The 71,567-nt window shown below is 43.8% G+C and overlaps 2 protein-coding genes across 6 annotated transcripts; both read right to left on the bottom strand.

Moving 5' to 3' along the window:
* Positions 1 to 3,851: 3,851 nt before the first annotated feature.
* IBA57 (iron-sulfur cluster assembly factor IBA57) lies at positions 3,852 to 8,610 on the bottom strand. Its single transcript, XM_026682949.2, has 3 exons — positions 8,252 to 8,610; positions 6,947 to 7,278; positions 3,852 to 5,619 (listed from the first exon to the last, which is right to left on the bottom strand). The coding sequence occupies exons 1-3, from the start codon at positions 8,521 to 8,523 to the stop codon at positions 5,225 to 5,227; spliced, it is 999 nt and encodes a 332-aa protein (XP_026538734.1). The 5' UTR covers positions 8,524 to 8,610; the 3' UTR covers positions 3,852 to 5,224.
* A 2,516-nt stretch (positions 8,611 to 11,126) lies between these two features.
* Positions 11,127 to 56,525, bottom strand: GJC2 (gap junction protein gamma 2). Of its 5 annotated transcripts, none has more exons than XR_015745548.1 (3): positions 56,184 to 56,525; positions 15,386 to 17,040; positions 11,127 to 13,474 (listed from the first exon to the last, which is right to left on the bottom strand). XR_015745548.1 is itself a non-coding variant. In XM_087944876.1 (2 exons), the coding sequence occupies exon 2, from the start codon at positions 17,018 to 17,020 to the stop codon at positions 15,761 to 15,763; it is 1,260 nt and encodes a 419-aa protein (XP_087801002.1). In that variant the 5' UTR covers positions 17,021 to 17,040; positions 22,301 to 23,202; the 3' UTR covers positions 15,143 to 15,760. The 5 variants fall into 5 exon arrangements, 1 of the variants encoding a protein (XP_087801002.1); XR_015745547.1 differs by lacking the exon at positions 56,184 to 56,525 and adding an exon at positions 38,413 to 38,539; XR_015745550.1 differs by lacking the exon at positions 56,184 to 56,525 and adding an exon at positions 22,301 to 23,204.
* Positions 56,526 to 71,567: the final 15,042 nt, after the last annotated feature.

The raw sequence follows: 71,567 nt of genomic DNA, 5'->3' as shown, positions 1-71,567 counted from the left end.
CCTTCTCTTCTTTCCATTTTTGAGATTCCTTGTTTAGCCTGAAGACTTCTGATGAACTCAACAAGTTTTCTTGCTCAAAATGATTCTTAAATAACGCTACAGTAAGGTGTTTTTTTTTAAAAAAAATTGCACTGGTATCAAATGACAAACTCTCACACTAGCACAGGTAACGCTGCTGCTACCGCACCTACTGCTAAATTATACTTCGCCACCACATGGTACTGCTAAACCTTAAATTAGCTGATTGGTTTAACTATATTTTGTAGAAAGTAGGAACAAAAATTTAAAAGTACAGGTAATCCTTGACTTACAACCATAAATGAGCTGAAAATTCCCATTGCTGAGTGAGATAGTGAGTTTTACAACCTCACTTGCCAGTTGAAGAGAAACATTGCAGTTGTTCAGTTTAGTTGTGGTTGTTAAATGAATCTGGATTCCCCATTGACTTTCTTTGTCAGAAGGTTGCAAAAGGGGATCGTGTGACCCTGGGACACTGCAACCATCGTAAGTATGAGTCAGTTGCCAAGTGTCCTAATTTTTGCCAAGTGTCCTAATCACATGACCGTGGGGAATGCTGCAACAGTCGTTAAGTGTGAAAAATAGTTACAAGTCACTTTTTTCAGTACTGTTGTAAATTTAGTCACAAAATGAATGTAACAAGAAAGTTCAGGATGCCTGCAGACAAAAGACTCCACCTGGGTCTTATTTTAATATATAAAATTGCACCAGAATTTTCATCAAGAAATGCAAAATGAATACTTCCTCTAGAAACACCCAAAACTGAACAGGGAAATCTACTGAGCATCAGCCAGTCTAAAACAGAGGTTTGCAGGTTTTGGTTCTGCTGTGTATATGGAATGTAAATATTTGCTTTATTTTATTAATAATTAAATGTCATCCATATTATTTCCAGATGCATAAATCAAGTTTGTTGCATGTTAGTAAGTGGTAATAACTGGCCAAGCTTGTTTGGCTTTAGAAGTAGTCTGGATGGGAGACCACCATGAAATCCCAGGTGTATTTGTGGATTTTTAAAAAAAGGAAATTGCTATAGGTCGTTCTTGACTTACAATCATTCATTTAGTGACCGTCCAGTTACAAAGGCACTAAAAAAAGTGACATGACCGTATTTGATATGACCACTGCAGCATCCCCATGATGATCACATGAACAAAATTCAGACGCTTGGCAACTGACTCGACGACGGTTGCTGTGTCCTGGAGGTCATGTGATCGCTTTTTGCAATCTTCTGACAAGCAGATTCACTTAGCAACCATGATGTACCTAACTTAACAACTGCAGTGATTTCCTTAACAACGTAACAGTTTTGGAGGTCTCATATGAGCCTGAGCATTACGTGAGCACCTCCCAGCTCCAAATGGCTGCTTTGTAGGTGCGTCATACAGGATTCCAGGTGTGGGAGTTGTAGTCTGATGACCAGCCGGGCTCATGGAAGGTGATGGGAGGCATAGTTTGAATTCTTGGATAACAGCAGGGGATAATGGGACCTGCAATCCAACAGAGGAATGAGAAAGATTTGGATTAGCACCATCAGGAGAACACTGCTGTGCTGGGGAGGATGGGACCTGTATTCCAGCAGAAAAAAAAATGAGGTGGGGGCAGCGACAGAGGCCCCACCAGCAGATGGAAGGCCAGGAACCCAGGGTGCAGCAGTGCTTGCTGGCTGTGGATAATGGGACTTGCAGTCCAACAGAACCATGGGATATGTTAACACATCTTGGGAGCAATGCTGTGCTGGGGATAATGGGGCATGTAGTCCAGCAAATAAAATTGGGGTGGGGGCTGCGCCGACAGCTGAGGAAGTGCGGTGTCTGGGGATAATGGGATTTGGAGCCCGAAAGGTTGGAAGGCGGAAAGGGAAAAAAGTTGCAGCCTGTCCCCACTGCGAGGGGTGCCCGCAGGATGATGGGAGGGGCATTTCTTAGGCTCTCAGACGCTGCAACTCGAGCCTCACCTCCAGCCGCGGAATGCGAGAACAATCCGCGACCAAGGAGGCGGGGTTGGACTAGATGACCTATAAGGTCCCTTCCAACTCTGTTAAAAAAGATCTGTTCAGACCATCGCCGCCGGACCTCTTTTGATTGATAGGGCCACCTGGCGCCTCCCATTGGCTGCAACTGCCACCTTATTCCCGCCCTCTGAGCACGCGTTGAGGGGGGGGGAAAGGGGCGAAAACCGCGCAAGCGCCGCCGTCCTTGAGCGCGCGCCCCTAACGGATCTGGAGGCGGAACTCGGGCACTGAGGAAGCTGGGAGCTGTAGTCTGAAGAATGGGCAGGCGATAGAAGCGGGCGGAGGCGTCTCATACCCTCTTTATTATTATTATAACAATTAATTGTCCTCATTGTCAGAAATTTTCTCCTTCATTCCAAATTGCTTCTCTCCTTGACGAGTTTCCACACGTTGCTTCTTGTCCTGCCCTCCAGGTGCTTTGGAGAATAGCTTGACTCCCTCTTCTTTGGGGAAGCCCCTGAGATATTGGAAGACAGCTATCATGTCACCCCCGGTCCTTCTTTTCATTGACTAGACATACCCAGTTCCTGCAACCGTTCTTCATATGTTTTAGTCTCCGACCTTCTAATCATCTTTGTTGCTCTTCTCTGCAGGGGTCCCCAAACTTCAACTCCCAGAATTCTCCTATGCTTATGCTGGCTGGAGAATTCTGGGAGTTGAAGTCCGCAAGTCTTAAAGTTGCCAAGTTTGGAGGCCTCTATTCTAGAGTCTCAACATCTGTTTTTTTATATTGTGGCGACCAAAACTGGATGCGATATTTCAAGGGTGGCCTTACCAAGACATTACAAAATGCTATTAACATTTCATGTGATCTTGATTCTATCTCTCTGTTAATGTAGCCTAGGACTGCATTTGCTTTTTTGGCAGCTGCTGTACACTGCTGGCTCATTTTAGTGATTGTCCACTAGAACCCCCAAGATCCTGTGTGTGTGTGTGTGTGTGTGTGTGTGTATCAGATGAGAAAAAGGGATATATATATATATATAGCTCAGACTGCCCTAGGAGCTGCTGATACTGTTCTACAAAGGAATTATTAGTCAACTGCACCTCTATTATATCTGGTTTGACACAGCAATCAAGGAAAACACAGATTTCAAAGGATAGTACTGCAGAAAAGAAAAAAAACAACTGCAACCAGACTGCCTTCTTCCATTGAGGACCTGCATACTGCATGGGTTAAGAAAGGGGGCTGAGAAAATATTTATAGAACCCTCACACATCCTGGACGTAAACTGTTTCAACCTCAAGACAACACTATAGGGCATTGCATGCCAAAATAACCAGACACAAAGGCAGTTTCCCACAACATGTGTTAATTCCCACCACAACCAATTCCCACAACACTGTCTTATGCCCTGGGATGTCAGACCATGTAGTAGGGTTGCATTATTATCCTTCTCATCTTTCCTATCCCTTTTGCAACTGATCACTTTGCAGTTTGTATCTTATGATTTATTTCATATCTGATAACTATCACTGAATGTTGTATTTTATGATTTTTGATGATTGTATTTTAATGATTGTGATTTATCACGTGTTGCTTGTATGTACACTGAGAGCTTCTGCACCGAAGACAAATTCCTTGTGTATGTCCAATCACACCTGGTCAATAAAGAATTATGTTCTGTTACTAATTTACAAATAAATTAATATTTTGACATTTTAATATTCTGATTTGGGTCAGCAACTTACAGGTTTAGAAGAGGAGTCTTAATTCCCCCCACCCCGTCCGATGAGAACAACAAGTTAGAAAGTACTACAAGGTAAAAAAGGTTGAAAAACACTGGGTTAATTCAAAAATCACAAAGCGGAAACAGTGTTTATTGATAGAGAAAACATTTAATGATTCTTAGTTTTGGCTTTTTTCACACACCCCAAAGCCAATGCTAGTTTTTCACACATACAGATACTATAGGTTTACAACCATTTGTTTAGCGGCCATTCAAAGTTAAAGCAGTACTGGAAAAATTGACTTCAGGTAGTCATCAATCTATAACCACAACTGAGTCCAAAATTTGAATTGCTAAGTAATATAGCTAAGTGAGTTTTGGCCCACTTTATAATGTTTCTTGCCACAGTTGTTAAGTGAATCACTGCAATTGTTAAGATAGTCACATGGTTGTTGAGTGAATCTGGCTTCCCTATTGACTTTTCTTGTCAGAAGGTTGTTAAGGACTCTGCAACTGTCATAAATACGAACCAGTTGCCAAGCCTCTGAATTTCGATCACGTGACCATAGGAATGCTGCAACAGTCATAAATGTGAAAAATGGTCATGTTCCCTTTTTCAGTGCAGCTGTAACTTTGAATGGTCACTAGAAGAATTGTTATAAGTCAAGGACTACCTGTACTGATTTGACTGGCAAGAGGGAAGGCCGGATAGTGGGAAAAATAATTATTAAGTTACAAATATTATTAATCTGAATTCAAAAGAAGATTGCCTATATAGTAGTCTGTATAGGTTTAAAATTTCTGCGAGGTTTAACATTCTTCGACTACTATTTTTGCAATTTGCAAATGGTGATCATGTGACCCCAGGATGTGACCATGGGAATATTGTAATGGTTGTAAGTATGAGGACCAGTTATAAGTCACTTTTTTCAATGCTCTTGTAACTTTGAACAGTTGCTAAACAAATGGATGTAGGTTGAGGATTACCTGTGATATTTTCCCGATCAAATAAAGCGATGGAAATGAAGAATCCAAGTCAGTTATTTCTTCATCTTGGCAACTTCAATTCTCAGAGTTCCCCGTGGTTGCTGGGGAATTCTGGGAGTTGAAGACCATACCACTTAAAGTTGTGGAGAAACGTTTATCTAAAGGGGAAAGGAATCTCAGGGGAAGAAGCAGGTTGATAGTTATAACTGGAAACCAGTATCAACAAATAGACAAGATAATAAATCTAGAGTCAGCCAACTTGGGCAAAACTTGCAGGAGTTCAAATCTTTGCTTGATTATTAGGTTTTGTTTCTCTGGAGGTAAAAAAAAAAAGGGAGGATGAGAGGAAGAATCGGACAAAGCTACAATAATATGACTGTCAAGGAATAAATAACAACCTAAAATTTCAAAGTTTTCCATTGGTGCCAATTTGGCACCAGCATAAAGGATTCTTCCTTTCAAAGCCACTAATTTTCAGAATTGTGAAAAGAAGACAATAAACTTTGAGGCAAGTCATATTCAGCAGAAGATCAGGCTATTTATTGGCAGTTTGGGGCCACCATGGAGGAACGGATGCTGTGACCATCACTTGCGAATTGTCAGAAACTTTGAGCCGCAGAGGCTCCTTCGTGGTCGCCAAACGCAACAAGGCAATTCCGAACTCGTTCTCACCTGCACGGAATTTTCCAGCCGACTTCCCTGATTCGGTCAAAATTTCGGTACCTTCAGCAAGGCTTTCTAAAGGCATCAATGGCGAGAGCTGAATGGGCAGGAGCCTTTTCCGGATGACGCCCATGTGGTGAGTCCTAGCCGTCAACTCCTGACCGATATAACAGCCTTTCGTGAAACTTACGCCGTTCAGATAAACCAGGTTGGACTCCAAAGGCAAAGCGGTTCCATACGGGAGATCTTTCACGCCTTCAGGGATACCTGGAAGAAAACGAATCGATATGATTGAATTGTAGGACTGTTCTGGTTCAGCATGACAGCCAATTCTGTAGAAAGGGTTTCATTGGAAGTGAGCACTATGCTAGCAAGACTCTGCATTGTTATAACAGCACAGGCATTCCTTGACTTACAACGGTTTGTTTACTGACAGTTCAAAGTTGCAACGGCACTGAAAAAAGTGATATTACCATTTTTTACACAAACGTTGCAGCGTCCCCATGGTCATCTGGATCCAAATTCAGACGCTTGGCAACTGACTCATATTTACGGCGGTCGGAGCATCCCGGGGGGTCATGCGATCCCCTTTTGTGACTTTCTCACAAGCAAAACCATTGGAGAAGCCAGGTTCCACTTAACAACCTTGTGACTAACTTAACAACTGTAGTCATTCATTTAACAACTGCGGTTAGAAAGATCGCAAAATGGAGAAAAAAATCACTTAACCACGGTCTAGTTTAGCAACAGAAATTTTGGACTCAGTTGTGGTCGTAAGTCAAGGACTATCTGTATGTGTGGGGCTAAGGAGGAATAGCACAAGTGAGACAGTGGCTGGATAAAAGTCTGCTGAGCCCACAGAAGGAAAGGGGACATAGAAAACATTTCTGAAAGGGCCTTCCCTAGTTTCTTGGAGTGTTAGGAGGGGGAAATGTAATTTGAGACTTACATGTTTTGGTTAATGGAACCTTAGAATAATGTCAGAGCTAGAAATTCTTGTTGGGACTGCTTGCTTTTTCTCTTGACCAAGATATTGGGTTTAATGGATCCATTCAGCATATTACTACAGAGAAAATGTTAGGGCATCTAGGAGCCACCTAGTAGGAAATGGGATAGTTTTAGTCCTGCCTTAGGCATAAAAGCCAGCTGGGTGACTTTGGCCTACCCAGCCCACCTCACAGGGTTGTTCTGAGGCAAGGAGGAGGAATGGCTGAGTCTAAGGTTTCTCAATACTAATATTGGGTTTGGGATTCTGGCAATCGAGCAAAAGGAGAAGTTAATGCACGGTGTTGTTGTTTTAAAGAAAAAAAGGCAACATTTCTCAATCTCATCAGCTTTAATATGTGCGGACTTCAACTCTCCCAGGATTTCCCCACCTCTGATCTATATTTTCAGATAGAGAAATACAAAAACTTTAAAATCCTAAAACAGACACACCACAATAACACAACGGCAGGGCCTTCAGGGTCCCTTCCAACCCTATCATTCTACGCCCCATGTTCCACTTCCCCCCCTTCCACTCCTGAACCCATCACCGACCACTTTCTACACAGTGCCGTTTCCCCTTCCTAGGGTGACTGGCAGGGCATTTTACCTTGTTGGTACCGGTGCCGGTGGTAATCCTTCAGCTCTCCAAGCCGGCATCCAGAGACGATCTCCAGAGGGTTTACCTCTTTGCGGGTGATCAGCCTCCAACCCATAATCTTCACTCTGGGGTCTGTAGTTAGAACTACAGCTTGGCCAGCGTGTTGCAAACCCTCTGATGGTTCCTTTGGAACAACGGCCCACACCAAGAGGTCAAGACAGGGCGAGATGTTTAATTTCCTGCGGATCTTATAGAGCTTCAGATGTTTCCGGAAGGAGTCCAGCAGGCCTGCATCACATTCCAACAAGACATGCTGTTCTTCTTGCTTGTTTTCATGGAGCCTGAAAACCGATCCAAAAACAAGGAAAGAATTTGGCAATCTCCACGGGGAAATCTATTTACTCCCTCTCCAAACTTGGCGGCTTTAAAGCAGGTGGACTTCAATTCCCAGAATTCCTCAGTTAGCTGGAGGATACTGGGAGCTGAAGGCCATCATCAAGTTGCCAAATTTAACTTGCTCTAAGCGTTAAGCTCCTCTCCTGGCACAGATAACATGCTAACATCTTAGGCTGTTTCCTGTAGCGGGATAGGCCAAATTGTGTTATGAAAAGCTACTGTGTTTGGGGGCTGCTTTCGTGTTCTCTGCCCCTGGTGCTTTCCTTGCAGACATTTCATGACCCAGCTAGGGAACATCGCTAGGAGTGGGGGTTGGTGGGTAAGAGGAGGAGCAGGAAGAGGAGGATGTGGGGGTTCTTGGTGCTCTCTGAGCTTGGTGGGGTTGTTTTTCATACCTTTCATGACCCAACTATGTAACATCATCAGTGCTAGAGGGGAATGGGCTTCCAGCTAGGTCAACTCTGGAGGGTTTGCACAAAATAAAAAAGATAAAAAGATGGTACAAAACTACTAAAAAGCAAGAAAGAGGAAGTGGATTCACAAATGTCATCTTTTTCTTTTCTTTGGCACGGAGGGTCATGTAGAATGGATTTTGTCATACTTGCAAAATGGGTTTCCGTACTACTGTTGCACTGGCTAATTCAAATTGGTTTCCTTGTATTTTAATTTGCCTTAAGAAATAAGACAAATTAGGATACAAGAAAAACCCACTTTAGTCATTGCAACAGTACTACAAAATTTTGCAAGTAAATTATAAAGCCCATTCTACGTGGCCCTCAGCATCCGTCTTTCCCAGAGCTCGGAAATGCCCGCGGAAAAGGGACACTACAACTCCCATAGTTCCCTGCCGCCAATGGCGGCGGATGACGAGCGTCGCATTCCTACCACGGCTCGCCCGGCTGAGAGCACCGTACGCACCTGTACGCAATGACGTCATAGAGGCACCTCCCCTGGACGTTGAGGGCGTGTGCGTAAAGCGCGCGAGGTGCGGCTCCGCCCACCTCTGCGAAAGGGGTTACGTCATTGGTGAGGAGTCCTTGGAGAAAAGAGAGTGTCTCGGGGCCTTGCAAGCGGAGGAGCGCTCGATGGCTCAACGGGAAGCAAACGGCGGTCGTTCTTATATCGCCGCCGCCGAGGTGTAAATTTCGCGGGAGGCCCCGCCGCAGCGCCTTGCTCGCCCTCACCAGCATGGCGGCCTGGCGGAGAGCGACCAAGGACCTGGAAAAGACCTCGGCGCCGCCATCTTATGTATGGTCGAGGGTGGAGCGAAAGGGCGTGAGGCGGATTTACTCAAGTACGCAAGCGCAGAGGCTTCTTCAGCTCCTTTCTTGGGCAAGTGGCGTAAAGGGGCGGGGCCAAGATCCGCAGGTGGCTCATCATTGGCCGAGTGGTTCTTCCGGCCTCTGCGATCCATGTGCTGAATGCGGAAGCGATTTGGGGCCTTTATTACAAAGACTTATTTTAGCATGGCCTAACAATATATATATTAACATTTCACCAAAATTAGTAAAACATACTAAACTCTAAATTTGAGAAATATTATATTCATACCAATGTCTAGGCCATTTAACTATTGAAAGCACAGCATCCATTTATGTTTTTAAAAAATCAGATACTGGACCTTTTTGAATATGTGGCAACGAAAACGAAATGTCTATGGAGGTTCTCAGTGATCCAAGTTATGTTCCCCAAAGGTGGTTTTTCAAAAAGCAACTGAGCTTTTGTTTTTCCTTGAAGACCTCATCCAAGAAATTTCTTCAGTTCTCTCTCTCTCTCTCTCTCTCTCTCTCTCTCTCTGTGTGTGTGTGTGTGTGTGTGTGTGTGTGTAAGGGTTAGTTCTGACAGCTTGCTTCCCCTCCATCATCCAGTCAGAACTGATGAAGCTTCTTGGATGGGAAGTGAAATGTCTTCAAGAAACAAAAACAAAGCACCTTTGGGACAACCATGCCCTGGATGATTGAGAATCTACAGCGAGTCCTCAACTTACAACAGTTCATTTAATGACCATTTGAAGTTCCAACAGCACAGAAGAAAGTGACTTATGACCATTTTTCACACTGACGACCATTGCAGCATCCCCATGGCCATGGGTTCCAAATTTAGATGCTTGGCAACTGATTCACATTTATGACGGTTGCTCTGTCGCAAGGTCGCGCGATCCCAATTTTGTGACCTAACAAAGTCAATGGGGAAGCTGGATCAATTTAACAACCGTGTTACTAACTTAACAACTGCAGTGATTCACTTAGGAACGGGTGGGGGAGGTTCAGAAAATGAAGCAAAACTTATAACAAATGTCTCACTTGGAAGCATAAATTTTGGGCTCAGTTGTGGTCGTAGGGACTATCTGTACACAGACAATTTGCCTTTCCTTATAGTGCTTTAGGCAGAATGCAAGCAAGGGTGTGTTTTTTTCCCCAGTTCCTTTTTTCAAGAGACAACTGGGCTTTCTGGCTTTTCTTTGAAGACATTTTGCTTCTCATCCAAGAAGCTTCATCAGTTCTGACTGGACAGTGGTGGGGAATAGAAGGAAGCTGTCAGAATTAATCCTATGCATTTTTTCTTTCTACAGCAGGGGTGGCCAACCTTGGCAACTTTTAAGAGTTGTGGCAGCTCAAATACCCAGTATTTCTCAGACAAGTTGTCAAGGTTTGACTTCCCTGATCTATACTGAATCTCCATTATCAGGGAAACTCAAACCCAGCAAACTTTTTTTTTTTTTTTGCACCAGAGGATATTTTAAAAGGTTGGAATGTCTTTATCTTCACAAAGCTTGCTTTTTGGCAGTTGCTGTGATAAAATGAACAAGTCACAGCCACACTCAAAACCATTTATGACCAACCCTAGGAATGTATAATGACCTTTGCACCATCCCCACGGTCATGTGATCAAAATTTAGGCACTTGGCAACCAGCATTATTTACGATGGTTGCAGTGTCCCATGATCATAGGATTTCCATTTGCAACTTTCCCAGCTGGCTTCCGAAGAGCAAAGTTAATGGAGGAACCCAGATTTGCTTAAAGACCACATGAGTTGCTTAATAACTATGGTGATTAGCTTAACGGTTGCAAAATGGGTATGACTCACTTAACCACTGCCTTCCTTGGCAAATTCTGATCCCAACTATGATCATAAGTCAAAGACTACCTGTAAAGTGAATGGAGTGTCCACTCTGCTTCTAGAGTTGCATACTGCCCAAGAGGTGCATGAATGAATGAATCTATCTTCCTATCATCTGTGTGTTTGTGTGTATGTAATCCATCTATTTTGTGTGTGTGTGTGCGCGCACGTATAATATATATCGGTCTGTCTGTCTGTCTATCTCAGTAGCACTTATATATATATTGCTTCATAGTGCTTTACTATGCACCATGAAGTAGTATATAGCATATTGTGCCTAACAATCTGGGTCTTCATTTTACCAACCTTGGAAGGATAGAAGTCAGCATCAACCTTGAGCTGGTCAGGATCAAGCTGCTGGCAGTCACCAGTTAGCCTGCAATGCTGCATTCTAACCACTGTACCACCATGGCCCATCCATCTATCCATCATCTTTGTACTACCTACCTACCTCTCTCTGTCATCCTCTACCCACCCACCCAATCCACTATTTAACTAACTCTTTTATGTGTCTGTAGCTAGTTATTTCTTTGGGCCTAGGGGCAGCATGAAAAAAAGTACTGAGAACTCAAGATGCAGTAAATTGACAAAAGTTTTGGAAACCTGATTCTATGGGACACTTAGAAAACCCTTTTCCCTAAATAAATGCACCACCACATCCGGAATATGATGAAACAATAGGAACATTCTGTTCCGTTTTATTAGTACTGAACACTGAACATCCAAAATTGTTTACTGTTTGTAAGTAATTATTCCACGTACAATTTGTAAATAGCATTTACAATGAAACATATTAAGGATCAACGACATACTTTCTGGCTGTGTTCACACAAAAGATTCAATATAACGAATTCATCCCTTTTCTCAGCTCAGATAATAATTCTCAGAATTTTTAATCACACCCAGTAAATTTGTACACTTCAAAATAAGCAGGTGTCAACACAGCCACTTTCTATAACTGGGTTGTTTAAACGTGTCATATGAACGCAGCCAAAATGGGTTTCTTACACAACTGGCAAAGGAGGAAAATCAAGAAAAAAGACAAAAAAAAAAAAAAAAAAAAGAGGTCAAAACTCTGTTAACAGCATAGATTTGTTATGGCTATTTGGTTAATTTCAAGTATTTCCCAGCGGAATGGAACGCGAACGGCAGTGTGTATGTGTAGGCTTTGGTTGTGCGGTTGTCGAAAGAGAACAGTGGAGCTGTCTCCTCTGCTCAAAGGAGGAAGAAAGATGCTGGTATCTCAAAACCACCATATCCATACTAAAATCCTTAAAGTTTTGTGGGCACAACTGCTGACGGAAACAATTACTGTTAAAAAAGCTTTTTTTTTTTTTTTTTGGCAATATAGATTAATCTTTTGGTAATTCGCTTTTTTTTAATACTGCAAGTATATAAAGAATCTTAAAAACTGTACAACGTTGGTTCTACCTTCTGATGTAGGATGTCTTCCCACGTATTGAGCTAAAGATTCAGGATAACAGAATGGAGGAATTGAATTATTTGGTGCATGTTATCATTATAATCAAATTTATTTGCTGCCCATCTCGAGGTTCAAGGCAACTCTGGATATATTGATCTAGATACCCCCAAAAATTACAGATTTTTTTTAACCCTGCCATCCCAATCTAAACAAACACAATGCTGATTTGTACACACTTTCTTAACAAAAGGATCTATTTCTTTTTTTTTTTGAACTAATTATTCACTTAATTCCATAACGGCCTTTTCTTCAAGACTTTTTCTGAAGGACATCATCTGATAATCGAAGATGAAAAAAAAGAAAATTGACCGGGTCAAGACAGCAATGCTTTCACTATAAGTTGTGTAATTTTTTAAAATACTGTCACTATGTTGATCTCCAAGTGGTCTCTTTTCAGTCCTACAATCCTGATCAGCCCGGCAAACTAAGTTGCAGAATTGGGGGTTCGGCCCCTCACAAAACAGACCCGTGAATCACCTATTTTGAGCATTTCTGTTTTCTTGTCCATAAAGGCAGGGTTGTTTTTAATTATGATTTTCATCCAGGACCAATCTTAAGCGAAGCTGAATTATTTTTTTGAAAACAAGACACCCCCCCCCCAGCAGATTCTTGTTTCTCAAACCTGACATCAAAAATAAGAGTTTCCAGAATAATTTTTAGGATAATCCTCCACTGCTGAATCTTCATTTCGGGATAAATAGGGGTGAAAGAGACCTGTTTCTGCCCACTGCAGAGTTGTAAACATAGATTTTTCTTCGTTCCGTTGGAAGAAAGTATTTTTCCTTCAAAAATTAATTCTTATTTGTCTGAATCTTCTTATTCTCCCTTGGGGTGAGCTCTAAGAGAGATTTGTAGTAACAGAGTGGATTTGTCTTCTTGAGGCCACTTCGCTTCTTATCGTACCCGAGGTGTTCAACGTATCTCATGATGCAACTTGATGGTCTACAAGTTAATGGAATGATCTCCTGAAAATTACCAAATGGGACTCGGGACTGGTACTTCACGTTACGTACATGAAACACATGAAACTGTGGACTCCATAGAGACATCTTGAAGTCTTCCCTGTGCGACTGATCGATGCTTGCAACCATTTTCCATTCCTGAGGCCTTCACATCCCGGTGAACGTCAGTGACACCAACCCGGAGGGCTAACTGTGCAATATACAAATTCATGGCGTGAAAATGGAGACCTGTGTTTTGGCAGTGGATAAAATAACGTTAAGGCTATTTCCCCCCAACATGGAGTAATAGGGTTGGAAGGGACTGTTGAGGTCTTCTAATTCAACCTCCTGCCTAAGCCTCCAGGTCCTTTAATTCCCAGTTGACATAAACGCTTCTGGAGAACTTCAACGTAGAAGGGCTTGGTCTTAGAGATATTAGGAGCAGGTAGATTTTTATAGAAGTTAAATAAACAGTATTAAGTCTCTCTTGGCTGATCTCAAGACCTAGGCAGGATCGGACTTTGTTATGGAGGACTTAAAATGGGAGATGCAAAACCCCTCAGAGATGTAGGCTAGACAAGGAGACACAAAATGTTCTGGAAGAAAACAACAGCAAACAGTGTCTGAATTATATTCAAGAAATCTATTTCCAGATCAGTAGGTTTCTCAAAACCTTGACAGCTTGAAGAGATGTGGACTTCAACTCCCAGAATTCCCCAGCCAGCGTGAAGAATTCTGGGAGATGAAGTCCATAAGTCTTCACATGGTTAAGGTTCAGAAATACCGGCCTAACTTGAACACCCTTTGTACAGAAAGTGTAAGAACTCTCCCCTTATACACATTTGAATTAAGGAGGTCTCTGAATTGCTTGCACATGTCTTATTGCACCCTGTTCATGTCATCTTCCTTATTCTTCCCGCCATTTTTGAAGCTCAGCAACTTTTAACACAAGTTGACTTCAAGTTCTAGAATTCTCCAGCCACCATGAGTGGACTTCAACGCCCAGAATTCTCCAGCTGTGGAAATCCTGGGTGCTGAAGTCCACACCTATCCAAACTGCCAAGGTACATGAAGTCATCAAGGGGAAATCTTGATTTCATTTAGGTTTCTCAGTTACTACATCAACCATAGAGAAGAAGAACCTACATTTTACTTCATCCCGAGGAACAGCCCAGGATATCTGACTAGAAGGCTAGACTAAGGGAATATTGGTTTGAAGGATCATGGTTCTTCTTGGGCTATTTGTAAATCCATATGGAAAAATGAAATAGCAGGGATTTAGAAAAGCACCATACAATATCTCCAAACCTTTGAACGGAAGATGTAATGTTTCACCACCAGCAACATCTTGGAGACTGTTTTTCCCCTCGGCATAATGCAAGGACATCGGATTCACTGTCTCACCCAAATGAAGCCCTGGCCATCTTGTTTTAACACTAATCTCTGCCCACAAAGATTCAGAGAAGACGTTTTCCATTATTCTCTTGCTGGCTGGGGAATTCTGGGAGTTGAAGTCCACCATCTTCAAGCAGCCAAGGTTGAGAACAACCGCTTTACAGTGATTAAATTCACTTTCCTCACTCTGCAACTTTTGACAGGGCACAATCCTTCATATCTCCCGGAACTCATTTCTCAGGGTAGTTGCAGAGCAGGAAAAAAAATAAAAGAAAAACCATCCCTAAATGCACAATGCAGCTGAAGCCCACCCCAGAAACTGACTTTAGAAATACCTCCTCTCGTACAGCTCCATTTTCTTGGAGGCTCCAAGAAAGACTCCGCTTTCTTGGAGAAGACCAAATTTGCGAACCACATTGCCAAAATCACAGGTTAGTGTATCTTTAGTCACACTTACATAGGTTTTCAGTTTCTAAAATCTATCCATCAATGGATACGTCCCACGATTTAGAACTACAACATTTTGGGAACATCTCCAGATTGCCATACCTCTAAGGACCTGGAAATTAATTCAGTTTGGGATTATTTTAGCCCTCAAAAGAAATCCACCAAGGAAGAGACAACATGGTTCGGCCCCACAATTGCTTAGCACAGGAGGAAAACCCCCAACAGAGAGGTCTACGGCAGCCCACCATCCACAGATGATGGGGTTTTTTTTTTCGTAAACAATGGACGTCATTTATTTAAACCATGTTCCCATCCTACCACAATCACAGGGCAGGAGAAACAGAAAAGTGGTAAAAAATTTAAAAACCCTTCCAACACACCCTTTTCTCCAGCCCCAAGTCTGTCCTAACTTAAAAAAAAAAAAAAAAGACTCATAATCTAAATTATTTTGCAGGCACCAAGCTGGGAGAAGCAATCCTGTCTCGATAGGAAGCAAATGTCAAACTAACAAAGAGGAAGGAATTGGTTTGTTGATTTAAAAAAAAAAAAAAGGCAGCTTGTCAGAAGGAAGAAGTGGAAAACTCGGACAAGCGAGGAGGACAAGAAAAGACGAAGAAGGATAATGCGGTAAATGCCACACCTGTTTCAAAAGGGAGATTATATACCTGAGATTCCCCAACCACCAAGGCAGGTTGAGAAATTGGGCTTTTGGCCAAGGTTTTATCGACAGGAATTTATTTCTGTTTCTTCTGGTCTCTGGAGACTTGAGTCAAAGGACCCATCTTTCCATCCGCGCCTGGTTTGAATCTTCCCTGGAAGAACAACGCTAAACCTCAAGGATGGATCGGTCTCGCGCAGACTTCTAGCGCAAAGATTCTGCTTTACCCAGAAAATGAGAGATGGGATCAACCAAGCAAGGGATTGAGAAAAGGCCTCTGGTGGACTACCGGTTGGTGTCTCACTTTAGCCTTGTTCTCGTAAGCAAAGAAGAGACCCCACCACCCCCTGATGCATAGGACCCTTTGACCTGTTCCTCCTTCCTAAATCCATACGGAGTTTTTCCCATCTTTGCCATTGACGCTACCCTTCTCTGAACTGGTTTTTGGCTTGGCCCCGTGTTTCTCCTGTGCAATGTTGGCCCTGTTTTGCTCTGCCATGGATCCACTGGAGCCCGGGCTGCTGGTTCTGGAGGGTTGGTTTTGCCCCTGGGTGCTGTTGTAGCTCTGGAACGCGATGTCCAGCTGCTCCTGAGCCACCCGTAAGTGTTTATGGAGGGTCGACAAATCAGGGGGGATGTTATCGTCGGGGCTGGTGCACTGCTGCTCCTGGACTACGTTGGCCAAGTTCTGCTCGTGAGCCATCAGGCTGTTGGGAATCTTGGCTGGTTTGTCGGATTTGACCACCAAGTTGTACTCGGGTGGGCAGGAGATGTTCTTGGGGTAAGCGGCGTAATTGTACGGCGGCTGTCGGAAGCTGTGGATTTTCCGTTCTCGAATGGCGTCCCGGATGGTACCGATGCCCAGATGGCACATCTCCGCCAGGTTGAGCAACAGACAAAGGCAGCTGACCACGTACATCACCAGGAGGAAGATGGTCTTCTCCGTGGGCCTGGACACAAAGCAGTCGACGTTATGTGGACAAGGATCACGGGTGCAAAGATAGTAGGGCCTCACCTCGAAACCGTAGAGCATGTATTGACCTATCAGGAAGCAGACTTCGAAGGAGGCCCTGGTGAGAAGCTGGAAGACATAGATTTTCATCAGCCCTTCTTCTTGGATGTGTCTCCGGCCATCGTGTTTCTCCCCCTTCTTCTTCTCCTCTTCCTTGGTCTTCTCCTTCTCTTCGTTCTCCACCATCTCCTCGGAGATCATAGGTTCTTCTTCGGCGCCCAAGGAGTCCTCCAGATGGTGGGACGCCTGCCAGTTGAGGACGAACTGCTTCTTCTTCTTTTTGAAGCTCCGAAACCTCTTCTTCTCCTCCTCCGAGGACCTGGCGATCCGGTGGATGGCGTAGCCCAAGTAGATGACAGACGGGGTGGAGATCATGATGATCTGAAAGACCCAGAAGCGGACATGTGAAAGTGGGGCGAAGGCATCGTAGCAGACGTTATCGCAGCCCGGCTGTTTGGTGTTACAGGTGAACTTGCTCTGCTCGTCCGAGTAGATGGACTCGCCGCCCACGGCCGTCAGGACTATGCGGAAGACTATGAGAACCGTCAACCAGATCTTCCCCACAAAAGTGGAGTGGTTGTGGATTTCTTCCAGCAGGCGGGTGAGAAAACTCCAGCTCATGTTGGTCATAGGGGCTGATCATTTACGGCCTGCAAGATAAAAACAGGAAGATGGGAATATATAAATTCGTTCCTTTCTTCCTTCATTCAATCATTCACTCACTGAATCATTCATTCATTCATTCTGTGCTGTCCTTGGTGGTCTCTGAGTTGGTTGTTTTGCTGAAGACGTTTCATGACCCAACTAAGTAACATCATCATCATTAAAAGGGAGAGGGGTTTGCAGGGAAGAGGAGGAGGAATGTGGGGTCCTTGGTGGTCCCTGAGCTTGGTGGTGTTCTTGCAAATGTTTTATGACCCTATTAGGTAATGTCATCAGTGCTAGAAAGGATCAAGATTTTTTTCTATTCATATACAATGTAAACTTCTCCTCCCCCTCCCTTTTCCCTCTCTTTCCCTTCTTATTTCTTCTTTTCCCTCTCCCCTTCCTCGCTCCCTCTATTCCTCCTTCCCTCTCCCTTCTCTCTTTCCCCCACTTCCCCTATGTGCAAGACCCTTCAGTCCCATACAGTATGCCCCAAACCTGTTACCTGGGAGGACTGCCTAAATCACAGCTTGGTGCCAGGTTAAAATTAATTACAACTCAATACTTTGCTGTGATCAATGCCTTTTTTTTTTTTGCAGGATCTAATTTGGGTCGTTCACCGGGACCAAAGGTTTTGTCTTCCATGCTAGAGCCCATCATGAGGGAACGTCTCTCACCTTTGGGTTATTCTACGCATAATATTTACGTGGTGCCTGGTTGTATGTGGCTTTTCAGTTACTGATTGGGGTGTTGATGGCCAGCGATTAAGTCATTGGCTGTTATTTCTTTGGGCTGCCAAGTCCTCCGCTGCTCAGAACAAAGGCATACATTTATTTTCACAGCTATTAAGATTGTTAGCAGAGCAGGTACAAAAACAGCCAGGGAAATGACTGATGCCTGGAAAACGGGCCCTTTGTCAGTCAACAGGAGTGCTGGTTTACCACCAGCTTATCAAGCACTTAGGAGTCTAAGGACTGGCAGCAAAAGGAAACAACAGCCAGCGACTTAATTGCCAGCCATCAACAGTCCAATCAACAACTAAAAAGCCACACACAACCAGACACCACATAAAAGCACACACTCTGCTAGAGAGAGGTTTCCTCCAGCAGAGTCCGAAAGCTCGGAAAACTAATCCTCTGGTTCCGACGACCGACCCAGATTGGATCCTGCAACGTTATCATGGGACACATATATTCACCTTCAACACATTTTTTGTTTTTAGCGCATCCTAATTATGCTGATAGGTGGCAGCATTTCATCAGCTGTGACCTTGGAAAGCTAAGCAGAGTGGGGCCTGGCTGGAGTTTGGATGGGAGAACAGCTGGTTAATAAACAGTGAAGGGAAAAGTTGAGAAAAACATCCCGGAAAAGGCAAGGCTCTTGTGTACCTCCACGGAGTAAGTGGAGGACCTGAGAGGTGCCGGATAGTTCACCACCGGAGTAACTTAGGTACTCAATACAAGTGGCCCTCAACTTACAATCATTCATTTAGTGATCGTTCAAAGTTATAACAGCACCAAAAAGGGGAGCTTCAACCGGTCCTCACACTTATGTCGGTCAGACAGCACCCCCAAAGTCACATGATCAAAATTCGGCCACTTGGCAACCGGCATGTATTTATGACTATTGTGGTGATCACCCTTTGCAAATTTCTCAACAGGTTTCTGGCAAGCAAAGTCAGTGGTGGCATCCGGATTTGCTTAATGACCACGGGAATCAATAATTGTGGCACAAAAGGTGTGAAACCGGGCACGATGCACTTAACGACTAACTACCTTTCTTAACAACCAAAATTCTGCTCCCTATTGTGGTAATAAGCTGTAGTAGTTATGCCTCCTGTAATACTAAAGGAGTAACATGAGGTACACGGTGGCTCAGTGGCTAAGTCGCTGTGCTTGTCGATCAGAAAGGTTGGCAGTTCGGCGGTTCGAATCCCTAGTGCCCATGTAACGGAGGGAGCTCCCGTTACTTGTCCCAGCTTCTGCCAACCTAGCAGTTCAAAAGCATGTAAAAAAATGCAAGTAGAAAAATAGGGACCCCTTTGGTGGGAAGGGAACAGCGTTCCATGCACATTCGGCGTTTAGTCATGCCAGCCACATGACCACGGAGACATCTTCAGACAACGCTGGCTGTTCGGCTTTGGAACGGAGTTGAGCACTGCCCCCTAGAGCTGGAAATGACTATCACGGATGCGCGAGGGGAACCTTTACCTTAACATTAAATGATACAATAACACTCATCATTCATTTACACGTTGCTTCCCATAACAAAAAGAAAAAAGAAAACAGTTTACAACAACAAAGCAAACAGCGTGTCAAAAAGACGCACGCTTCCAACACAATGCCCACTAAAATAAGCAGGCGAATGGATAGAGAGTCCAAACAGCAGGCATCACCACCAGATGGATTCGTAACTGGCTCACCAAGTCCTGAATGAAACTGCGTCTACGTGGAGGGAAGTAAGGCAGTGAGGAACACCAAGGCTCTGTTTTAGGCCCAGGACTCTTCAACATCTTCATCAATGACTCGGACAAGGGGATAGATAGGGAACTCATCAAATTAGCAGGTGACACCAAGCTAGTAGGAATAGTCAACACGCCAGAAGGATCTCGAACCAAATTGAACACTGGACCTTACCTAACAAAATGAAGTTTAATGGTGAGAAAAGTAAGATTCTAACTTTAGGCAAGAAAAACCAAATGCACAGGTATAGCGCAGGTGGTATCTGGCTCAAAAGCATAACTGCAAAAGAGATCTTGAAGTCTTATTGGACAATTGCTTAAAAGATGAGCCAGCGGTGTGCTGCTGCAGCCAAAAAATCCAGCACAATCCTAGGCTGCATTAAGGTGAAGGTTCCGCTTGCACATACATGATACTCGTTTTCAGCTCTAGGGGGCAGTGCTCATCTCCATTACAAAGCCGAAGAAGAGCCAGCGCTGTGCGAAGACGTCTCCGTGGTCATGTGCCCGGTATGACTAAATGCTGAAGGCGCATGGAACGCTGTTCCCTTCCCACCAAAGGGGTCCCTCTTTTTCTACTTGCATTTTTTTTTTTACATGCTTTCGAACCGCTAGGTTGGTAGGAGCTGGGACAAGTGACGGGAGCTCACTCCGTGACGCGGCGCTAGGGATTCGAACCGTCGAACTGCCGACCTTTCTCTATTGACGAGCTCAGCGTCTTAACCCCTGAGGGAAAGGCTCAAGATCACAAGAAGCATTAATACTGCTTTATAATGCCTCGGTAAGGCCACGCTTGGAATACTGCATCCAGTTTTGGTTGCCATGATATAAAAAAGATGTTGAGATTCTAGAAAGAGTGCAGGGAAGAGCCAGAAGCTGCAAAGAAGAGCTCCCTCCCTCCCTCCTGTCTTCCTCCTTCCTTATTTATACGATCGTGGGGCTGGAAGGGATCTTGGAGGTCATCCAGTCCAACCCCCTACTCAAGCAGGAGTCCTCAAACAAACAAGTGTCCAGTATCTTCTTGAAAACCTCCAGTAATGGAGCACCCACAATTCCAGAAGGAAGGCCGTTCCATTGGTGACTTGATCTCCCTAACTTCTTTTCCCAAAGTCCAAAATCTGCTTTTCTCTTTGGTTGTCTCTCACGTGCGTGCACATAGTGTATAGGCAATCCTCGACTTACAGTGGTTCGTTTACTGAGCGTTCGAAGTTACAACGGCACTGAAAAAAGTGATGTGACCAGTTTTCACCCTTACGAATCGTTGCAGCATCTCCAAGATCACGTGATCAAAACTCTGACACTTGGCAACTGGCTCATATTTATGACGGATGCAGCGTCCTGCGGGGGCGGGGGGTGGGTGGGAGAAAGTCCCAGGAGCCCCCTTTTGCGACCTTCTGACAAGCGAAGTCAGTGGGGGAGGCAGATTCACTTAACAACCGTGTTTCGAACTTAACGATTGTGGTGATTCACTTAACAATCGTGGTAAAAAAAAAAAGGCTCTAAAATGGGGCAAAATGCACTTAACAACTGTCTTGCTTAGCAAGAGAAATTTTATTGTGGTCCTAAGAGGAGGACTATCTGTAGCTGAGATGGAACTGTTAGGAAACATCTTTTAGTAACCTCTTTCAAGTCAACTACATGTAGGAGAAACCTCTGTTGATCCAAAATGGATTAATTATGGCTTGAAAATCTTTTTTAAAGTTTTAATTGATTGCTCCAGAATGATATGCAAATGGAGTACTTTTTAAAAAATTAACTTTGTTTGCTCTGGAATGCTTTTTGAACAGGTAGCATCTTAAAAAATTAGATTGATCCAGAATGATTCTTAATTGATGAAAATCTTTTTTTTTATTTCATTGATTTCCCCCAGAATTATTTTTAATTTGATAAATGAGGTCTTCTTTTGTTGATTACCTCATAATGATTCTTAATTGATAGATGGAACCTTTTTTTTTACTTAATTGATTCCTCCAGAACTGTTCTTAATTGATAAATTAGGTCTGTTTTTAATTTAAAAAAATGCTTGCTCCAGAACTATTTTTAACTGATAACAGAATTCTTTTAACATTTTAATTCATTGCTCCAGAATCACTTTAAATTGATAGATTCCTTTTTTTTAAAAAAAGAAGTTTTAATTCATTGTTCTGGAATTTTTTGATTGATGATGGGAGTCTTCCACTTGGAAATATCCAGAAACTGAACCAACCAAATATATATCGAATGATAGAAAGAAAAGGAAGCAAGAATCGTGCTAGAAAATAAGATATTTCCAGAGCATGCATTTTTCTCAATCTATATTTGTTCAAGCAGCTTCATCCTGGATCCACCACAAGAATAGAAACTCAGAAGTGTCTTTTAAGAGAGCAAGAAGACTTTCACATTAGTAAAAAGAAAAATATTGCAAATATACTCAAAGCAATGCCTGCTTACTGTTTTTGACATTCTCAATGCAATGTAATTCACCAACCTTTTATACCGTTGTCAATATGGCAGTTTTTTCATCCACAAGACTTTGCTTTTGTGGGTTGAGGAGAAGCAATTTTGAACCCTTTTTAAAACAAACCACAATTTTTTTTTCTTTTGGGGGAAGAAAACATTTTTGGAGAAAAAGTTATTTAGAACCCACCAATTCCATTACACCCTGTGCTCTGTGAAAGGCGAGCTTTAAGAGTTTCTAAAGCAATTATAAGAATTGCAGAACTGGTGTTTTTTTTTTTTTAAAAAAAATACAGTTTGTTCTTAATTCCTCCTAAAATGATTACTGGGAGACAGAAGGGAGGATGAAATTAATATGAACCGGTACTCACAGAGAAATGATGCTTCAGCAGATGTTTCTTCAAGGAGAGAAACGTGCATGGAAAATGAGTCTCCCCATCAAAAAATTAAAAATACACACTGCTTTGCAAAAAAAAAATGAATCCTCCACCAGTTTGGAAGGCAAACTTTCAGGCAAACTTTTAAACGCATCCTGTTCAACTCCGCCTTTCTGACAGCAAGGCAGCCCTTCTCCCCCCCCACACCTTCCCCCAAACTGCCAAAGGCATCAATCCAGAACAGCCTCCAAATCACAGAATTTCCAAGAGGGATTTGCTCAGTGTGTCAATCAAAAGAGAAGGGAGAGGGAGGGAGGGAGGGAGAGGGAGAAAGGAAGGTGGCTGGCTGGCTTTAAGGCTTAATTCACGAATTGGTTTTGCTGAAAAAATGGAAAGAGGGGAGAAGGGAAGGGGAAAGGAACGGAGAAAGGGAAGGAAGTGAAAGGAAAGGAAAAGAAAGGAGAGAGGGAAGAAAAGAGGGAGGAAAGTAAAGGAAGAGAAAGAGGAAAAAGAAAAAGAAGAAAAAGAAGGAAGGAAAAGAAAAAGAAAGAGGAAAAAGACTGATGGAAGAAAGGAAGGAAAGAGAGAAAGGAAGAAAAAGAAGAAGATGAAAGATGAACAAGACAGGGAAGAAAGGAAGGAAGGGGGGGAGGGAAGAATGAATGAATCCAAACCTGCTTTCTTAAGCCCTCTTTAAAATGGTTAACTTTCTGCTTTTTCGCTTCCCTTCCACTAAGCTCAGAAAGTTAAGCCTGCCAGTCCGGGCCCTGGTAACGGATTCGAAGGAGGGAAGGCATGACTAATGAGAACCATATGGGGAGCACGTGTCCAGGCAAAGCCCTGAGTGGAAACCTTTGGGAGAAAAAGGAAACACCAAAAACCCAGACAGAGGTTTGAACAAAGCCAAAACTTTGGTCCAGAGGAAACCCCACCGTGCATCTGGTGATGGATGTAGCCGGTGTTTAGCAGATGAAGAAAGAAAGAAAGAAAGACTTGAAACTGACCGGAGCAGGATGTCTGCATGGTAACAAAGGCGCGGACACACACACACACACACACAAATCTATCTGTCCTTTTGCAAACAAAAGACAAAGGGTTTCCTTCACATTTCTTTGGAATGAATTTAGAAGTTGCATTTTTTGGGGCGGTTGAACTGCCGAGGGGGGAGAGACTCCTTTGAGAACAGGGGAGGCCTGCCAAGTGATAAGGGGAGATTGGGACCCCTTACATCATCTGAAAAAAAAAATAATTGGAAAAAAAAAAGGATTTTGGAAGCCATGCCAGCGAGCGGCTGTGCTGGAATTAAGGAATTACGGGGTTATAAAAAAGGAGAAGGCTCATTAAAAGCAGCTTCCTCTTTTTTCCTGGCATCCAGTCCTGACAGTTAGAACAATTAAAGGATTTTCCTCCAGAAGTTGTGGTGGCTCCATCACTGGAGGTTTTCAAGAAGAGACTGGACAGCCGTTTGTCTGGAATGTTATAGGGTTTCCTGCTTAAGCAGGGGGTTGGACTAGATGACCTCCAAGGTCCCTTCCAGCGACTCTATGATTCACTTGGCTTGCTTTCCTCTCTCCGTAGCTGGTACCAGGGGGTTATCTACACATTCTATAACGACTTTGTTGTGTGCCCCTGGATGACTTTGGACTGGGAAGTCCTAGCTAAGGCACAAAACGCAACTGGATGACTTTGGGACAGACCCTCCCTCTCAATCCTGCAGGGTTGTTGCTATGTGTGAAACAGCCAGGAAAAAGGAGCACAGGTAGTCCTCAACCTATGTCCACCATTGAGACCAAAGTTTATGTTTACTGAGTGAGCCTGGCCCCATTTTACGATTTTTCTCGCCGCGTTGGTTAAGTGAATCCCTGCAGTTGCTAAATGAGTCACACGGTTTGTTAAGTGAATCTGGTTTCCCCACTGACTCTGCTTGTCAGAAGGGGATCACGTGACCCTGGGAGACACTGCGACCGTCATAAATACGAGTTCAGTTGCCAAGCATCTGAATTTTGATTATGTGACCAAGGGGAGATGCTGCCATGGTCATAAGTGTGAAAAATGGTCATGTTACTTTTTTCAGTGCCATTGTAACTTAGAACGGTCACTAAGTGAACTGCTGTAAGCCGAGGACTACCTGTGATAGGTACGCTGGCCACCTTGAGTTACTTATAAAAAAGTAATAAAGGGACAAAGAATAAATCAGAGAACCTATACGAGTTACCAGGCAAGATGCCAACATGCCAGGCACCAAAACAGGCCAACTTGCAATGAAGACTAATTTGTGGTTACAAATACTCCTCCACTTACGACCATTTGTATAGTAACTTTTTTCAGCATTGAAAAAAGTGACTTATGACCATTTTTCACACTTATGACGGTTGCGGTATCCCCCCTTGGTCATGTAGTCAAAATTCAGGCCCTTGGCAACTGACTCGTATTTATGACGGTCGCAGTGTTCCGGGACCACACAATCCCCTTTTGTGACCTTCTCACAAGCAGTCAATGGGGAAACCAGATTCACTTAATGACTGTGTTACTAACTTAACTACTGTGATTCACTTAACCATAGTGGCAAGAAAGGTCGTAAAATGGAGCAAAACTCACTTAACAACCATCTCGCTTATCAGTGGAAATTTAGGACACAATTGTCATAATTCGAGGACTACGTCTAATTCAAGATGGAGGATGTCGGGTTCACTCAATGACCACATGTTCCACTTAACAACTGCAGTAAAATCTGGCGTGAAACACTTAACAACCGTCTTGCTTTGAAACATAAATTCTGGCCCCAATTCTGCACATGTGGGGACTAACTGTAGGTTTCTAAAAATAATAATTTAACAACTATTTTGAAAAACGCATCCTTCGGAATCGAAACGTAAAATCATTTTTAGAGTTTGTTTTGGATTCCACGGGACTTTAAAGGCCTAAATAAAACGTTTAGTCTTAAAGGTGACTGGCTGGATTTCAGGTTGAAAAATTAAGAGCCATTACAATTAGTCCTCAACTTACGAGCACAACTGAGCTCAAAATTTCCGTTGCTAAGTGAGACATTTGTTACGTGAGCTTTGCCCCACTTTAAGGCCTTCCTTGCTACAGTTGTTAAGTGAATCACTGCAGCTGTTAAATGAGTAACATGGGTTGTTAAGTAGAATGTGTCTTCTTCCATAACTTTGCTTGTGAGAAGGTCGCAAAAGGGGACCATGTTACCCTCCCAGGTCATAAATATGAGACAGTTGCTAAGCAGCTAAATTTTTATCACATGACTGTGGGGATGCAGCAATGTCTGTAAGCATGAAAAATGGTCACAAGTCCCTTTTTTCAGTGCCGTTGTAATGCTGTCTAACGATCACTAAACCAATTGTTGTAAGTCGAGGACTAGCTGTGAGGTCCGATGTGGGAAGCAGCATCAGCTCCGCGTTTGGACAGGCCAAGCCAGAAGAGATAAATAGACCGAAGAGAGGAAATGGGGAACGAGGAAGGGAACTATATAAAAGCAGAATAAACAAAGGAAGGACGGAGATAAGAGCAGGAAAAAGACGCTGCAGGAGGCTGGCTAGACAATCTGCCAAAGAATTAACTGCAAAGTTATTATCATTTCTTTTTCATTTTCAGCAGTTGCAACCGTGAGGAGGAGATAAGCCCCAGACTTTCCAGCAAGCAGTGCTGATAACCCTGTTACACTCCGTGTAATCCTCGTTTTACAACTGTTCATTTGGTGGCCGTTCGAAGTTGCAAGGGCTCCCAAAACAGTGGAGTTTCTACTGCCGTAGGTCCAGGTGGAGGGCTCCAGCGGTACGAAGGAAAGAAGGCAAGGAAAAAGGGATGGATGGAAAAGTGGAAGGGAGAGAGAGAGAGAAGAAAAGAAGGAATGAGAGGGGAAGGGAGGAAAAGGGCTGGAGTGAAGGGGGGAAGGAAAGGGGGAAGAGGAAATGGAAGGTTGGATCACTGAAACTGGGCTAAATTTTAAGGAAGAGGAAAGGAAGGAAAAAGAGGGAGAGGGAGACAGAGAAGAAAGAAAGAGAGAGAGGGAGAGAGAAAGAGAAAAAGGAAGGAAGGAAGATCAGTGGAAGGAAAGGGAAAGAGAGAAGAAAACACAAGAAAGAAAAAGAGGAAGGAAGGAAGAAAAAAGAAAGGGATGGAGGAAGGAGAGAAAGGTAAGAAGGAAGGAATAAAGATCGGAGGAAGGGAAAGAGAAGAAAACATAAGAAAGAGAGGAAGGAAGAAAAAGAAAGAAAAGAAAGGGAGGAAGGAGAGAGGAAGGTAAGAAGGAAGGAATAAAGGAAGGAAGTTCAAAGGAAGGAAAGCAAAAGAGAAGAAAACACAAGAAAGAGAGGAAGGAAGGAAGAAAAAGAAAGAAAAGGGAAGGAGGAAGGAGAAAGGAGAAAGGAAGGGTAAGAGAGAAAGAAAGAAAAAGAAAGATCAAAGGAATGAAAGGGAAAGTGACAAAGAGAAGAAAGGAGAGGAAGGAAGAAGAAAGAGAGAGAGAGAGAGAGAAGAGAAAGAAAAGAGAAAGATGGGAGGAGGGAAGGAAATTTTATTTCTCCTGGACAAACTGGTTTTAAATGATCGACCTACCCAGTATGTAACTCGCTGGACTGGGAGGTCTGACTCAGTTTCCCTCTGGTGATTCTCAATCCTTCCTCTGCAAGCCGGAAAGACTGGATCAGATCCGTTTTATGTCCTGGCAGGAGTCCAAGGGATTGGTCTGGAGTATCAAAAGACCGATGGTTCTTCGTGACAGATAGTCCTCGACTTACAACCATCCGTTTAGCAACTCTTCCAAGTTATGACGGCATTGAAAAAAGTGACTTAAGGCCAGCCATCTCACTTACGACTGTTGCACATCCTCATGGTCACAGGATTGCAACTCGGGCACTTGGCAACTATCACGTACTTATGACGGTCGTAGCATCCTGTCACATGATCAGCATCTGCAACATTCCTGGCCAGCTCCCGACAAGCACAATGGAGGAAGCCGTATTCATTTAACGACCGTGTGGTTCTCTTCAGAACTGCCATGATTCACTTAACAACAGTGGCAAAACAGCTTGTACAATCAGGTGCATCTCACTTAACAACTGCTTTGCTATGCAACAGAAGGGCTTCAGCCGTGGTCGTAAGTCAAGGACTCCCTGTATTTCTCAACGACAGGCATTTTCAGAGCTAGTGCCTCTGAATTTGGAAGTTCCTCTAATCGCCATTCCTTCTTTTAGGCGCCCAAGTGATACAGGTGGTCCTCAACTTACAACCGTTCATTTAGTGACCGTCCAAATCTTACAGCGCCACTTAGGAAAGCGACTTACGGCTGTTTTCCACACTTACGACCGTTGCAGCGTCCCCCACGGTCACGTGATCGATGCTTGGCAAGGCAACTGGCTCATATTTATGACGGCTGAAGGGTGGGGTGATGTGGTCCCTTTTTGCAAAGCAAAGTCAATGGGGAAGGCCAGATCCATTTAACAACCTGCCTCGCTTAATAACCCTGGCAAGAGAAATCGTAAAACAAAATTCACTTAAACCACTTTCTTGTTTAACAACAGAAAGGCTGGACTAAGGGCGGTCGTTAAGTCGAGGACGACTCTACGGCAGGCCTTCAGCACCAAAAATAACACAACCCGCCCAGAGCAAAGAATATATTTAAATATATATATATATGCATATATATATATATACGTACCGATCGACCTGTTTGCTTTCGGGTGAGGCAGCCGCGTGCAAACGGCCTAAAAACAAACCCGGCGTTTGATGCTGTCAGAATGAACAGGGCGCCTGTCCAATGGTTCGTTATCTTTAGCTGTAATTGTCACTAATTAATTACGATCACCGGCACCGCTCGTTAGCCCTGGTGTTTCGAGTAGGAGGCCAAAGGGCGGAAATAGAAACGGGACAGACTATCTCAGCGTTAATGAAGACCAGCAACCTCAACGGAATCGATCCAGACTGACTGGCCGATGTGGGGCAGATTTCCCCGAGGGCAGCGATCCGAAAGTGACTCCGTTGGGTCATTGATCATCCGCAGCCCGCCTGCGCCGGTCAGCGGAGCATTAAATCCACCGAAGGGACCCTTGAGGGAGGGAGGAAGCATGGGAGGCAATTCCGAGCCCACCAGACAGCGTGGAAAAATTGTATGTTTGCTCTTTGGGGGAATACAGTTAATCCTCGACTTATAACAGCTCACTTAGTGACCGTTCGAGCATTGAAAATAGTGACTTAGGACCATTTTTCACACTTACGACCATGGAAGCATCCTCATAATCATGTGATTTACATTCAGTTTCTTGAGAACTGACTCACATTTATGACGGTCGCATGTCCCGGGGTCATTTGATCTTCATTTGCGACCTTCGATGGGGAAGCCAGATTCATTTAACAACCATACTAGTAACTGGACAACTACAGGGATTCACTTAACAACGGAGGCGAGAAAGGTGGTAAAATGGGGCAAAACTCAATGTCTTGCTTAGCAACAGAAATCTTGGGCTCCATTGTGGTTGTAGGTGGAGGACTATCTGTGTAAACATGTGGTGGGCAAAATTATGGGTAATCCTCAGCTTACGGCTACAATGGAGCCCCAAATTTCTGTTGCTACGTGAGACGCTTCTGGAGTGAATTTTTGCCTCATTTTACAACCTCAGTTCTCATCATTAAGTGAACCACTGCAATTGTTAAGTGAGTAACACCGTTGTTAAGTGAATCTGGCTTCCCCATTGACTTTGCTTCTCAGAAGGTCGCAAAAGGGGATTGCCTGACCCCAGGGACATGGCAACCGTCATAAATACCAGTCAGTGGCCAGGTATCTGAACTTTTTGATCACGTGACCACAGGGATGCTGCAACGGTTGTTAAGTGTGAAAAAGGATCACAAGTCCGTTTTTTTCAGTGCCGTTGTAACTTTGAACGGTCACTAAACGAATAATTGGAATTCAAATATTATCTGTATTGTTTTTGTAAGACAGGTCTCCCTTGAGTTACAAGTTCAGCCACATTCAAAGTTTCTGTCTGAAAAAAACTTCTCCTTTGAGGCGCAGAGTTTGTTTCCTGCCCTTACAAACATCCAACGAAGATTTATTTATTTACGTCCACATTTAGATGTCACCACAACTACAGGCTGACTCCTGGCATTGTTTATTCATTTCAAAAGCCTCCCTATTATGCAAGAAATGGGCCAAAGTAACTGTAAGATAGTCCTCGAATTACAGCCACAATTGAGCCCAAAATTTCAGTTGCTTAAGCGAGACAGTTCTTCATTGAGGTTTGCCCCATTTTACAACATTTCCGGCCACAGTTGTTAAGTGAATCATTGAGTTGTTAAGTGAATTACATGGTTGTTAAATGAGTCTGGCTTTCCCCATTGATTTGGCTTGTCAGGTCGCAAATGTTGGTCATAGAACCTGGGAAACTGCAACCATCATAAATATGAATCAATTGTGAAATGTTTGCATTTTGATCACCTAACCACGGAGGTACTGCAACGGTTGTAAGTGTGAAAACAGTCATAAGTCCCATTTTTACCAGCGCTTTTGTAACTTTGAATGATCACTAAATGAACGGTTGGAAGTCAAGGACTGCCTGTATTAAACTACCTGTATTTGATGCCTGGTTCTCAATGACTATGGCCATATGATGTTAACTGGCAATTACAGTTGTAAGTCAGGATGGTCGTAAAATGAGTCATCACCTAACTGGTTGGGTTTTATGAACCTTTTTCTGCCGCAGTCTTTAACCGAACACTGCGGTCATTAAGCGAACCGCTAGGAACCCTTTTTTTTTTTGCTGGAAGCCAGAAATAAAACTGGAAGTAAAAGTGTTCTAAGTTACAACAGCACGGAAACAAGTGACTTATAACCGGTCCTCACACTTATGACCGTTGCAGCACCCCCATCGTTACGCGTTTGGTAACCAGCTTGTATTTACGACGGTTGTGTTGTCCTGGGGTCCTTTGAGACCACCCCGACCGGATTCTGATAAACAATGGAGGAAACCAAACTCGCTTAATGACTGCACAATTCACTTAACAACCGTAGTGATAAGTATAACAGCTGTGGCCAAAAAAAAAAAAAAAAAGGAATCATGCAGGAATGACATAACAATTGCCTTGCTTAGCAACAGAAATGTTGGGCTCAATTGTGATCGTAAGTCGAGGACTGTCTATAAACCCCTTTGAGAACAGAAAATGTCCACAGATTTTGCAACCTTCAAAGCTATTGCAAGCTTCTGCTGGGTAGCCTTGAGAAATCGTTCCCCCCGCCTCCCTCCCCCCCACACAAAAAAGTGAGATAATTTTGGGGATCTTTGCCAAGCTGCACACCCAGAAAAAACGGCAGCAGACCGCAAAATGACAATGTTTTGGGTCGGTTAGACAGAGCGATGCAAAACACCAGGGAAGCAAATGTCAAAATATTTGGTCTGGAAAGCAGCTAACTGCATATTTCAGAGCAAAATTTAGATTTTTCAGCAGACAAACTATCATTAGACAGAAAATGCAAAAACTTTTCTGGGCCGAAGAAAGATAGATTTGTACCCTTGGAAGAAAGAATGTCTCCAAAAATGGGATCTTGCCGAGTTAATATAAAATAATAGTTAACGTTTGCAAATAGCCTTCAACTTAGGGCCACAATATGAGCCCAACTTTTTTCTGTTGCTAAGTGAAAAAGTTGTTAGGTGAATCCTGCCTCCTCCTATAGCCTTTCTTGCCACAGAGGTTAAGCAGATCCCTGCAGTTGCTAAGTGAATCAAGTGGCCATTAAGCGAATCTGGATTCCCTCCCTGACTTTGCTTGCTGGAAAGCGGAAAAAGAGGATCGCGTGACCTTGGGAGACCATAATTGTCATAAAAACGAACCAGTTGCCAAGCCCCCAAATTTGGATCACATGACCATGGAGAAGCTGCAACGGTCCTAAGTGCGAGGACCAGTCGTAAGCCACCTTTTACAGCGAAAACAGTCACTAAACAAATGGTTGTTAGTCGAAGACTGCCTACAGTTAATATGCATTATTTTATTACATTTATATGGCTTTTCAGTTCGCTGAGCAGCCCTGCACAGCTAATACACTCAAAACATCCACAGAATCATAAGATTCTATTCCAGGGATGCTGGAGGTCATCTAGCCCAACCCCCCTGGCTGGGGATTTCTGGGAGTTTCAGTCCACCCATTTCAAAGGGGCCCAGTTTGCAAAAACACTGCTTTAGAAAGATGTGTTAAAACAGATTCTACCTTCAAGCAAGATACAGGTAAGTCCTCAACTTACAGCCATTCATCTAGTGACCGTTCAAAGTTACAACGGTACTGAAAATAGTGACATGACAATGCTCATGATCAAAATCTCAGTGACATGACAATTTTCATGATCACATGAGCAAAATTCAGAAGCTCGGCAACTGACTCATACTTATGACGGTTGTGGTGTTCCTAGGATCTTGCGATCCCCTCTTTGCAACCTTCTGACAAGCAAAGTAGATGGGGAAGACGGGTTCACTTAACAACCACAGTGATTCACTTAACAACAGTGGCAAGAAAGGCTGTAACATGGGGCAGAACTCACTTAAAACTGTCTTGCTTAGCCCCAGAAATTTGGGGCTCAATTGGTGGTTGTAAGTCGAGGACGACTGTTGTGAGTAACATGCTGTTTGCCCACCTCCCAAATTTTGATCAAGTGACCGTGGTGGTGGTCGTAAGCGAGAGGACCGGTTGTAAGTCACTATTTCCAGTGCCGTCGTAACTTCAAACAGTCACTAAACGAAAGATCGTAAGCCGAGGACTACTTCTAGGGTGTGAAATCCACCAATAACCAAGACAGATGCTGTCTCCTTGACCCTGGTGGCACTCCTGCCTACCACGGTCCCCCCCCCAAAAAGACATTAAAGGGATTACCCCCACCCCTGTCCAAGGGGGGAATATCCTTGCCAACAAAAACACCCCCTTGGGATGGGCGGGTGAGAATAAAAACCAGGAAAAATGGCTTTGCGATTGTTTCTTTTTTCCTCTGTTCTCGGTCCAGAAACACCACTAAAAACGAACTGCGCACAAAAGGAAGAGAAAGAGAGAGAGAGAGAAAAAAAAAAGAGGGGTTTCCTCCCCCAGCTCAGAAAAAAAGAAGAAGAAGAAGAAAAAAAATCATTTTTATTTTTTATTTTTTGGGGGGCAAAGCCGTTTTCTCGTTTTCCTGCAACGGCGCTGGGAAAACAGAAGGTCTGGGTCGCATTAAACGCCTCGGAGGAAACTTGTTGAGCCCTTCGTGTCACTCCCGAAAGTTAAATAACAGGAAATAATTTCTCCTATCTGGCCATTTCGCTGAGTTCCCACCCCGATTTTTAATTACACGGGGCTCTTCCTGAGGATTCCTTTCGGACGAATTATTAAAGAAATGGAAGGAAATGGAGGGGCGTTTAATAAGAGAGCTGAGGTCATCGCCCCCCCTCCTCTTCCAGGCATAGAACTGGGGTGGGATCCCAGACACACAACTGGTTTTTGCAAGCTGATCCTCGACTTACGACCGTGAGGGAATCCCAAATTTTTGTGGCTAAGCAAAATAATTGTCATGAATGAATCAACCGATCGAAGTTAAAAAAAAACAAAAAACAATCGAAAAGGATGATTCTCTTTCTACTCCAGGACCATAAATGGGGCTCTGGGGGGGTGATATTGCTTGCAGATGGCCTGTTCCCAGGGGTGGGATTCTACCAGTTTGCACCTATTGGCTAGAACTGGTTGTTAACATTCTAAGCAGTTCGGAGAACCGGTTGTTAGAAGAAATTACTAGGCTAGTCCTGTAAGGAAGGCAGGAAGGAAACATTCTGGTGTTGCTTACAGAAACTGCCTCTCCATTAACCCTTATTACATTCTTGGCAGGACTAGACTTCCTGTCTCTGAAACTTCTCTGGAGTTTTTTTCCCCTCCTTTGCTGGTACTTTGCTTGTGTGGAGGGACCATTCAAAGTTACAGTGGCACTGAAAAAAGTGACTTATGACCATTTGTCACACTTGCGACTGTTGCAGCATCCACACAGTCACGAGAGGCCAGGCAAGGAGATGTTTGTCTCGATGTAAGTGATGTTGAGTTGGCCACGCCCAGCCAGTCACATGACCACCAAGCCATGTCCATCCAGTCACATGACCACCAAGCCATGCCCACCACCTAAGCCACACCCACAGAACTGGTTGTTAAAAAATTTGAATCCCACCCCTGCCTGTTCCCCACTTTTGAAAGAGAGAGAGAGAGAAAGAGAGAGAGACTAGGACCGGATTTCAGATGGTCCTTGACTTACAACCATAACTGAGCCCAACGTTTCCGTTGCCCAGCGAGATGTTTATTAAAAAGTGAATTTCACAACATTTCACGACCTTCCTCGCCAAAGTTGTTAAGTGAATCACTGCCTGTTGTTAAGTGAGTCACATGGTTGTTAAGCGAATCTGGCTTGCCCCCCCCATCGACTTTGCTCGTGAGAAGGTCGCCAAACGGATCATGTGACCCTGGGACACTGCAACTGTCATAAATACAAATCAGTTGTCAAGCATCCGAATTTTGACCTCTGGGGAATGCCGTGACAGACATCAAGTGTAAAAAAACAGCCCTTTTTTCCAGTGTGGTTCCAATTTCGAACAGTCGCTAAGCAAATGGTTGTAAGTTGAGGACTACCTGTAATGGGGAGAGAGGAAAAGGTAGACAGGAGAGGCGTTTAAAGTGAGGGAAGGAGCAAACTGGCAATGCTCGAACCCAGACCCTGGGGGAGAAGGGTTCTCCGGCATCTGCCGAAGAGGGTTGGTGGGACTATAGTTTTGCAACGGAGGCTTGGGCAGCTGATCAGCAACCCTTTAAACACGGCCAATGGTCCTCAACTTACGACCTAGCAACCGTTCGGAGTAACAATGGCCATGAAAAAAAGGACTTGCAACCAGTCCTCGCTCTTATGACCATCGCAGCATCCCCAGTGTCCCATGATAAAATCTGGATGCTTAGAAAGTGGCAAGTCCTCGATTTACGACAGTTCACTTAGTGACCCTTTAGAACGCTCTAAAAAGTGACTTACGACCGTTTTCTCATACTTACGACCGTTGTAGCATTTCCCCACAGTCACGTGATCCAAATTCAGACGCTTGGCCCCCTGGCGTGTATTTATGACGGTTGCAGCGTCTCCCGGGGATCATGTGATCCCTTTTTGCAGACCTTCTGAAGGCGAAGTCAATGGGGAAAGCCGGACTCACTTAACAACTGCTGTGATTCACTTAACAACGGTGGCGAGAAAGGTGGTAAAATAGGGGGGGAAACTCACTTGTGAAAACTGTCTCGCTTAGCAACGCAAATTTTGGGTTCAGTTGTGGTGTGACGCCTATGTCGTTCCGGACAAAATGGCTTGTGGTCATAACTCAAGGACTACTAGAACTACTAATCCGTGGAACGACTTTGCCTCCAGAAGTTTGTGAATGCTTTAACACTGGAAGTTTTTAAGAGGGGGATTGGACAACCATTTGTCTGAAATCATTGAAGGGTCTCCTGCCGGACCAAGGGGTTGGACTAGATGACCTCCAAGCCCCCTTCCAACTCTGGTAGCCTATTCTATAATATTCGGCCCCTGCCTTGACATATACATGTGCAAACACACCTATTTCTATGGGGATACTCGGGGTTGACCTTTCCCAGACACCATCTTCCCCATGGCCATTGTTCTCCCCGCCACACAGATATTTGGCGCGCACACCGCCCAACCATTTCCCACACATCTGTCCGAGAGAATCGGCTGCCTTCTCCCTCCAGCATCGCCCTCCTCTCAGGCGTGCAAGAGAGGAACAAGCCAGCATCTGATGCACACATATCTCTGTTTGCTTCCCTCTGGAAAGAAAAGGACTCTCCAGATTGTCCTTGACTCACGACCCTTGTTGAGCCCAAAATCTCCGTTGCTAAGTGAGACAGAGGTTAAGTGAGCGCTGCCCCTCTTGCCACTGTTGTCGAGTGAATCGCTGCAGTTAGTGACAGGGTTGTTAAGTGAATCTGGCTTCCCCATTAACTTCGCTTGTCAGTATCGCACTGACCCCGGGACGCTGTAACCGTCATAAACATGAGCTACCAAGTATCTGAATTTTGATCAAGTGACCCTGGGGACGCTGCGAGGGTCATAAGTGTGAAAAACGGTCATAAGTCATTTTTTTCAGTGCTGTTGTAACTTCAGTCACTGAATGAGTGGCCGTATGTCAAGGACTACCTATACATTTCCCCACCCCCATTGCTTGCATGGTCCAAGCAACCCTAATATCTTTCTGCCTTCATTTTTAAGGGAGGGTGGGGGAAAATTTAACAAGAAGAGTTGGGGTATCCACTGCACCCCCCAAAATGCTCATACAACCACCACCCCATAAAAGCTCAGGCTCTGTTTAGATTTGGACCCCACACAGTTAGGGGGATGGCCGCCACAATGCCAGGCGGTATGGTTGCACACACACGCAAGCACGCACTCTCAACCTTGCCAAATTTTAAGTTGGGTGGGCTTCAATTCCTAGAATTCATCGATCAATGAAAAACAGCAGATCCCTCAGGAAGTGCAGAATATTGGGGAAAATGAAAAGGTGAAGATGAAGATGGAGGTGGAGAAGAAGGAGAAGGAGAAGGTGGAGGAGGAGGAGGAGAAGAAGAAGGGGAAGAAGGAAGAAGAGGAGGAGGAGGAAAGAAGAAGGGGAAGAAGGAAGAAGAAGAGGAGAAGGAGGAGGAGGAGGAGGAGGAGAAGAATGGGAAGAGGGAAGAAGAAGAGAAGGAGGAGGGGGAGAAGAAGAAGAGGAACAGAAAGAAGAAGAAGGGGAAGAAGGAAGAAGAGGAGGAGGAGGAAAAGAAGAAGGGGAAGAAGGAAGAAGAAGAGGAGAAGGAGGAGGAGGAGGAGGAGAAGAAGAATGGGAAGAGGGAAGAAGAAGAGGAGGAGGAGGGGAGAAGAAGAAGAGGAACAGGAACAGGAAGAAGAAGGGGAAGAAGGAAAAAGAGGAGGAGGAGGAGAAGGGGAAGAAGAAGAAAAAAAAAAGAAGAAGAAGAAGGAGAAGGAGGAAGAAGAAGAAGAAGAAGAAGAAGAAGAAGAAGAAGAAGAAGAAGAAGAAGAAGAAGAAGAAGAAGAAGAAGAAGAAGAAGAAGAAGAAGAAGAAGAAGAAGAAGAAGAAGAAACAACTCAACTATGTTGACCATGAATGTCTTATTGGAAGATCTGAAGGACCAAGTTGGGGATAAATCAGCCTGGAGAAGATTCTAGGTGGTCACCAAGACTCAACACCAACAGGATGGACCATAATTCATCAATCAGAGAAAAAACTCAGGATCCCTTGAGAAGTCCATGATAATGGGAAAGGTGGAAGGAAAGAGAAGAAGACAACAAGGTAAATAAACTCAGTTATGGTGGCAACCACACAAAGACCTCAAGAACAAGCTTGAAGACAGATTCTCCTGGACAACGTCCGTCATTATGCCCACCGAGAGTCACCTCCAAATTGCTACAATTAATTTTAATTAATTTTTTGAGGGTTAATAAATCTGAAACGAATAAACTGATACGAAAGAACAAAAACTTGAGGGGATCTTGCCCGTTTTCAAAAGTATCATACGTTCAGGGAGTTCATGCTTTCTTCCCCTCCATAAACTGCGTCCAATTTATTTAGCGTTTACTTCCATTGTTTAAAAAAAATCTTCCTGCTGATGTACGACAATCTCCCTGCCACATATTCTCATAGATCAAAAAAGGACCTGAAGAATCACAAATTTTAGAGTTGGAAAGGACCACAAATGGTAGAGGTTCTCCTGCTTTAACTGGCCTAGGAGTCCTCTAAGCCCCTTCCAACTCTGTGCCATATCCATGACACCATATGATTTCCATCCTTCGTTTGAAGACCCCCCCTGGTGATGGAGAATTCCCCCAGTCCTGTGACCATTTGTGGTCTCAAGAAGTTCTTCTGGACCTCATTCTTCACCATTTCAACACCTTGAGTCTGATTCTACCTTTTGAGGCAAAAAATCCAGAATAGGTGCACTCCCTTCTCACTGTGACAAACCTTCATATATTCAACATTACCTATCATATATTAATTTTTAGGCCATAATTGATTGATGCATTGCATTTTGTGGTTAGCGCTTTTGTATTTTGATCCGGCTAGTCAAGAATTAAAACAAAACTCTACACTCATCGCATCTCCAACTCAAACTTCTCCTTTAGAGACTTCAACATACCCAAACCTGAACTTTTGCTTGCATGGTTTGGGTTTTAGACCCTTAAACTGTTAGGCATCTTTGAAATTGCTCCAATTGGACAATATCCTTGTTGGAGCCAAAACTGGACAGTTGTCCAATTGGGCTCTGTCCTGGGAGGGAAGACAAGGAGGACATGGACACCCTGAGGTTTAAACTGTACATGCACCCTGTTTTACAATTTGCATAATTTGCAAATCTGATTAACATTCAATGTGATCAAAAGGTATGTAGCCATGGAAAGTACAGATGGATATTTGCACCTCTTACACCGGGAGAAAAAAAAACAGTTCAAAAATGTGTAAAATGAATCAATAGAATAGAATAGAATAGAAATAATAGAATATAGAATACAATATAGAAAATAGAATAAGGAATAGGAAGAGAATGGAATATAGAATAGAATAGAATAGAATAGAATAGAATAGAATAGAATAGAATAGAATAGAATAGAATAGGGAATAAGGATCAAATAAAACAGCACAGAACAAGGAATGGAATGGGAACAGAATAATAAAATAATAAAACAAAATAAAATAAAACAACATAACACAACCAATGCAATTGAATACAATGCAAGACGCCTCAAATTCCTCAAATTATTCCTTAAAACAAAATAACTAAAATAAAATCTTTATGGACCTGTCCAATTTTTAGAAAATTGCAAGGGTTGCAGATTGCAAGGGTCACAAATTGCGAAGATTGCAAATTGCAAAGGTTGCAAAAATTTGGAGGATGGCATGGAGGGGACGTTAAATTGCAAAATTGTTAAGAGAGATTCAGATAGAGTTTGCAACCAGATATTCGCAATATCGAAATATCTGAATTTGAGGCGATGGCTTTGCTGAGATCTCCCTCCTGAGCAGAGAAGGGGAAGGAGACACCTGGCAGGTAAACCTACCTTTTCCTGGAAGATCTGGGGATGGAGCACCTCAAGGCGAAGCCAAAGAAAGACAGAGAGAAAGAGAGAGAGAGAGAGAGAGACGATGTGTGATTCACAACATGCGTCCTGAAGCTGATGCACCAGCAGGCTCGAGAAGAAAGACAGCGGGGATATTTCCTGGAGGTATTTACATAGATGTCTCTGCGCACACATACACCACACACACACACACACACACACAGAGAACACCGGAAGAGCCAGCCAGCCACACACTCACATGCACGGGCGCACAAATGCTGGAGCAAGTTGAGTTTGCGCATCACTGCTCCCAGGTGGGATCTGGAAAAGCATCTCAAAGCAAGGAATGTAAAGAGATGTCCTTAAGCATCTGTGCTTCTTCTCAGCCTTGGCCCCTGGAAGAACAGGTGGACTTCGACTCCCAGAATTCTGGCCAGGGGATTCTGGGAGTGGAAGTCCACCCCTCTTAAAGCATGTTTGCTGGGGGATTCTGGGAGTGGAAGTCCTCCCCTCTTAAAGCATGTTTGCTGGGGGATTCTGGGAGTGGAAGTCCACCCCTCTTAAAGCACTCTACCTGGGGGATTCTGGGAGTGGAAGTCCTCCCCTCTTAAAGCATGTTTGCTGGGGATTCTGGGAGTGGAAGTCCACCCCTCTTAAAGCATGTTTGCTGGGGATTCTGGGAGTGGAAGTCCACCCTCTTAAAGCACTCTATCTGGGGATTCTGGGAGTGGAAGTCCTCCCCTCTTAAAGCATGTTTGCTGGGGGATTCTGGGAGTGGAAGTCCACCCCTCTTAGAGCACTCTACCTGGGGGATTCTGGGAGTGGAAGTCCTCCCCTCTTAAAGCATGTTTGCTGGGGGATTCTGGGAGTGGAAGTCCACCCCTCTTAAAGCACTCTATCTGGGGGATTCTGGGAGTGGAAGTCCTCCCCTCTTAAAGCATGTTTGCTGGGGGATTCTGGGAGTGGAAGTCCACCCCTCTTAGAGCACTCTACCTGGGGGATTCTGGGAGTGGAAGTCCACCCCTCTTAAAGCATGTTTGCTGGGGGATTCTGGGAGTCCTTCCCGCTTAAAGCATGGCTGGCTAGGGAATTCTGGGAGTTGGAAGTCCTCCCCTCTGAAAGTATGTTCGCCAGGGGATTCTGGGAGTTGAAGTCCACTCACCTTCCAGTGGCCAAGTTTGAGAAACACTTTCGTAGACCTCATGTAGATGTGGAGTTCAGACATGAAGTGTGTGTTTGTATATTTGTGCGTTTGTGTGTCTGTTCACATGTGTCTATTCACGTGTTTAATGGCAAACACTTGTTAAACATCTATCGGCACCCCCTCCAATACTCAAGATAAACTAAAAGTCACACAATAGAGATAGTCCTCAACTTATAAACCCAAAATTTTTGTGTCTGAGCAGGACAGTTGTTAAGTTTGAGTGTTGCGTTTTACAATCACAGTTGTTAAGTGAATCATTGCTTTTTTTTTTCCCCAGTGCTGCTGTAATTTCAAAAGGTCACTGAGTGTATGGTTGTAAGTTGAGGACTACTCATAGCAGCCTTTTAAAAACTAAACCCTCGCAAAGAAATGTGGATTTTAATGTAGATCGAATAAGCCTCACTTGCAATAAAGTGGGCTGTCTCGAACCCAAGACCGGACCTGGTTCCCAGCATCCATTTCTGCTCAAAAAAAATCTCTCTGAATTTGATGGTTTCCTAGCAGATTATAATGTCTACCATGATATTTCTCTTCTGTGAAAATGCTGCCTTCTTTCAAAGCCAACAATATCTGGTCTTGGAGTCCCAATTAAAAAATGCTAGCAGAGGCCTGGATCAGCCTCTGCATCTGAGCGGTGCCCCTCGAGAGGGTGCCAAACAAACAGGTCCTTGTTGGCTGCAAAGCGCCTGATGGTGCGTGGACGGAGCAATCTCCGGCTCCCACCTTGCCCAAGGGAGGAGAAGAAGGGTGGAGCCAGCAGGAGGGAGGGGTGTGTGGGTGAAAGCATAAAATAAAGTAGAATTTTTAAAAAATGAATAAAATGAAATAGCAAAACAAAGTGAAATAAAATAATGAAGTGAAATAAAATAAAATATTAACACATACTAAGCTAAATGAATAAAATAATGAAATAAAATAAAATATTAATACATACTAAGCTAAATGAATAAAATAATAAAACAAAATGAAATTAAAATAATTAAAATAAAAAGGTAAAACATTAAAAAATAACATAAAAACAAAACAAAATAAAAAATATAAAAAAATATAATAATAAAATAAGGTAAGAAAATAAAATAATAATACATAAAATAAAAAAGTAAATAATAAAACAAAACAAAACACAATAAAGATATCCCAGAGAGATTACCAGCTCAGTCTTGAATTAATAAGCAGGTAGAGGTACTCCTCAACTTAAGGCCACTGTTTGGATTTCCGTGGCTAAGCAAGGCAGTTGTTAAATGAGTTGTGCCCAATTTGATGACCTTTGCTTGGTCATTAAGCAAATCACTGCAGTTGTTGTTAAGTGAACCGTGTGGCTGTTAAGCAAATCCAGCCTCTCCTCATTGACTCTGCTTGTTGGAAGCCGGCGGGGAAGTTGCAAGCGGGATCACATGACCCAGGCACAGGGCAACTGTCGGCGGTACATGTCGACTGCATCACGTGACCCTAGGGACGCTGCTAATGGTTGCGAGTAGGCTGACTGGTTGTAAACCACTTAACAACTGTCTTGTTTAACAACAGAGGTTCTGGACCCCATTGTGGTCGTAGGTCGAGGACTACCCATACTAAATTTTTGTAAGAGGGGACCATCTATAAGGTTTAGGGGCAAAAGAACCCCAACTCTTACAGAATAATTAGACAGTTGCAGGTAGCCCTCAACTTGCGATCACAAGTGAGCCCAAAATATCCGTTGCTGAATGAGACATTTGTTATGTTAATTTTGCCCCATTTAACGACTTTCCTTGCCACTGTTGTTAAGTGAATCACTGAAGTTTTTAAGTTAATGCCAAGGTTGTTAAGCAATCTGGCTTGCCCCATCAACTTTGCTGGTCAGAAAGTCGCAAAAGGGGATCATGTGACCCTGGGACACTGCGACCGTCATAAGTATGAGTCAGTTGTCAAGCATCTGAATTTTTACCACATGACCACGTTCGTAAGTGTGAACAACGATCCTAAGTCCTTTTTTTTCAATGCCATTGCAAATTTGAATGGTCACTAAACAAACTTTTGTTGAGGACTACTCACTCGTACTGTTTCCCAGAGGACAATATGAAAATGCATCTCCTTAGGGAAGCACTACGGTGGGCGTGGTTAGGTGGGCGTGGCCATGTGACTGGGTAGGCATGGTTTCTTTTTGTTTTTTGCAGCAACAACCCCCCATTTTTTTGCCTCCTGGGCGGAGCAGTAAGACAGAGGAATCCCGGCAGAGCTGATCATCGGAACAGATGATTGTCGGGAGAGGGGAAAAAATACCTTAAGGCGTGACTGGGGGGGAAGAACGCAGTCAGCGATGTCGCGCATTTGCGATAAGGACTGACTGGGCGGGGAGGGGAGGGGCGGACAGAGAGGGGCGGGGTCAGCCAGGGGCACAATTTGCCGGTTCTCTGAACTGCGCAGAATCATAACAACCGGTTCTGTACAACCAGTCTGAACCGGTAGAATCCCATCCCTGAGTACAGTTAATCCTTGACTTACAACAGTTCATTTAGTGACCGTTAAAAGTTACAACAGCACTGAATAAGTAACTTGTGGCCACTTTTCCACACTTAACGACCCCTGCAACATCCTTTAAGGTCACACGATCAAAATTCAGATGCTTGGCAAGTTGACTCGTATTTATGATGGTTGTATTGTCCCATGGGGTCACGTGACTCCCCTTTAGCAAACTTCTGACCAGCAAAGTCAACCAGATTCGCTTAACAACTGCGTGACTCACTTAACAACCGCAGTGACTCACTGAACAACTGTGGCAAGAAAGATCGTAAAATAGGGGGAAACTCCCTGAACAAATGTCTCGCTCAGCAATGCAAATTTCACGCTCTACTGCGGTCATAAGTTGAGGACTACCTGCCAACAACCACACATACAAACCTCGGTTACTAAATGACCACCTCTGGAGCTGGACAGGCACATATCTGAGTGGGTGTAGATTCTCCTGTTTGAGCAGGAGGCTGGACTAGTAGACCTCTAAGGTCCCTTCCAGCTCATTCATTCTATTCTATCATCGTATTTTATTTGTTAAAGCGTGGAGGGGGGGGGGAGAGAATTTTCCTGCCGCCCCTTCCCTTATTCCGAATGAAATTTCTGCCTCAGCAAAAAAAAAAAAGTAAAATAAAACAAAATACAATAAAATTGCTTCGAATTTTGGGAAAGCCATCAAGAACGAAAGAAAGAATAGGTAATTATCCTTCTTTGTGTCATCATCCCTCTTGCGAACAATGGAAGGGGTCAGTTCCTGTGCCGGCCAGCAAACGGCCGTCATTTCAATAGGTGGAAACCAGGCGTATCGCAACACCCAGTTTATGAGTCAAAGCGAAGCAATGTGGGGTCTACGAACCCCAATTGCCCTCCAGAGTCTTAATGAACTGGAAAACGGCGGCAGGAAATCCACCAGTCCTAAAAGGCTCTTTCGCCCTGCCCGAAAAGGGCTTTGCATTTTCCACTGCTGGAAATCTAAGTTTTTTTGGCCAGGGAAAGAGCGGGGTGGGTGGGGGTTTAAGGGTCCCTCCGGCCAAGGGGGGAGGCTGGCAGGGATGCGGAATCCTGGATGCAGGAACATGGCCAAGAATGTGTCTTTATGGGACCCATGGAGGGCAGGGTTGGATCCGGTGGGAAGGAATTATGGGGAGAAGGTTGAAGAAGGATCTGGAAAGGGGCCAGGATTTTTTTTTATTTTTTTTTTGCTGGGGGAGGGAGGAAAGGTTTGAAATTCTTTGCCCTTTTCCATACTTTTCTTTTAATTGAAGGATAGTCTCACTGTGTTTCAATCAGGCCCTTCTGGTTTCAAGAATTCTGATTTTTTTTTGGAAAAACAGTGAGGGCCAGTAAATGGCATCCTCCTCAAATCTATCCATCCATCATCTGTCTGTCTATCCATCCATCCATCATCTATCTATCCATTCATCATCTATCTATCCATCCATCCAATCATCCTCCCATCCATCCATCCATCCATCCATCATCTATCCATCCATCCATCCATCATCTATCCATCCATTCATCATCTATCTATCCATCCATCCAATCATCCTCCCATCCATCCATCCATCCATCCACCCATCATCTATCATCTATCTGTCTAACCATCATCTATCGATCCTTCCATTCATCATCTATCCATCCATCCATCCTTTCATCCATCATCTATCCATCCATTTATCATCTATCCATCCATCCATCCATCATTGATCCATCCTTTCATCATCTATCCATCCATCCATCCATCCATCCATCCAATCATCTATCTATCCATACATCCCTCCTTCCATCCATCATCTATCCATCCATTCATCATTCATCTATCCATCCATCCATCCATCCAATCATCCTCCCATCCATCCATCATCTATCTATCCATCCATCCCTCCTTCCATCCATCATCTATCCATCCAATCATCCTCCCATCCATCCATCCACCCATCATCTATCATCTACCTGTCTAACCATCATCTATCCATCCATCCATCCAATCATCCTCCCATCCATCCATCCACCCATTTATCCATCCATCCAAGAAATTTATGCTGGTAGTCCTCAAATTACCACCACAATTGAGTCCAAAATTTCTATTGTTAAGCGAGACACTTAGTTATTAAGCGAGTTTGGCCACCTTTCTTGCCACTGCTGTTAAGTGAACCCCTGCATTTGTTCAGTTAGTAATCTGGTTGTTAAGAGAATCTGGCTTTGCTTGTCAGAAGGTCACAAAAGGGGATCAAGTGACATTGGGACACTGCGTGATAAATGCGAGTCAGTTGCCGAGCGTCTCAATGTGACCCTGGAGATGCTGTAATGGTCGTAAGTGTGAAAAACGGTCTTAAGCCCTATTTTTACCTGCATTGTCGCTCCTAAAAGCCACACTAGGTGAACCCAAGTCACAGACGCAGCGGAGACAGCAGCCGAGGGGCGGCAGCACAAACACACGTAGCAACGCATAAACAGGCAGCCAGAGAAGCCCCAAAATATCTTGAAAGAAACAAATGGCCAACCACACCCGCTCAAAAACACATAGGAGTTTCCAATAATACGAGGCTTATGAGTCAAATGGCCCTTAAGGGAACCTTTATCTCTCTTTTAAACTTCCTAAATGAGCCTCTGGAAGCAAACGTATCTTAAAAGAGCTGGATCCCCGAATGAGGGCGTTTATATTCTATTTTATTTTCTTCCTCTAGTATAGAAAGAAAATCCTTGTCTTATGACCCATGTCGAGCACATGGCAGTAGTCCTTGCCTTCGAACTGTTCATTTAGTGGCCGTCTGAAGTTACAACAGCAGTGGAAAAAGCAAGTTATGGCTATTTTTCGCACTTATGACTGTTGCAGCATCTCTCAGGCCAAGCGATCAAAATTCAGCCGCTTGGCCACCAACTCATATTTATGACGGTTGCAGTATAACCGGTGTGTGTGTGTGTGTGTGTGTGTGTGTGTGTGTGTGATGTGAGGCTGCTTTCGGGACAAGACAAGCAACGTCGATGGGGAAGCTGGATTCACTTAACGACCGTGTGTGACTCACTTCACAACTGCAGGGTTTGCTTAACAGCTGCGGGAAGAAAGGGGGGGCGAAACGGGGGCCCAGCTCACGGAACAAGTTGTCTCGCTTAGCGGCAGAAACGTTGGGCTCCACTGTGGTTGTAAGTCGAGGACTTGTGAGCAGGGGATTGGAGTTAACAGACACACAACGTGCATTTTGCGCAAGGGCCGTAACGGACTCGCAACCCGCAGTTGTACAGGAGTTGCAGGTCCAGAAGGCTGGATTTGTGTCACCCCATCCTGAGTTCATAGATGGCTGAAATTTTCCGTGGTCCAGAGAGACAAAAAAAAAAGAGAAAGAATACCATGTTTTTCTCGCTGACGGTAAAGTGAAGGTAACCCTGGAGGTGGGAAGCAAACGTTTGCAAACTTCTCCAAGTTTTCCAGCAGAGAAAAGGCAGGAAAAAGAGAATTTTTCTTGGGTGTGTGTGTGTGAGGTGGGGAGGAAGGGTGGGGGGTCTGCAAAAGCCTTGGGGATTATTAACTGGCCGTTTGTCCAAAAAGGCAGAAACATCGTCTGATGATGCGAGGGGGAAAAAAATATGTTTTTCTGGAGCTCAAGCTGCTCCCAGCAAAGGAAAAGATCCTGCGTCAAGAGCTCAGCCTGTCCCTGGTCCTTGCGGGCTTCCCCCCCACACACCCCCAAGTTGAGAGCCAGGAATCTTAGGCCTGGGAGGAGGGGGACGGGAGGAGGGGTTTCCTAGAGGGGTCTCTGGCACATGGGTTTTGTTGGTGCAGCACGATGCCAGAGTGCTGAGGTAGTTTGCCGGAGTTTGCTTCCTTCGGGTGTTTTTAAATAATGTTTTTTGGTTAGGGGTTTCACCGAGGAGGTAAAAAGAAACACCAACTCTTGAGGATGGAGAGAGAAAGGGAGAGAGAGGGAGGGAGGGAGGAAAGGAAGGGAGGAAGAAAAGAAGAAGAGAGAGGGAGGAAAGAAGAGATGATGTGAGAAGGAAAGGAAAGGAAAGGAAAGGAAAGGAAAGGAAAAGGGGAGGGATGGAAAGAAAGAAAGAGGAAGAAGAGGGAGGGAGGAAAGAAGAGACGATGGGAGAAGGAAAAGAAAGGAAAGGAAAAGGGGAGGGATGGAAAGAAGGAAAGAGAAGACAAAGAAGGAAAGAGGAAGAAGGGGAGGGAGGAAAGAAGAGAGGGTGGGAGGAAGGAGACAAAAAAACAGGAAAGGGAAAGGGAAGGGAAGGAGGAAGGAAGGAAGAAGGAGGGAGAACTAAGCTAGCAATGGAGGAGGGAGGGAGGAAAAAACAATAAAAGAAAAAACAGACAGGAACTTTCCTTTTCTTCTCCAGGAAAAATAAATACAATTATAAAAGTATCTCACTCCGTGATTACCTAAAAAAAAAAAAACCCCTCCCTTTTCTCTGGGCTCCACGTTTTACTTTTGTGACTCTCAAAAAGCACAAATCGTAGGTGCAATTTCACCCCGCTGCCTCCTGCAAAAAGTCTTGAAGATGTTTCCATGAATTTGAGAAGAAATACATGTGCAAAAATACATTTTTGTTTCTCTGAGTGCCTTTAGCTACAAATCAGTCAAGGCCAGTCCTCCCCGACTCCGTTTCTCACATTTGCAAGTCTGTCAATATTCAAACTTTTTTTTTCTTTTCCTTTTCGGAACGTGCCTTTGGGGTTTGTGCGCATGGTTGTGTCGTCCTTCCCCCCAAGAGACGGAATTTACTTTTTGCCTGGACTTACGACCATTCGTTTAGTGAAAACGTCCCTTGCACCGTACAAAGTTTGCCTTAGGAGACTGCTGTGAAGAGCCATAATTTCAGGTAATTCTCCACTTACAACCTTCCATTTAATGACCATTCAAACAACACTGAAAACGGGGACTTTATGACTTGCTTTTTCACACTTACGACTGATGCAGCGTCCCCCATGGCCACACGATCAGAATTCAGAGGTTTGGTAACTGACTCCTATTTCTAACGGTCCCAGTGTCCCGGCGTTAAGCGACCCCTCTTTTTCCAACCTTCTGACAAGCAGTGGGGGAGCCAGATTCACTTAACGACCATGGGACTATCTTAACGGTGGCAGAGATTCACTTAAGGACCATGTTCCCAATTGAACAACCGCACAGATTGACAACTGCGGCAAGGAAGGTTGTAAAACGGGGACAAGAACTCGCTCAACGAAGGTCTCACTTAAGCAATGGCGATCTGGGGCTCAGTTGAGGTCGTAAGTCGAGGACTACTGATATACAACACCTAGAGAAGGAACATAGCGTATTAATTTATCTAAAAACGTCAGGCCTGTTAGCGCTTCCCTAGGCGGTCTGTAGCAGGGGTCAACTTTAACCTTGGAGGACTTCAACTCCCAGAATTCCCCAGCCAGCAAAAGCTGGCTGGGGAATTCTGGGAGTTGAAGTCCTCCAGGCTTAAAGTGGCCAAGGTTGGACACTCCTGGTCTATAGTAAAACGCCAGCTTCTTCGCACATTGCCAGTAACAAATATAACACACCACCATTGTCTTCACTTTGCATGTGATGTTCCCATGCAAAGAAAGGGGGGAGGGAGAGAGGAGGGAGCTCCGAGTCAATTGACTTGTCGAATTCGTGGCCCATGACCGGGCGATGAGTGATGGAATTACCACGGGACAGCAGAACGAAGCGTCTCTTTCTTTGAAGACTTTTTTTGGTGTGGTGGTGGTGCAGGAAGGGGATTTCACACTCCATCTGTAGAGGGAAACACCCACCCTTTAATTCCCTCCTTCAGACGTGCATCTGGGCTCCACACGAAGGGGCTAAGCATTAATGGCCACCACGTCCAAGTCAGATTGGCGGGCCGTTTTTACGTTTCAGGGTGACCCTTTCTCAGGGTTGAAAACCTCCCTTCTCCTCTTCCTATGGAGCCTCAAAACTAGCCCAGGTAGACAGGTAGACGTCGACTTATGGCCCCGGATTTATGTCACTAAGCAAGACAGTTATTAAGTGAGTTTTGCCCCATTGGACCAGCCACCAGGCATGGTGGTTCAGTGGATCGCTGCAGTTGTAAAGTTAGTCACACGGTTGTCCCTATGGACTGTCGGAAGGTTGTAAAAGGGGATTACGCGACCCCCCCCCCTCCACAAGGACACTGCAACTGTCATAAATATGAATCAGTTACCAAGTGTCTGGATTTGGATCATGGGATCGCCCAAAGTCATCCAGGTGTCTTTCATGCCTAAGGCAGGACTAGAACTCACCGCCTCCTGGTGATTGGCCCAAAGTCACCCAGCTGGCTTTCGTTCCTAAGGCAGGACTAGAACTCACCGTCACCTGGTGACTGATCCAAAGTCACCCAGCTGTCTTTCATGCCTAAGGTGGGACTAGAACTCATCGCCTCCTGATGATTGGCTCAAAGTCACCAGGTTTTTCTGTCTAAGGCTGGACTAGAACTCTCCATCTCTTGATTTCTAGCTTGATGCCTTAACCACTAGATCAAACTGTCTGTCTCTTTTCCTTCTGCTGTCATTTCAGTTACGTTTTTCTCACTATTAACCACCCATCCTGGATCATTTTTTTGAAAGGCCCAGCAGGATAACGAGAATATTAAAATAAGGAACAAATTGGACTTATGATTGCCTCGCTGGTCCCCCAAATTGAACCTCTGGGGCCGCTTCCCCGCTCCAGATGTGGAACCAGGATGCATCTGCTGCATTTTAAAGCTGAACACGGAATAATAGAATAAAATAGAACAGAAGGAAAAAACTCTGCGTTGGCACCCAGGCCATCTGTGGGGGGAGGCAGACACCTGTCCGTCTGCTTCAAAGTTTTTGTGGTGACGTACCAACAAAAGAAGCTAGAATTCTGGGTCACTGGAAAAAGTCGAGGGGTTAACTCTGCTTTCCTGCAGAAAGGAAATAACATCCGTGCTATTGTTCTGCGTGGGAAGACAGCGCTTGTCAAGATCCCCAGAAAATCCCTTCTCTCTTCTTTTTTTGGCAATTGTCCCCACTGGGAAAAATTTGCTTGCGTTGCTCCATCATTTCATCTACAGTGGATGGATCTTCTTCACCCAAAGACATGGAGTCTGGTCTAAGAATCCGTCTTCCTCCAGAGCTGGCAGGAGTCACCAACAGATTCGAAGTAAGCTGAATGAAGGCTGAATAGTCAAGACTTTGTTGATGATCCAAGCTCTGTCAAGGATCTTGGAATACTCACCTCTAATGATCTAAGTGCTAGAGCCCACTGTAATTACATAGCCAAAAAGGCATTAAGAGTTGTTAACCTAATCCTACGTAGCTTTTTCTCTGGTAATATCACACTAATAACTAGAGCATAAAAAACATTTGCTAGATCAATACTCGAATACAGCTCATCAGTCTGGAACCCGCATTACGTATCTGATATTAACACAGTTGAGAAAGTCCAGAAATATTTCACAAGAAGAGTTCTCCACTCCTCTACTCGTTGCAGAATACCTTATGCCACCAGACTTGAAACTCTAGACCTAGAAAACCTTCAATTACGCCGTCTTCGGTCTGATTTAAGCATGGTATATAAAATCATACATTTCAATGTCCTACCTGTCAATGAATACTTCAGCTTCAACCATAACAACACAAGAGCAAACAATAGATACAAACTCAAGGTTAATCGCACGAAACTTGATTGCGGGAAATATGACTTCAGCAACAGAGTGGTCAATGTCTGGAATCCTCTACCCGACTCTGTAGTTTCTTCCCCAAACCCCAAAAACTTTAACCTTTGACTTTCTACTATTGACCTCACCCCTTTCCTAAGAGGTCTGTAGGGGGCGTGCATAAGCGCACCAATGTGCCTACCGTCCCTGTCCTATTGTTTCTTTTATATATTTTTTATATGTATCCATGTATTCATAACTATGTTTTTATTTATACCTATTATCTTGTAAGCAATTGACAAAAATAAATAAATAAATGAAGCAGATTGGGTAAAAATAATTGAATTACCTGGAGTAATACAAAGGTGAGGAGGAGGAGGAGGAGGAGGAGGAGGAGGAGGAGGAAGAGGAGGAGGAGGAGGAGGAGGAGGAGGAGGAGGAGGAGGAGGAGGAGGAAAGATTGTGGGGCCCTGGGGGCTTTCTGAGCTGGGGGTTTTCTTGTAGACATTTCAGGACCCAGCTAGGGAACATCATCAGTGCTGGAAGGGAGGGAGGTTTGTGGAGAGGAGGGGAGGGGAGGGGAGGAGGACGACTGTGGGGTTCTTGGTGGTCTCTGAGCTTTCTTGCAGATGTTTCATGACCCAACTAGGGAACACCATCAGTGGTAGAAAGGAATGGGACGTAGAGAGGAGGAGGTAGACGGGAAGAAGGAAGAATGGAAGGAAGGAAGGAAGGAGGGGGGGAAAGGAAGGAGGGAGAAAAGAGGAGAAGATGAGGAGGAAGAAGAACCCTCAGAAACATTCAAAATGGGAGAGCCACGGAAAGTTATTTATTTATAGCTTGCCATTGTTTTTATAAATAACTCAAGGCGGTGAACTTTTCGAACACGCCTTTTCCTCCCCTATACAACCCTGTGAGGTGGGCTGGGTTGAGAAAGGAGAAACGGCCCAAGGTCGCCCAGCTGGCTTTCGTGCCTAAGGCAAGGCTAGAACTCACCGTCTCCTGGTTTCTAACCTTGCGTCTTAACCATCAAGGCCATCAGTCTGAACTTTTGCGAGAATAGCACGGTCCCTTCCTCCCTGGCCTGCCATAAGCTTTGGGCAGAAGAGACAGGAAAAAAACAAGGCCAGAAGAGGGACGAAAAGAGAAAAACTGAAACTGTTTTAAAACTGAAAAATCGCTAGGAAAAATGGGAGCTTAGAAAGAGGATGGCGGGGAACTTGACTGTGGCCCCTCCCTTCCGCCCAGTCTCCCATACAGACAGTCCTTGACTTATGACCACAACTGAGCACAAAATTTTCGTGGCGAAGCAAGACAACTGTTAGGGGTTTTTTTTTTTTCCCCATTATGTGACTTTTCTTGCTATAGGTAGCGAAGTATATCGCTGCAGTCGTTAAATTAGTCACACGGTTGTTAAGTGAATCTTGACTTTGCTTGTCAGAAGGTTGCAAAAGGGATTCACGTGACTCTGGGACTCTGCAACTGTCCTAAATATGAATCATTTAACAACCATCGGAATTTTGATCACTTGACTGTGGCGGCGCTAAAATGGTTACAAGTGTGAAAATGGTCGTGCCATTTTTTTCCAGTGCTATTGCAACTTTGAACAGTCACTAAATGAACTGTTGTAAGCCGAGGACTGGGATCACCTTATAGTGCTCCGTCCAAGTGCTACAATCACTCAATTCAGCCAAATAAACCAACAGAATTGGGGAACAAAGAACCATCTGGAACAAATACACTAAATGAGAATGTAAACATCTCTATCCAGATTTTTGCCAGCTTTCACCAGTTAAGAAAATATTCCAAGTTTTTAAAACAATGCTGAAAGGGATTGCCATTGTCTTCCCAGTCTAACATCCCATCCTGTGATCTCCCAGTGGTCTCCCCTCCCAATACTGCTCATCCAAGTTGGGCTGGGAGTCACTTTTTCGATTTTCGAAATATGGCCGAGAAAGACAGAAAGAAAGAATATCAAAAGAGGTGATGAAAGAATTGAGAGAACAGATTCTTTTAAAACAGAGGCCTCCAAACTTGTCAACTTTTAAGACTTCTGGACTTCAACTCCCAGAATTCCCCAGCCAGCATAGGAATGAAGAAGTCCACAAGTCTTAAAAGTTGCCAAGTTTGGAAACCACTGTTTTAACTTTTCACAAAAAAGGAGAGCGCCGCCACCTTGTGGTGCCTGAAAGAAATACAGGTAGTCTTCGACTTACGACCACAATTGAGCCCAAAATTTATGTTGCTAAAGCGAAACATCTGTTAAGTGAGCTTTGCCCCATTTTACAACCTTTTTTGTCACTGTTGTTAAGTGAATCACTGAAATTGTTAAGTTAGGAGCACAGTTGTTAAGTGAATCTGGCTTCCCCATTGACCCTGCTTGTCAGATGCTGCAAACCGTCATGAATATGAGTCAGTTACCAAGCATCTGAATTTTGATCATGTAGACCACTGGGATGCTGCAATGGTCGTAAGTGTGAAAAAACAGTCATAAGTCACTTTTTTCAGTGTTGTAATTTCGAACAGTCATTAAACGAAATGTTGTAAGTCCATGTTTATAGCAGGTGTTTATTGCCAGCGTCACAATTTTGCCCAAATTCTTGTCCTTGATTTCTGATCACAATTGAGCCTGGAATTTTTGGTCGTAAGTTATTGGAGTTGTAATTCGAGGTACCACGTAACCGGATTCATTTTATAACCGCTTTTATGACGGTCGTTAAGTGAGTCACAGTAGTCATTAAGCAAATCACACGGTCCTAAGTCCGAATCCAGCTTATTTAATGGGCATTTTCTTTGCTGGAAAAGATAATTCTGACCATCTGGAAGCTTCAACTGTTCGTAAATGCGATCATAGGACCACAGAAGTTTTAAATATGAGGACAGGTCACAAGTAACTTTTTAAAAATTCCATCATCACTTAATGGTTGTTTAACTTTTTTAAAATTCCATCATCACTTAATGGTTGTTAAATCGAGGATTACCTATTTTAAGAAAAACTCCAGGAATTTAGTCACATCAAAATTTCATGGCAAAATTCCACTAGGAACACAAATTCAGTTTTGGATGGAGGATTCTGGGAGTTGAAGTCCAACCATCTTAAAGCATGCAGACTGAGGAATTCTGGGAGTTGAAGTCTAACCATCTTAAAGCATGTAGACTGAGGAATTCTGGGAGTTGAAGTCTAACCATCTTAAAGCATGTAGACTGAGGAATTCTGGGAGTTGAAGTCCAACCATCTTAAAGCATGCAGACTGAGAAATTCTGGGAATTGAAGTCCAACCATCTTAAAGCATGCAGACTGAGGAATTCTGGGTTGAAGTCCAACCATCTTAAAGCATGCAGATTGAGGAATTCTGGGAGTTGAAGTCCAACCATCTTAAAGCATGCAGACTGAGGAATTCTGGGAGTTGAAGTCCAACCATCTTAAAGCATGCAGACTGGGGAATTCTGGGAGTTGAAGTCCAACCATCTTAAAGCATGCAGACTGAGGAATTCTGGGAGTTGGACCAAAACTCTTAAAGCTGCCCAAGCTGAGAAACATTATAGAAAGCTAATCTTAAACCTAGGAAACTTGAGCCTCAATAATGAATTTATTTACTATCTATTTATTAAAAAGATTTATAAGGTGATTCTAGGTAGCACACAACTGAAAAAAATACAATTAAAAAAAATATATACCTCTGAAACCACATACAGCTAATTTTCAACTTACGACCACAATTGAGTCCAACATTTCTGTCGCTAAGTAAGACCCTTGTTAAGTGAACTTGACCACGTTTTGTGACCTTTCTTGGCACCGTTGTTAAGTGAATCACTGCAAGAGTTAAGTTAGTCACACGGTTGTTAAGTGAATCCGGCTTTCCCCATGGACTTTCCTTGTCAGAAGGTTGCAAAAGGACTCTGGGACACTGTGACCGTCATAACTTTGAGTCAGGTGCCAAGCCCAAATTTTGATCACATGATCAAATACCGTAATGGTCCAAAGTGTGAAAAATGATCATGTCACTTTTTTCATGCCAAACAGTCACAAAACAAATGGTTATAAGTCAAGGACTACTCAAATACCAGTCAGAGTTCTTAAGTGAACAACAATGTTGTAAAGTGAATCCAGCTTCCCAATTCAGCCAGTATGGAAGGTCACAAATGGTGATCGTGGAATCCAGGGACACTGCAAACTTTGTAAATACATGCCAGTTGTCAAGAGCCTGAATTTAGATCATGTAATTGTGGGGTCCTGCGATGGTTGTAAGTATAAGGACTGGTTGTACGCTGTTTTCTCAGGGCCTTTGCAACTTTGAATGGCCACTAAATGGATGGTTATGAGTTAAGGACCACCTGTACGTAACAATTTGCAACTCTCCAGATAACTACTCCATCTCCAAAATGTGCTAAATGCTGTACACAAAGAATCGATTTTCAATCAATTAATCACCTCAAACAAGCAATAATAGGAAAAAGCTCACTGCCTGGTAGCACTGATGTTGCTACCTAGTTTGGTCATGAAATGTCTGCAAGAAAACAACCAACCTTCAGACAGCACCAACGACCCCACAATAATTATCCTCCTCCTGTCCTCCTCCCTGAAAAACCCCCTTCCCTTCTAGCATTGATGATGTTGCCTAGTTGGGTCATGAAATGTCTGCAAGAAAATCGCCAAGGTCAGAGAGAACCAGGCCCTTCCAGTCCTTCCTCCTCCTCCTCTCCATTCCCTTCTAGCACTGATAGAGTTCCTTAATTGGGTCATGAAATGTCTGCGAGGAAACAACAGAGCATCAGCAAGGACATCCCCAAATAATCCCCCTCCTCCCTTCCTCCTCGTCTTCTTCCTTCTCCTCCTCCCTTCTAGCACTGATGATGTTACCTAGTGGGGCCATGAAACGTCTGCAAGAAAACCACCAAGCTCAGAGAACACCAAGGGCCCGCTGAACCACCTTTACTCTCTACAAAAGTTTGTTTATCTCTCATTCCTTTATTTGCACACTTAACACACTTAAAAGTTAGCATGAATTTAAAAACAAGATCTATTGAAAAAAACAAAACACCACCAGTTTTTTTTTTGTTTAAATGCCCCAAAGATGAATATAAACACCCATCTTTTATTCTTAATCAGCAGATGCATCCTTACATTACATTATAATTACAGTTCTTGCACTGCTGCACTAATGCATAATTACATCACAATTTATCATTTGTATTTTAACATATATTTATAATAAAAAAATAATTAAAATTATTATATTGCATTTGCTTAAATAGGAAGAAGCATCTATCTTTCACCTTTAATTGGCCCACAGGTGCAAGATTTACAAATATTTAGATTTATCATTTATAATTTTTTGCTTATATTTATTATAAAAATAATTTATAATTATCATAGAATAGTACAGTAATTACATTACATTAGAAAAAAATGCTCCAGATAGGAAGAAACCTCAATCTTTTACCCTTCATTGGTACACACATTATTTATAATTTATATTTTTGCTTATAATATTTATAATAAAAATAATTGAAGATTATCATATGCAAACACTTGCTAAAATGCTTCAGATTGGAAGTAATTTTGATCTTTTAATTGGCATACAACTTATTTAAAACTTATTTATGTTTTTTGCTTATAAATATTTGTATTAAAAATAACTGATATTTATCACTTGCAAGTATAATAATTACATGGTGTTTGCTAAAATGCCCCTAAGAGAAAAAGTAACTTCTATCTTCATTATTATCTTCATCACATTATTTTTGGTTTATATTGTTTACAAAATTTATAATAAAAATAATTGATAATTGTCATACACAACTACAATAATTATACTGCATTGGCTAAAATGCCCCAGGTCAGTAGAAACTCTGAACTTTTTCAAACCTTAATTGGCATATTTTAAGGCTCATAAGATTTATAACACAAATACTTTATCATACACAAATCAAAACTTCTTATGACTTTATAATTGCATCCTGAATTGGCTATCTGACAAACTCAGCCACTGAAAACTAACTAAGTTCCATACTCTTACACACACACACACACACACACACACACACACACACTACACACCTACAAATAACAAAAGTTCACCGATTTGTGAGAAAACTCAGAGCTTCCAGCCAAAAGGGGTTAAAAATAGTGTGCAGAAAGTACCAAATTAGGACTGAAAACTAAATACAAACCTCAAAAATACCACTAACGCTGGCCTAGAAACATAACGGGTCCCTGAGAAAAAAATAAAAGAAATTTGCAAACCCATTTTCTATATTTTTGCACGCTTCCTCCAAGGAACTATTTTTTTAAAAAAAAAGTTATGTTCAAGAATCCAACATACGAACAAAAGGAGGTTTTTGCAAGACGTCTACGCAACTTGCAAAACGTTGGCTCAGGGGGAATTTACAAGCGGTTGCAAAACTGCCAAAAAGAGGAGAAAAGGACAGAAGAAGGAGGGAAGGAAGGAAAAAACGGACATACTAGGAATTCTTCGGAGATCTGGAAAAGTTTTCCATCTCCTCCACTCTGCATCTCTGCAGCGTCTTCTTTGTAGCTATTTCTCCATTTTTTCCTTCCTGCTTTCCTGTCGTCTGCTGGGTCCTTCCTTCCACTCCCGCCGAGGATCTGGAGATTTTGCACCCGAAATGAGACTGTTTTCCAAGGAAGGGGGATGGGTGGGTGAGATTGGGGCCCCCACTTCCAAAAACAGGGGGGACAGAGAAAGGCAAGGGATGCATCACCTCGTCTGGACAGCTGCCACCACCGAGAGGGCCTTGGCTTCCTCCCTGCAACAGGGGACCTTCGACTGCAAGGCTCCCAGCAAAGCAGGGGTTTTCAAGCTGGACAACTCCGGGTGGACATCAAGTCCCAGAATTCCCCAGGCAGCAGAAGTGGACTTCAAGGTCCAGAAATCAACAGGAGGAAGGAGTGGACTTCAAGTCCCAGAATTCCCCAGAAGAAAGGAATGGACTTCAAGTCCCAGAATTCCTCAGGAGGAAGGAGTGGAGTTCAAGTCCCAGAATTCCCCTGGAGGAAGGAGTGGATTTCAAGTCCCAGAATTCCCCAGGCAGCAGAAGTGGACTTCAAGGTCCAGAAATCAACAGGAGGAAGGAGTGGACTTCAAGTCCCAGAATTCCTCAGAAGAAAGGAATGGACTTCAAGTCCCAGAATTCCCCAGAAGAAAGGAATGGACTTCAAGTCCCAGAATTCCTCAGGAGGAAGGAGTGGACTTCAAGTCCCAGAATTCCCCAGAAGAAAGGAATGGACTTCAAGTCCCAGAATTCCCCAGAAGAAAGGAATGGAGTTCAAGGTCCAGAAATCAACAGGAGGAAGGAGTGGACTTCAAGTCCCAGAATTCCCCAGAAGAAAGGAATGGACTTCAAGTCCCAGAATTCCTCAGGAGGAAGGAATGGAGTTCAAGTCCCAGAATTCCCCAGAAGAAAGGAATGGACTTCAAGTCCCAGAATTCCCCTGGAGGAAGGAGTGGATTTCAAGTCCCAAAATTCCCAGGCAGCAGAAATGGACTTCAAGGTCCAGAAATCAACAGGAGGAAGGAGTGGACTTCAAGTCCCAGAATTCCCCAGGAGGAAGGAATGGACTTCAAGTCCCAGAATTCCCCAGAAGAAAGGAATGGACTTCAAGGTCCAGAAATCACTAGGAGAAAGGAGTGGACTTCAAGTCCCAGAATTCCCCAGAAGAAAGGAATGGACTTCAAATCCCAGAATTCCCCAGAAGAAAGGAATGGAGTTCAAGTCCCAGAATTCCCCTGGAGGAAGGAGTGGACCAAGTCCCAGAATTCCCCAGGAGGAAGGAGTGGACTTCAAATCCCAGAATTCCCCAGAAGAAAGGAATGGAGTTCAAGTCCCAGAATTCCCTGGAGGAAGGAGTGGATTTCAAGTCCCAGAATTCCCAGGCAGCAGAAGTGGACTTCAAGGTCCAGAAATCACTAGGAGGAAGGAGTGGACTTCAAATCCCAGAATTCCCCAGAAGAAAGGAATGGAGTTCAAGTCCCAGAATTCCCCTGGAGGAAGGAGTGGATTTCAAGTCCCAGAATTCCCCTGGAGGAAGGAATGGACTTCAAGGTCCAGAAATCACTAGGAGGAAAGAGTGGACTTCAAGTCCCAGAATTCCCCAGGTAGCAGAAGTGGACTTCAAGGTCCAGAAATCACTAGGAGGAAGGAGTGGATTTCAAGTCCCAGAATTCCACAGAAGAAAGGAATGGACTTCAAATCCCAGAATTCCCCAGAAGAAAGGAATGGACTTCAAGTCCCAGAATTCCTCAGGAGGAAGGAGTGGATTTCAAGTCCCAGAATTCCCCTGGAGGAAGGAGTGGATTTCCAGTCCCAGAATTCCCCTGGAGGAAGGAGTGGATTTCCAGTCCCAGAATTCCCCTGGAGGAAGGAGTGGATTTCCAGTCCCAGAATTCCCCTGGAGGAAGGAGTGGATTTCCAGTCCCAGAATTCCCTGGAGGAAGGAGTGGATTTCCAGTCCCAGAATTCCCCTGGAGGAAGGGTGGATTTCAAGTCCCAGAATTCCCCTGGAGGAAGGAGTGGATTTCCAGTCCCAGAATTCCCCTGGAGGAAGGAGTGGATTTCCAGTCCCAGAATTCCCCTGGAGGAAGGAGTGGATTTCCAGTCCCAGAATTCCCCTGGAGGAAGGAGTGGATTTCAAGTCCCAGAATTCCCCAGGCAGCAAAAGTGGACTTCAAGGTCCAGAAATCACTAGGAGGAAGGAGTGGACTTCAAGTCCCAGAATTCCCCAGAAGAAAGGAATGGACTTCAAATCCCAGAATTCCCCAGAAGAAAGGAATGGACTTCAAGTGCCAGAATTCCCCTGGAGGAAGGAGTGGATTTCAAGTCCCAGAATTCCCAGGCAGCAGAAGTGGATTTCAAGGTCCAGAAATCACTAGGAGGAAGGAGTGGACTTCAAATCCCAGAATTCCCCAGAAGAAAGGAATGGAGTTCAAGTCCCAGAATTCCCCTGGAGGAAGGAGTGGACCAAGTCCCAGAATTCCCCAGGAGGAAGGAGTGGACTTCAAATCCCAGAATTCCCCAGAAGAAAGGAATGGAGTTCAAGTCCCAGAATTCCCCTGGAGGAAGGAGTGGATTTCAAGTCCCAGAATTCCCCTGGAGGAAGGAGTGGATTTCCAGTCCCAGAATTCCCTGGAGGAAGGAGTGGATTTCAAGTCCCAGAATTCCCCAGGCAGCAGAAGTGGACTTCAAGGTCCAGAAATCATTAGGAGGAAGGAGTGGACTTCAAGTCCCAGAATTCCCCAGAAGAAAGGAATGGACTTCAAATCCCAGAATTCCCCAGAAGAAAGGAATGGACTTCAAGTGCCAGAATTCCCCTGGAGGAAGGAGTGGATTTCAAGTCCCAGAATTCCCCAGGCAGCAGAAGTGGATTTCAAGGTCCAGAAATCACTAGGAGGAAGGAGTGGATTTCAAGTCCCAGAATTCCCCAGAAGAAAGGAATGGACTTCAAATCCCAGAATTCCCCAGAAGAAAGGAATGGACTTCAAGTCCCAGAATTCCCCTGGAGGAAGGAGTGGATTTCAAGGTCCAGAATTCCCCTGGAGGAAGGAATGGACTTCAAGTCCCAGAATTCCCCTGGAGGAAGGAGTGGATTTCAAGTCCCAGAATTCCTTGGCAACATGCGTCAGCTTTAACTCCTACAATCCCTCAGCCAACATGCAGGGACTTCAAGTTCCAGGACCCTCCGGGCAGTAGGAATGGACATCAACTCCCAGAATCCTCCAGCCAACATTTCCAGGCTCCAACTCCCAGAATCCCCCAGCATCATATGTGGGATCCAATAACCAGAATTCCCCAATCAGTAAACTTCAACTACCTGTGCTAGCTGGAAAATTCTTGGAGTTTTTTTTACTTATTACTCAAAATTAAGTAGATTTATATGCCTACTCAATTCACACACACAGTTGCAGCCCAAGCATGCTGCCTGGGGATTCTGGGAATTGGGACTCTACGCAAGCTGGGAATTTTGGGAATTGAAGTTCATACATCTTCAATATCCAAGTTTGAAAAACACTGCTGTAAAATGTGAGTTTTTAGCCAGAAGGGATTTTAGGCATGAGCCCTGCCACGCCTCCCTATAAGAAGACATAAATCCGTCATTTTGGAAGGGGGAGTACTACAATTCCCATCACCCGGCTGCTTCAAAACCTACATGCTTTCTTTCTGCATCCCTATTCAACTCAGAGTTAACAAAAGCGCACTTCAGAAGCATATAGCAACGCTCCAGAAAAGGACTTCAAATTATATTATTATAATTACAGATGTTCTTCAACTTACAACTACAATTAAGCCTAAATATTGGAGCTTGGCCAATTACAGTCATAAATCATGACAGTTGTAAATCAGGGCAGGCATCAAACACTAGAAAGATTCATCTGGCTGAAAAATACTTTCCTTTGCAACAGGAGAGACCTGCCGAATTAAGCCATTATTAGCAAAAGCAGAAAAACAGAAAAACAGAGTTGAAAGGAACCTCGGAGGTCATCTAGTCCAACCCCCTGCTCAAGGAACAGACCTTATTCAATTCCAGACAAACAGCTGTGCAAGTCTCTTCTAGAAAACCTCGAGGAGCTTTGGGTGTTCTGACATTGGAGGATTTTAAGAAGAGGTTAGACAACGCTTTGTGTGAAATGGAACAGGGTTTCCTGCCCGTGCAGTGGGTTGGACTGGATGACCTCTAAGGTTCCTTCCAACTCTGTTATTTGGAGGAGGAGGAGGAGGAGGAGGAGGAGGAGGAAAGAAGGAGAAGGAGGAAAGAAGGAAGGAGAAGGAAGGAGGGAGGGAGGAGGGAGGAAAGAAGGAAGAGGAAAGAAGGAGGAAGGAGAAGAAGAAGGAGGGAGGGAGGAAGGAAAAGGAGGAAGGAGAAGAAAGAGGAGGAAGGAGGAGGAAGAAGGAAGGAAGAAAGAGAAGAGGAAGAGAAGGAGGAGGAGATTGGACATTCATTTGTCTGAAATGGGACAAGGTTTCCCGCTCAAACGGTGGGTTGGACTGGATGACCTCCAAGGTCCCTTCCAACTCTCTTATTCTATTCCACTCCACCCACTGCAGCGTTCCATACCTTTCGCAGACAGGAAAAAAAAATTAGGTGGTTCCCACGTGTGTGTGTGTGTGTTGCTCGTCCCTTTTGTTTCCCCCCGTGACACAAATGGGGGGCTTGTGCAGCAGCAGCAGCAGCACTCGAACCGGCGGCTTCACCCCGACACGAAGAGAAAGGCAGGAAGAGGAGCGATTCATGGTCATTTGAACGCTCCCCTCGTGGCCTCGCACCGCCAGGCACCACGGAGCATCGGCTCCCATCCTCTCGACAAAGGGCTCCATTGTTGTATCCCAAGGACAATGTCGGGCAGTCGGAACCGCGCTCCGCATTTCGGGGTTCGACCTGGAGGGTCACTTCCCTCCCCCCATTAAGAGACAGGGGTGTCCCCCTGTGGGAAATCTGACCCCAAGCACAGGGATCGAATTCACAGCCGGGCGTTTTGAAAAGATGTAGGTTGGGTGCAGTGGACTCACAACTTCTGCACACAATTGCAGATTGTGTGTCTGTTACGCCCTTTCCGGAACTAGCAATTCCTGCTTACAGTCTCCAGAGCCAAGTCACCTCCAGCTTCGACAATAGTCGGTCCTCGACTTATGGCCACCAGTAAGCCAAAAAAACGATGTTGTTGAGCGAAACATTTGTTCAGTGAATTCTGCCCCGTTTTACAACGTTTCTTGCTGCCGTTGTTAAGTGAATCCCTGCAGTTGTTAAGTTAGTCACATCCCCATTGATTCGGCTAGTCAGCGGGTCCCAAAAGGGGATTGCTTGCCGCCCCCCCCAGGGACACTGCGACCGTCATAAATAGGAGTCAGTTGCCAAGGGTCTGAATTTTGGTCACGTGACCGTGGGAACACTGCAACAGTTGTAAGTCCCGTTGCTCAGTGCTGTTTTAACTTTGAATGGTCACTAAATAAACTGCTGTAAGTTGGGTACAGATTGCAAAGGCAATTTCTAGGGGGATACCACTGGTCCTTGACTTACGACCACAATTGGAACCGGAATTTCCGCAGAGACAAAAGAGATAAGAGTTCCAGACCCTCCTCTGTGGTCTCAGTTGAACCCCTGCTCGAAAGGCAGGACTCGATTTACGACAGTTCGTTTAGTGACCATTCAAAGTTACAACACTGAAAAAAAGTGACTTACGACCATTTTTCACACTTACGACCACTGAAGCATTCCCCACGGTCACGTGATCAAAAAGCAGACGCTGGGCCACTGGCTCGTATTTACGACGGTCGCGGTGTCCTACAGTCACGTGAGATCCCCCTTTGCGACCTTCTGACAGGCAAAGTCAATGGGGGGAAGCCAGATTCACTTAAGGACTGCGAGGATCCGTTTAATAACTGTGGCACAAAAGATCACACCACGCGGCAAAAACGCAACATCTGTCTCATTTAGCAATAGAAACATTGGGCTCCATTGTAGTCGTAAGTCGAGGACTTCGTGTATTCCGCCTGGGACAGGAGGCATCGTTCCAATATTAAGAACAGCCAGCAGCATTAAAATCTGGATTTGGGGCCCAATTCTCGTTCTCACAACATTCCTAAGCGACAACACAGATTGCGACTGCGCACAAAAGCCGCCGAGATAAGCCAGAATCCCAAGCCCCCCAGATGTGGCCCTCCCTGGGGTACAGAGGCTCCAGCTGCTGCCACACACACACACACACACACACACGGTTCTTCCCTGGGGGAATCTGCCATTCCACCTTTTCTCTTTTGCGACAGATTTTTTTTTGTACATTTCTACACAGAAAGAAAGAAAACACACAGAAAAGAGACCCACAAAAAAGACACAGGTTTTTCTTAAAGCGGGTTTCTCAACCTTGCTTACTTTCAGATGACTAGACTTCAACTCCCAGAATTCCCCAGCTGGCAGAAATCAAGTCCCCTTATGGGTAGTCCTCGACTTATGACCGATTGTTTAGCGACTGCTTCAAGTTATGACAGATACCCGAAAGCTACTTACAATTATTTCAATGTATGCTGTTGTGTATATAGGTAAATAACAATAAAGGTTATCTTATATTATCCAGATCTGGATGAACGCACACACAAAAACATACACACGTGCCTTTCGGAGCACTGGGACAGTGGCTCAATTTCATGGCAGGTTATAGTATTCTTTTACAATTTTTTTTGCCAATTTCCAGCCTTTTCTTGGCAAAAAACGCCCGTAGGAATACACTGATTCACTTAACGACCGCTGCTAAAATAGTCCAGTCATGTCGGCGCCTTGACTCGTGATTTATGATGGATATTCTGGGCTCCAATACGGTTGTAAGTTGAGAATTACTTGGGAACACAGGGGAAACATTATTTTACTAGTGCATGAAAGTCTCAACTTACACCTGTTCAAAGTTATAACCACATTGAAAAAAGTGACTTATAACCACATTGAAAAAAGTGACTTATGGTCGTTTTTCACACTTATGGCCGTTGCAGCATCCTCACGATCACGTGATCAAAATTCAGATGCTTGGCAACTGGCATGTACTTATGACTGTTGCAGCATCGCAAGGTCACATGATCCCCTTTTGCAACCCTCTGCCAAGTCAATGGGGGAAAGCCAGGTTCACTTAACAACCATGTGACTAACAGTGATTCACTTAGCAATTGTGGCAAGAAAGACAGTAAAATGGGGCAAAACTCACTTAACAAATGTCTCAATTAGCAACATAAATGATGGGCCCCATCGTGGTCATAAATCGAGTAATAAAGTAAGTAAGTAAGAGCAAAACTTGAAAAAGCAACCATGGAAAACAAATTCCTCAAGAGTCGTCATGTGCTGCCCCCTGCTGGAAACAGGGTGTAACTTTAGCACAGGTAGCTTATCTCAATTATTCTTAAACTAAATGTAACCTTTATTATTCCTTTATTAAGCCTTATTCCTTTGGTGGGCGTTCCTTTGGTGGGTGTTCAATATTACAATGGCACTGAAAAAAGTGACTTATGACCGTTTCTCACACTTACGACCATTGCATCATCCCTGCGGTCATGTGATCAAAATTCAGATGCTCGGCAACTAACTCATATTTATGACGGTCGCAGTGTCGCGGGGTCACGTGACTCCCCTTTTGTGACCTTCTGACCAGCCAAGTCAACGGGGAAGACGGGTTCGCTTAACAACCATGTGGCTAACTTGACAACTGCAGTGATTCACTTAACGATGGTACGAAAAGTCATAAAATGGGGCAAAACTCATTTAACAGCATAAATGCTTAGCAATGGAAAATTTGGAAGTTGTGGTCATAACTCGAGGACTACCTGCAGTGAATTCTTCACCATTACCCCCTGACAGGTTCTTGGTGTGAGCCGAGTGCGAGAGAAGATGCGGGAGCAGATTGGCAGCCTTCCAACAATTCCAAATAGGTCAGCCACTTACCTGGGCCAGGCTAGGATTTTTAGAAATGGGTCAAACCAGGCATCCAGGATTGCAGTTTTTTTTTTTCCAGATCCTGGAGAAAAAAATTTAAAAAATGGCCAATCAAATAATTTTTTCTATGAAAGGGGGGTGGACTGGATGACCTCAAGGATCATTCTTCCAGATGTAGGATTTAGCTTCTGCATCAATCCAATTGCCATCTCCGCCTAGGTCATTTTATGACACAATAAATATGTACATCCAAAGCTGGGGTCGGCAACCTTTTGGACCTCAGGGACCACCAAACCCATAATTTTAAATCCCACGGACCAGAGACCCTGGGAAAATCCCCAAAAAAGTCTGCAGGAAAATTCCCCACCGATCGATCGTTCTTTATTTGGGATCGCAGGATACTGTCTCCATCTTGGGGGATTGGGAGAGACTTTAGGTTTCATGCAAGGAAAGCAGCAGAAGTCTTTCTTTCTCTCCCCCAAACTCCGCCAGAAATGAGTCTTTGCCGGCGCAGCCTCTTGGAGCAGGAGGCCTTGCAGGGTCCCAAAGACTCATTTCTGGCGGAGTTTGGGGGAGAGAAAGAAAGACTTCTGCTGCTTTCCTTGCATGCAGCCAAAAACAGAAGAAAAAAGTGGAAAGAAGCAGCCCGGTGGCCAGGCCAGGTGCGTGGGGCAAGTGGGGCAAGTCCCTCCCTCCACCTTTTCCCCCTCCCCTCACTACCTTGTGTTGTTTCAAGCAACGCAACTTTGTGTTCCCGCCCAGCCTGGATTAATTGATTTGGGGGATATTTGGGGGGTGACCATCTGTGGACCACCAAAATTTTCTCGCGGACCACCAGTAGTCCCTGGCCCGCTGGTTGGCGACCACTGCTCCAAAGTACTGGTAATCTTTGATCTACAACTATGTTTAATGACAGTTTGAAGTTTTCAACTGTCCTGAAAAAAAGTGAATTATGACCGTTTGCTCACACTTAAGACCGTTGCAGCCTCCCCGTGGTCACATGACCAAAATTCAACTGCTTATCACCTGAACTCCCTTCATCCCAGCGGGTCGTGAGAATGCAGTACAGGAAAGGGATCCGTGTCTCGGACCGGGTTGGCTGCTCGCAAATGCGGCTCTTTAGCGGAAGAAAGACACGTGATGACTCCAGAGAAGGCCGAGGACAGCCAGATTTTTCTTTCCCGCCGGGGGCCACTCACCTCTCGAGTCCTACTGCCCCGTTCAGACGACAAGTTTGCTGGCTCGGGGCTGGAGCACAAGCCGGCCTGCTTTAAACAGCGCACCGTCTGCCAGGGCCATAGGACACCCGAGGCAGCGCCGGCTCGTTTATTTTCAACACCGGAGCCAGTTAGGAGAGCCCCGTGCACGCACAAAGGTGCACGTGTGAATGCAACCAGCCTTCCTCCCTCTGTCTCCCGGGTCGGCCAGGCAGCGACCACCCGCAGCAGATGCAGCCGATACAGACCCTGCAAACGCCGCGGCTCTCGGTGCGCAATTGCGCGCACATCCAGGCCATGGAAACGGGGCCTCTGGAGCCCAGAGACGGCGTGCAGACCCACCGGGGAAGAGGGGGCCAGCTTGGGACGCCCCCTCCGGTGAGGAAAGGGCCCGTCCCGGGGCTGAAGAGCCGCCTCTGCTGCCTGCTGGAAGCGCGCAAAACGTGGCGCAGCGAACGTTTGCAAAGGGTTTTTGCAACGCGCGAGTTCGAGATGGTGAAGGGTGTTTTTGGAGAGGGGGCTCCGAAGTTTTCTTTCTCCCTCCCCCTTCCTTTCTTCTCTACCCCCTCTCTTCCCTCCTTCTCTCTCTTTTGTTTCTTCCTTCCTTCTTTCCCTCCCTCATTTTTTTCTCTCTCCCTCCCTTTCCCTTCTTCCTTCCTTTTCTTTCCTTCCTTTTTTTGTTCCTTCCTTCTCTTTCTTTCCAGTTTCCTTTTCTTCTCCACACACCCCCACTCACCCTGAAAGTTTGCAAAGTTTTGCCCTTATAAAGCCTGGGCTGCTTAAAGCCACTTCAGGCACATGTGCATCCACCCCTCTCTCTCTCTTCTCTCTCTTCCTTCCCCCTGAAATAAAGGAAAGGGGAAGGAAATCTTGGGAAATACGAATTCTGCAAGAAAAAGGAATTTTTACGGGATTCCCAAGATTATGAGGTTCCCAAGATTGCAATGAGCTTAAAAGTTTTAAAGCAAAATTGTGCTGGGATTCGAAGCAATTAGAGAAACTTAAATTGCATTTATGCATGCATTTATTTGGGATAATGCAAGTGTATAATAGCTGGAACTTGCATTGGAAGCAAGAAAAATGTTGATTTTGGAATTAGCAGCATGACACAATTCAACCGAAGAGGCTTTGCTATGCAGGTAGTCCTCAACTTACAACCATTTGTTTAGTGACCAAAGTTACAACAGCACTGAAGAAAAGGCACTTACGGCCATTTTTCACACTTATGACCATTGTGGCCCGATGGTCATATCAAATTTTGGATGCTTGACAACTATGATGGTTGCAGTGTCCTGGGATCAGGTGATCCCTTTGTGCTACCTTCTGGAAAGCAAAGTCAATGGGAAAGTTACTCACTTAACGACCATGTGGTTTACTTAACAACTGCAGTGATTCACTTAACGACTGTGGCAAGAGTCATAAAATGGGGGGAACTCAATTAACAATGTGACCAGAGGATCCTGCAATGGTCATAAGTGTGAAAAATGAGTGTCATAAATCACTTCTTTTCAGCATTGTTGTAACATCTAATAGTGACTAAATGACATCTAATGGTAAATAAATGAATGGTTGTAAGTCAAGGACTACCTGCATATAAGTCTTTGCAACCTGCTGTGGCTTATCTGAACCCCTTTTCAAGTGGGGTACTGGTTGAACTGGTTACAGAATGCCCCCCAAGTGAGTTTTGATCAATTCAAAACATAATGGAACAAATATATCCTCTGAATAGTTTGGAGTGTTTCTGTTAATGCAAATAAAAATTATTTTAAAAATAATTTAAATTTTAAAAGTAATTTTTAAAAAATGAAAAAAAAAATTAAAAAATAAAAATAATTTAAAAAATTAAAAATATAAAGAAATCAACTTTTTTAAATTAAAAAAATAATTTAAAATCAAAATTATATATTTTAAAAAAATTATAGTAAAAATAATTTAAAAACATTTGATATATAATTTTAAGCATGCTGGCTAGGGATTTCTGGGTGTTGGAAGTCCACAATTTTTAAATCATTTTTAAAATAAATTTTAAAAATAGTTTTACTTAAAATTTTAAAAGTACTTTTAAAAAATGAAAAAGTAATTTTACATTTAAAAAAAATAAAAATAATTTAAAAATAAAAAATTGTAAAAAAAACAAAACTTTTAAAATTAAAAATAATTTTAAAAAAATGTTTTTTTAACAATTTACAATAAAAATTAATAATTAAAAAAAATGATATATAATTTTAGGCATGCTGATTTGGGGATTTCTGAGAGTTGGAAGTCCATCCAATCTTCCAGTGGACAACATTGATGTAAAACTGTGACATTTGTGTGGTAAGAGCACAATGCCCAATGTTTTATTACCCCTTTCTAGCGTAATCTTGAAGGGTCAGGGAAGACAAATTGCTGGTGATTTAAATTCCAGTGGGGCATTTTGGAGATGGACAGGCTGTCTGGTTTATTTATTATTTATTTATTTGATTTGCCAATTGTTTACAAGATAATAAGTATAAGTGTATACATAGTTGTGAATACATGAGATGGGTACATATAAGAAAAATAAAAGAATAGAGAAACAATAGGACAGGGACGGTAGGCACGTTGGTGCGCTTATGCACGCCCCCTACAGACCTCTTAGGAAAGGGTGAGGTCAATAGTAGACAGTCTAAGGTTAAAGTTTTTGGGGTTTGGGGAAGAGACTACAGAGTCGGGTAGAGTATTCCAGACATTGACCACTCTATTACTGAAGTCGTATTTCCTGCAATCAAGTTTGGTGCGGTTAACTTTGAGTTTGTATCTATTGTGTGCTCTTGTGTTGTTATGGTTGAAGCTGAAGTATTCATTGACAGGTAGGACATTGCAATGTATGATTTTATATACCATGCTTAAATCATTTATTTTTATTTATTTATTTATTTGATTTGCCAATTGTTTACAAGATAATAAGTATAAATGTATACATAGTTGTGAATACATGAAATGGGTACATATAAGAAAAATAAAAGAATAAGAGAAACAATAGGACAGGGACGGTAGGCACGTTGGTGCGCTTATGCACGCCCCTACAGACCTCTTAGGAAAGGGGTGAGGTCAATAGTAGACAGTCTAAGGTTAAAGTTTTTGGGGTTTGGGGAAGAGACTACAGAGTCGGGTAGAGTATTCCAGACATTGACCACTCTATTGCTGAAGTCGTATTTCCTGCAATCAAGTTTGGTGCGGTTTACTTTGAGTTTGTATCTATTGTGTGCTCTTGTGTTGTTATGGTTGAAGCTGAAGTATTCATTGACAGGTAGGACATTGCAATGTATGATTTTATATACCATGCTTAAGTCAGACCGAAGACGGGTAATTCAAGGTTTTCAAGTTCTAGAATTTCAAGTCTGGTGGCATAAGGTATTCTACAATGAGTAGAAGAGTGGAGAACTCTTCTTGTGAAATATTTCTGGACTTTCTCAATTGTGCTAATATCAGATACGTAGTGTGGGTTCCAGACTGATGAACTGTATTCGAGTATTGGTCTAGCAAATGTTTTGTATGCTCTGGTTAGTAGTGTGATATTACCAGAGAAAAAGCTACGTAGGATTAGGTTAACAACTCTTAATGCCTTTTTGGCTATGTAGTTGCAGTGGGCTCTAGCACTTAGATCATTAGAGGTGAGTATTCCAAGGTCCTTTACAGAGCTTGAGTCATCAACAAGATCTTGACTATTCAGCTTGTATTTTATTTTCTGATTTTTTTTGCCAATATGTAAGACAGAGCATTTATTTGTTGAGATTTGAAGTTGCCATTTATTTGACCACTCTGATACATAGTCAAGATCTTTTTGTAGGGTAGCAATATTGTCTGTGGTATTGAACAGCTTTACATCATCAGCGAAGAGAACGCAATTGCTCTTAATATGATCACAGAGGTCGTTTATGTAGAGTATGAAGAGAGTTGGTCCTAGAACACTGCCTTGGGGGACACCACTATTGACAGGTACTGGATTTGATAGTACGCTCCCGATTTTGACCATTTGTTGTCTGTTTGACAGGAATGCTTCTATCCAGTTATTCAGTTGTCCAGAGATACCATAGGATTTTATTTTTAGGAGTAGTTTGTCGTGTACCACTGAATCAAAGGCTTTACAGAAGTCTATGTAGATTGCATCTATTGCTTTGCCCTGGTCGAGTTGTGTCGTCCATATGTTTTTGCAGTGTAAGAGTTGCAGATTACAGGATAGTTTTTTTCTGAAACCAAATTGTTTATTGGAGAGTAGGTTATTTGTCTCTAAGTGAAGGATGATGGATTGGTTAATAATTGATTCCATGACTTTACAGGTGACGCAGCATAAGGAGATTGGCCTGTAATTTTCAACTAGGCTTGGGTCTCCTTTTTGAAGATGGGGATGACTGTGGCTTGTGACCATAGGTTAGGCAAGGAGCTGGTCCTGAAGGATTTTTCAAAGATTATGCTTAGAGGTTTGGCTATGGCAGTGGATAGCTTTCTTAAGAAGTAGGCACATATTCCATCCGGTCCAATAGATAGAGATGGTTTTAGGTTGCGTAGTGCTTTTTCAACATTGTCTTCTGTGAAATCGATATGTATTAGATCATTGTTGTTATCTGTGGTACGGCTAGGAAATACTGGGCATGATCCATTGCTGTTTACAAATACTGAGCCGAAGAATGTGTTAAAGATGTTGGCTTTAATGGTGTCGTCGTTGCAGTCTTTACCATCAGGTCCTATCAAGGGAGGGATGGACCTTGAGTCTTTTAGTTTGTTGTTTACAAAATTGTAAAAAGCACGGGTGGAATTGGTGCTTAGAAGGTTTTCCTCTTGTTTAATGTGATAATTGGTGCATTCGGTCTTTATCTGGTGGCATAAATTTTTGTATCGGTTTTTGAAATTGGCAACGTGACCAGATTTGTTTTTCCGCCAGAGTGATCTCTTTTTGGATTGAAGTTTCCTTATTGATATGGGTAATCTGCTTTTTGTTTTGTTTTGGGAGTTGTTGTTGGTACATATAGTTTGATGACTCTTTTGACTTCAAGTAAAAATATGTTGTAATGGTCTTCAACAGTATTGCATCCAGTGAATAGAGATTGCCAATCAAGGGATGAGAGATCGTTGTCTATAAGATCATAGTTGCCTTTTTTGAAGTTACAATTGGGGATTACATCATTGTGGTGATTTTTGTGTGGACGCATGTTGAGACAAAAGTCAATCATATTGTGGTCGCTACTGGAAAAGGGTTCTTTAGTTTGTATTCCGTAAATTAAATTCAAACTATTGCAGAAGATGAGATCGAGGCAGTTGTTTAGTCTAGTGTTGTTGGTTACTAGTTGTTCCAGTCCCAGATTTGTAGTAGCATTGTAGAAGGTTGTGTGTATGATTTCAGTTGTACAATCATTTAGGGTCCAGTCAATATGAGGTAGATTGAAATCACCAAGAAAGATAAAAGGGTATGGGCAGGATGCAGCCCATGTTAGTAATGTATTTAGCTTGTTTACATGTTCGATGTCATAATCAGGTGCTCTGTAACATAGTAAGAATCGGTTGTGATATTTAAGGATAGTTCACAGATGATGGTCTCAGGAAGAGCAAGCTCCTGGGTAACTTGGATATTTTTAGATGTAAGGATTTTTTATAGAAGATAGCAACACCACCTCCTCGACGATTTTCACGATCTGATCGGTAAACATGATAGTCTCTTACTGTGGTAATGGAGTCGGGGAGAGATGCATTGAGCCATGTTTCACAGACAAATATAATGTCAAAGTTAGCCATATTTAGGAGGATGAGAAATTCAGGTATTTTATTCACGAGGCTTCTTGCATTGAGTAGTTTGCATTTAAGGCCGGCAGTAGTTGGAATTGAGGTAGTTGGGGCGTGCGTGCCTAGTCTTGGGTGATGGTGGATCGGTTGAGGTAGGGTTGTGGTTGAGGGTAAAAGCTGAGTATTGGGTTGCGTGGCTTACTTTTGATACAGTCAGCATGGTAGTCAATGTACAGGTCCTTCTCTCCATTGTCTAGACGGTTTTTGAGTTCAATGCGGAGTACACGGGAGCGGGCACGTTGCTGTATGGTTAGGTCAGGGCGGCAACGGAGGTTCTTATGGTTGGTGTTGGTTTTGGCGAGTGAGTTTATAGTATAAATGAATTTACGTTTGCTTGTTTCATTTTTGCAAATGACTCTGCACAGGCGTGGGGCTACAGAGCCGTCACTGTTATTGAGCTCTCGGC

This window comes from Notechis scutatus, chromosome Z (genome assembly GCF_049901735.1).
Source record: "Notechis scutatus isolate UNSWTSFEM ecotype Mainland chromosome Z, rNotScu1.2, whole genome shotgun sequence".
Taxonomy (NCBI): Eukaryota; Metazoa; Chordata; class Lepidosauria; order Squamata; family Elapidae; genus Notechis; species Notechis scutatus.
The sequence above is the reverse complement of the archived record's forward strand: the minus strand, read 5'-3'. Positions and strand labels throughout refer to the sequence as shown.

What these genes read in the sequence shown, in the direction of transcription:
- IBA57 (XM_026682949.2), bottom strand. Translation starts at nt 8,523, where the DNA reads ATGCTGGTGAGGGCGAGCAAGGCGCTGCGGCGGGGCCTCCCGCGAAAT. An exon ending in TATGACGTCATTGCGTACAG is followed by an intron (nt 7,279 to 8,251) that starts GTGCGTACGGTG and finishes ATCGGTTTTCAG; the next exon opens with GCTCCATGAAAACAAGCAAG. An exon ending in CCGGCACCGGTACCAACAAG is followed by an intron (nt 5,620 to 6,946) that starts GTAAAATGCCCT and finishes GTTTTCTTCCAG; the next exon opens with GTATCCCTGAAGGCGTGAAA.
- GJC2 (XM_087944876.1), bottom strand. Translation starts at nt 17,020, where the DNA reads ATGACCAACATGAGCTGGAGTTTTCTCACCCGCCTGCTGGAAGAAATC.